The sequence below is a fragment of the Solanum dulcamara genome, chromosome 7 (genome assembly GCF_947179165.1).
Source record: "Solanum dulcamara chromosome 7, daSolDulc1.2, whole genome shotgun sequence".
Classification (NCBI taxonomy): domain Eukaryota; kingdom Viridiplantae; phylum Streptophyta; class Magnoliopsida; order Solanales; family Solanaceae; genus Solanum; species Solanum dulcamara.
In genome coordinates this window covers 19,542,236-19,607,504 of record NC_077243.1, presented here as the reverse complement: position 1 = coordinate 19,607,504, position 65,269 = coordinate 19,542,236, and the positions used below count along the sequence as shown (strand labels likewise).

The window sequence follows — 65,269 nt, the reverse complement described above, 5'->3', positions numbered from 1 at the left end:
ATGACAAAATGTTTATTAACGTAAAGTGTCTCGTTGACCTTAAAGGTAACAAATTTTTAAAAAGAAGCACCACTATTATTAATGATTTTTTTAGAACAAACACTAATGTTATTAGCACTTTTATAAAAAAAATCACTAACATCGGTTCATTACACTAGATTTTTATAGCGCTACTATAGATTAATCAGAACATCAAACATAAACACAAAGAACAAAAAGAAAAAAAAATCATATAAAATAAGTTAGACTGATTGTTACTAACGTTGAATTACTAACGAACGTTATGTGTCTTATTGAGCCTTTAACATATATATTTTTTTAAAAAAATGTCACTAGCATTAATGACTTTTTTTTAAAAAAAGCGCCAATATTATTAGCAATCTTTTAAAAAAATTACCAATATTATTCGTTATAATAGATGTCTATAGCGCGAATATAGATTAATCAGAACAAGAACATAGTCACAAAGTCAAAAAAAATAAATTGTACTCTCTTAGTTTCTTTTTAATTGTTATTGTTTTCTTTTTGAGAGTCAACGATATAAACTTTGACTAGCATTTGAAGATGTATTTTTTAATCATATTGATATGAAGAAAATTGCAACTTATATTTTCTTTTTTGTAGTTTTTGAATATCTACTTTTTATTTGAAAATATCAAAGTAATGTAATCTAATTTAGCTTTGAAAGTTAGTCAATTTGACTCTCAAAAAGCACAACATGACAACTAAGAAGAAAGGAATGAAGTATAAGATATGTTGACTGATTGTTACTAAAGTTGAATTACTAAAGAATATGGTATAAACACAAAATATTTATTAGCGTAAAGTGTTTCATTAAACCTTGAACGTAACGATTTTTTAATAAGAAGCGCCACTATTGTTAATGGTTTTTTTAAAAAACAAACACTAATGTTATAACCACTTTTATTAAAAAAACACTAACATTTGTTCATTACAATAGATTTTTGTAGCACGAATATAGATTAGTCAGAATATCACACGTAGACACAAAGCCGGAAAGAAAAATCATAAAAAATAAGTTGCCTAATTGTTACTAAAGTTGAATTTTATGGCAGAATGAGAAAATGTATTAACGTTAAGTGTGTCGTTGAGCCTTGAAAATATCAAAGTAATGTAATCTAATTTAGCTTTGGAAGTTAGTCAATTTGACTCTCAAAAAGCACAACATGACAACTAAGAAGAAAGGAATGAAGTATAAGATATGTTGACTGATTGTTACTAAAGTTGAATTACTAAAGAATATGGTATAAACACAAAACATTTATTAGCGTAAAGTGTTTCATTAAACCTTGAACGTAACGATTTTTTAATAAGAAGCGCCACTATTGTTAATGTTTTTTTTAAAAAACAAACACTAATGTTATAATCGCTTTTATTAAAAAAACACTAACATTTGTTCATTACAATAGATTTTTGTAGCGCGAATATAGATTAGTCAGAATATCACACGTAGACACAAAGCCGGAAAGAAAAATCATAAAAAATAAGTTGCCTAATTGTTACTAAAGTTGAATTTTATGGCAGAATGAGAAAATGTATTAACGTTAAGTGTGTCGTTGAGCCTTGAAAATATCAAAGTAATGTAATCTAATTTAGCTTTGAAAGTTAGTCAATTTGACTCTCAAAAAGCACAACATGACAACTAAGAAGAAAGGAATGAAGTATAAGATATGTTGACTGATTGTTACTAAAGTTGAATTACTAAAGAATATGGTATAAACACAAAACATTTATTAGCGTAAAGTGTTTCATTAAACCTTGAACGTAACGATTTTTTAATAAGAAGCGCCACTATTGTTAATGTTTTTTTTAAAAAACAAACACTAATGTTATAACCACTTTTATTAAAAAAACACTAACATTTGTTCATTACAATAGATTTTTGTAGCGCGAATATAGATTAGTCAGAATATCACACGTAGACACAAAGCCGGAAAGAAAAATCATAAAAAATAAGTTGCCTAATTGTTACTAAAGTTGAATTTTATGGCAGAATGAGAAAATGTATTAACGTTAAGTGTGTCGTTGAGCCTTGAAAATATCAAAGTAATGTAATCTAATTTAGCTTTGAAAGTTAGTCAATTTGACTCTCAAAAAGCACAACATGACAACTAAGAAGAAAGGAATGAAGTATAAGATATGTTGACTGATTGTTACTAAAGTTGAATTACTAAAGAATATGGTATAAACACAAAACATTTATTAGCGTAAAGTGTTTCATTAAACCTTGAACGTAACGATTTTTTAATAAGAAGCGCCACTATTGTTAATGTTTTTTTAAAAAACAAACACTAATGTTATAACCACTTTTATTAAAAAGACACTAACATTTGTTCATTACAATAGATTTTTGTAGCGCGAATATAGATTAGTCAGAATATCACACGTAGACACAAAGCCGGAAAGAAAAATCATAAAAAATAAGTTGCCTAATTGTTACTAAAGTTGAATTTTATGGCAGAATGAGAAAATGTATTAACGTTAAGTGTGTCGTTGAGCCTTGAAAATATCAAAGTAATGTAATCTAATTTAGCTTTGAAAGTTAGTCAATTTGACTCTCAAAAAACACAACATGACAACTAAGAAGAAAGGAATGAAGTATAAGATATGTTGACTGATTGTTACTAAAGTTGAATTACTAAAGAATATGGTATAAACACAAAACATTTATTAGCGTAAAGTGTTTCATTAAACCTTGAACGTAACGATTTTTTAATAAGAAGCGCCACTATTGTTAATGTTTTTTTTTAAAAAAACAAACACTAATGTTATAACCGCTTTTATTAAAAAAACACTAACATTTGTTCATTACAATAAATTTTTGTAGTGCGAATATAGATTAGTCAGAATATCACACGTAGACACAAAGCCGGAAAGAAAAATCATAAAAAATAAGTTGCCTAATTGTTACTAAAGTTGAATTTTATGGCAGAATGAGAAAATGTATTAACGTTAAGTGTGTCGTTGAGCCTTGAAAATATCAAAGTAATGTAATCTAATTTAGCTTTGAAAGTTAGTCAATTTGACTCTCAAAAAGCACAACATGACAACTAAGAAGAAAGGAATGAAGTATAAGATATGTTGACTGATTGTTACTAAAGTTGAATTACTAAAGAATATGGTATAAACACAAAACATTTATTAGCGTAAAGTGTTTCATTAAACCTTGAACGTAACGATTTTTTAATAAGAAGCGCCACTATTGTTAATGTTTTTTTTAAAAAACAAACACTAATGTTATAACCACTTTTATTAAAAAAACACTAACATTTGTTCATTACAATAGATTTTTGTAGCGCGAATATAGATTAGTCAGAACATCACACGTAGACACAAAGCCGGAAAGAAAAATCATAAAAAATAAGTTGCCTAATTGTTACTAAAGTTGAATTTTATGGCAGAATGAGAAAATGTATTAACGTTAAGTGTGTCGTTGAGCCTTGAACGTAATATTTTTTTTAAAATGTCACTATTGTTAACGAATTTTCAAAAAAAAACCGTTAATTTTATTAATGATCTTTTAAAAAATGCACTGATATCGTTCGTTATAATAAATGTTTATTGCGCGAACATAGATTAAGCAGAATAAGAACATATTCACAAAGTCAAAAAAGAAAAAAAATTATAAATGATACGTTGACTGATTGTTACTAAAGTTAAATTACTAAAGAATATAACAGAATAACAAAACGTTTATTAACGTAAAGTATCTCGCTGAAACTTAATCATAACGATTTTTTAAAAAGAAGCGCGACTATTATTAACGATTTTTTAAAACAAGCACCAATGTTATTAGCCCTTTTATAAAAAAAAAAAACACTAACATGGGTTCATTACGATAAATTTTTATAACGCTAATATAGGTTGATGAGAACATTGAACATAGACACTTCCAAAAAAGGGAAAAATTGTGACAATCGGCCGATGAGCTCGCCACATCACAAGTCAGAAATCCAGCTAGGAGCAGACATATCAAACAAAAAATTTTAAGGTAATTAGAGTAAACCCCCACCCCCACATATCCACTATATATATATATATTCGGTTTTCCTTTTTCCTTTGACATTTACTGTTCGAAAGTTGAGAAAAACAACTGTAAGTAGTAATAGAAAAGGCTCTTTTTATTAATTTTAATGTTGTTTCCTTTGTGAATTCTGAGTGGTTTTAATTTGATATAACATTTGTTTATTGAAGGGAATCGATCGAGAAGTGGAAACATTGACTAGCGATCGTTACTCTCTGGTATGTCAGCTCTTAATCTGCTAAGCGCCATTTTCACTTGAATTTTTATTAATTATTTGTGCATTTATTTGTTGTAAAACTTCCATTAATTTATTAATTAATTAATCAACTTCTTTCTGTGGGATCCCAAAATGAGCATATGTAGTTATGGACTATTCTGGAACTGTGTGTCTCTGTGTGTGGATTTTCAATTGGTCCACACAGAATCTGAAGCTTTTGTATTTACTTTATACATAGAAAATAATATTCTAAAAGTCTTTTTTTAACTTCTAGCCTATGAGTGAGTTTATAATAATTTTTATAAAAGGTTATGCACTTTTTTGTTGATCTGTAAAGTCAACAGAGTCTTTTTTTCTTCTGATTTTATTGGTTTCTTGCAGTTTTATTTTGTAAGGTATTGAAAAGTCCACCTTTTTTTAGTTTCTTTTTTGGATCTTATTATCATCACTTTTCTTGTAGTATATATATATATTTAGCCCCAAACCTTTCGTTTTCCTCTTTTATGGTAGTGATCCCACTGTTTTTACAATGACAGCTATAGGGGTCATAACTCAAAAACCCATATCTCTTGATTGAATGAAATACTCCTAGGGTTTCCTTTTCATTACTTAGGCCAACCCATTTCTCTCTCTCATTTGCTCAAAGAGTAGTAGAGGGGAAGGTGCAATAAGGGTTCTTGGTTGTCTTATACCAACCCCCTTTGCTTCTTCTTTAATTTTGTGGGTTTGGGTTGTTGAGTTTTATGTTCATCTCTAATCTTGGTCTAAAATACATTTTTGGGGGGTGTATAAATATGAAAAGTTTCTTGGAAGTGTTGATGGGAAAGTTGAGATCTTGAAAGTGATTGAAAAGAGAGTTCTGAGTCTTTTTCATACCAAAGTTTTGATTTTTATTTTGTTTTTTAGTAACAAGAGAGAGTGCGGGGTGGGGGGGGTGGGGGGGTTCAGTTTGGATGAATTTTGGAGGCTTCATTGGCAGTAGAAGGAGAGGAAACGGCGGTGCCGGTTGTGGTTCTGGGGTTTCAAGATTGGTGACTGATAGTTCATACGAAGCCATGCCTAGTGCCACTATTGCTCAGTCACAACTTATCACATCATCTTTACCTCGTTCAATGTTTAACTCTTCCCCATTATCACTTGCTCTTGTAGGCATCCCCTAAAAGTATTTTTTTGGTGTGTGTGTATGTTTTGGTTACTTGGAATTAATAGTGGAATTGATGTATTTGGGTTAATTTGCAGAAACCGAAGATGGAAGGTGCTGGTGACATGAATTATAATGCTGCTGCAATGGGAAGGACTTCCAGAGACGATGATTATGAGAGCAGGTCTGGCAGTGAGAACTTAGAAGGGGTTGGATCGGGCGATGAAATGGAAACTCACATTGGTAACTCATCGGGATCGAAAAGAAGATACAATAGGCACACCCCATACCAGATTCAAGAACTTGAAGCGTATGTGTTATACCACTTCATATTGTTATCTTCATAGTTTGTTTGGACTATTTCTGATTTTTTTTTTATCTGTCTTGTGTTGACAGTTCTTTTAAGGAGAATCCACACCCTGATGAGAAAGCAAGACTAGAGCTTGGTAAGAGATTGACATTGGCAAGCAAGCAGGTGAAATTCTGGTTCCAAAACAGGAGAACCCAAATGAAGGTAAATGCCACCACATTGACATTATTTTTCTTAAATTCATTCTACCTTGTGTGAGATTTGTCTCATAGATTGTATATAAGTGAAAAACCTACAATTGTTTCAGACCCAGATGGAACGCCATGAGAATTCAATGTTGAAACAAGAAAACGACAAGCTCCGCATTGAGAACATAGCAATGAGGGAAGCGATGCGAAGCCCAGCTTGCCCCCAATGTGGTAGTCAGGCAATTCTTGGTGAAATACACATCGAAGAACATCATTTGAAGATTGAGAATGCCCGGCTGAGAGATGAATACAATAGGCTCTGTGTTGTGGCGAACAAGTTTTTAGGCAGGCCTTTGGAATCTTTCCATGCTTCAATGCCAGCTGGAATGGCTAATGCAGGTTTGGACCTTGCTGTGGGAAGAAACGGCTTTGGTGTTATGAACTCTGTTGACACTGCATTGCCAATGGGACTTACTTTTGGCAATAACTTCTCAAGTGCTCTACCAGCGATTTTACCTAGGCCCACCCAGAACATGGCTGGTGTAGATGCATCCTATGATAAGAACATGTTAATGGAGCTTGCTTTTGTTTCCATGAATGAGCTGATTAAGCTGGCCGATATGGGTGGTCCTATGTGGCTTAGGAACTCTGATGGAAGTGCGGAAGAATTGAACCTTGAGGAGTATGTTAGGTCTTTCTCTCCATGTATTGGCATGAAGCCTGCCCACTTCACAGCTGAAGCAACAAAGGCAACTGGAACTGTGATGATCAACAGCCTGGCCTTGGTGGAGAGTCTAATGGACACAGTAGGTTCCTTCATCCTGAAACCTGTAGTTGACATTTTGATTCCTTTGAACCATTGCTGAATGTGAAAAATATTTCTCCAATTTGCTTCTTGACATAGGATTTTCTTTTTTTTGGTTTATGGGGTTTTGCATTAATGGCTGCATGTTCTTTAGATTAAAATAACTTGAACTTGCAAGTAGAGGAAAAAAACGTATTGTTGGCTTTTCTGCTTGCTTTCCATGTAACATGTAAGTTCTACTGATGCAGAGTCGATGGATGGAAATGTTCTCATTCATTGTTGCCAGAACCACTACAATTAATGTGATCTCCAACAGCTCGGGTGGAAGCGAGGATGGCAATTTGCATATGGTGAGTTTTTGTTATTTTTGTGGAAGTCACCCATCCTAAGTTTCTTTTCTTGCCTGTCCTGCAATAGAGGTCTGAAAATATTGATTTGCAGATCCAAGCTGAGTTCCAAGTTCCGTCTGCTTTGGTTCCTCTCCGTCAAGTAAAGTTTCTGCGCTACTGCAAGCAATATGCTGAAGGTGTCTGGGCAGTGGTGGATGTGTCTATTGATGCTATCCAAGAAGGTTCACAACTGTGTGAAGCTGGAAAGTGCAGGAGGCTCCCTTCTGGATGTATCATTCAAGACTTGCCCGATGGGTACTCAAAGGTAATTAGTCCATTTGTGTTTTTCCATTCAGTATTCCATGCAGTGCTCCATAAGTTGCTGAAATTTAACCAGCTAATTGTTCAATGTAGATTTATTTTTTTCCTTGTTGGTTTGTGTATTTATTTGTTCTTAATGAAGGTTTATCTTGTCATTTTGCTTACATATTTTTTTTTATGAACTTCATACTATTTGGTTTTGGAGTGTTGATACTCTTGACCTTTGCTTCTGAAATATATTTTATGTTCAGCATTTTTTGGAAGTGCTGTCAGTAAAATAATTTGACAGTTGTAGCCTAAGAATCTGAACCTTCTATTGTTATTTTATTCTGTAGATGCTTCTGTATGTTTATTTATGTTATCATCAAATTCAAGGCTAGATTTTTTCATATTTGCTTGAGTAGGCTTCTGCCAGACTAGAAAATTGGTTAATCGAGGATATCAACCTTACAGTTTTGCAAGATGCCTCTACTCCTTTTTTTTTTCTGTGTCTTGAACTTATAAATTTATCATCACTGTGTGAAGGCAAAGCCTCGTTAGTTTCATCTTAATTGTACAAGCAATATAGTGTGATGCTTTTGTCTCCCCCCCCCCCCCCCCCATTACACGTCACATGTGCTTGTGAATCTATGCTTGCATGGTGTTTACTTGGTACCACTTGTGTTATTTGACCTCAATATAGACTTCTATTGATCTCAACCAATCTAGAAAATTTAAAAGTGATGTTATTTGTGTAATGGTAATTTCGTTTAACCTATCCTCTTATTTTCTGTTCTTTATTCTCTTGGAAAATCACTTTTCACATTTTTGCACCAAGTTTGGAACTATGTTCCACTGTCCTTTGGGATTTCTCGATTCTTAAAAAAAACTTTCACATTTTGATCTCATTGCATCCTATCTTCCTGAGTGATTATAAACAACAACTCTAATCATTTCCTTGCATCCTATATCTTTTTATTCTGGAATTCCAACTCTTCGTGTAAACTAAAGCTACTGGATACACAGATTGACCTATGCTCTTTTGAAGCATATAATCCTTTCATTGTCTTAGAGTGGCTGGTGTAGTTATCTACAGACAGACCAATTGATGTCAAAGCTATCTTAATCTACTCAATTTCTGTGTACAAAACTGCTAGTAAGATCTTGACCTGAAAATTTCAGGTTATTTGGATTGAGCACATGGAGTATGATGAGAGTACCATCCACAATTACTACCGCCCTTACATCAGGTCTGGCCTGGGCTTTGGTGCCCAACGGTGGATTGCCACCCTACAAAGGCAATGCGAGTTCTTGGCAGTCATGTCTTCTGCTGTGCCCAGTGGTGATAATTCAGGTACCACATCATATTGTTCATTTGACACTCTCGAACTTTGAAATGATGAAGTTCCATTATTGGCAGTTGTTAGTCCCAGTAGTCGGAGAAGTATTGCAATGTTGGCTCGACGCGTGACTCGCAGCTTTTATGGTGGGGTTTGTTCAACCTATTACAGGTGGGAACCAATCCAATCAGGGACTGCAGAGGAGAGTAAGTTGATTATGAGGAAGGCCATTGGTGAATTTGGTGACCCTCATGGTGTGGTGTTGAGTGCCACCAGGACCCTCTGGCTGCCGGTATCACATCAACGTTTGTTTGACTTCCTGCGAAATGAACAAACAAGAAGTGAATGGGATGTCTTGTCTCATGGTGGTTCCATGCACCCACTAGTCCACATTGCCAAGGGTCAGGATCTTGGCAATAGCATCTCTCTGTTTCGCACCCATGTGAGTGATACTGGTGTGGCTTTTAAAAACGTGGCACAAAACTACACAACTTAGTGCACTTACTATTAACCATTGAATTCTGAATAAGGCGTTTTTGGTTTTGACTTGCAGGTGACTGGTAGTGATGGTAATCAAAATAGTATGCTGACCTTGCAAGAGACGTACACAGATGTATCCGGTTCAATTATAGCATATACATCACTTGATGCTGGAGACATGAACGTTATGATGAGTGGTGGAGATTCCTCCTGCGTGGTTTTCCTTCCATCTGGATTTGTTATCTTTCCAGATTGCTACGAGAATTCCAATGGGGTAGCAGCTAAGAATGGAGTGCTGGAAAATGAGGGCAAGAGTAATGGGTCACTATTGACCGTTGGATTCCAGATTTTAGTGAACAGCCTGCCTACAGGAAATCTGACTATGGATTCGATCAACACTGTCAACACCCTCATCACCCGTACAGTGCAAGATCTCAAAATTGCATTCCAGTGCAATTAATCTCCAAGTAGAAGTTTGTTGCATCACTAGTTTGGTTTTTCTGGGTTGTGGTGCATGTTATACAGAATTAAGACGGTTTTGAGTCAATGAACGAACCGAGGTGGTTCGTTTGGATGTATTTGCAAGAAGATTGTGGTGTGGTTCGCCCTTTACATTATTGCGTGAGCTGCTATAGCTAGTTTTATTTCTTCTTGCTAAACATGATATACCCTCTGGTGTCGTTTTGTCCGTGTCTGAATCTTACTTTTGTTTTATGGGTGTTATAATATATTTGGATTTTAGTTCATCGGTATTTGTTTGACCTTTAAATAATGATTGATTGGAGTTTGTATTTTGCGACGAATACTTACAGCAAAGTAGTATTCATATTGATTTTCTATCAATTCTTGTGCTTTTTTCTCTCTTGAAATCATAAAGATAGGGGGTCTACCCTTCTCACACTTGTTTTTCTTTTGATAATACTTCTTAGACCTTATTCTTGTTGTTCCCTCATTCAATCCCTTTTTCTCTCTTCTAATTATCCAAACCTTTTTTCTTTTATTTCTCTACTTTTTTCAGTTTTTTTTCTTCTTGAAATCATATTATTCTTCTATCTTTATTGATAATCCGACCCCTACAGGGGATAATATTTGCGTATATGTTATTGTTCCTTGATTCAACATTTATATTTGGCTTTCTTTCTTTTTGTTTTTTTTTTCCTTCCCTTTTTCTCATTTTCTTTAATTTTCTCTCTTCTAATTTCATTTAGTTTTTTTTTTTCATAATATAATTTTATTCACTTCTTGTTTTGCTCTTTTTCTTTATTGTTTTTTTCTATACCATAAGAAAAAGAGTAACTGATATAGTAAAATATTTATTCAACTTCTTTTACTATACCTGATATTAATGACTTTTCTCTTTCTTTTCCTCAGTTTTTTCTCTCTAAATCAGTTATTAATAGAATTTAGAATACCCTATACATTATTCCTCTTTATTTTCTCTCTTTTTCCCTTTTCCAATTCTACACACCTTTTGCCTTCTTTATTTTTATTTTTTTTCTGTATCAATCAATAATTTTTTTTACTAATATGGTATATTTTTTATTTTTGATATATCAATTATCAAAAACTAATTTATTCTAGCATATATCATAACCCCCTCCCCTCTCCTCCCCCACGCCCACCTTCCTACCCCAAGTAAATAAATAATGGTCCAACTTCAATTTTCGTACAACATGCAAATATGACATGACTCAAAATATAATTCTTATTTCTTACGAAAGGATAACACGTGACTTTCTCGTGTGGTCGGTTTCTGCATGGGGAAAATGAGGTTCTACTCATGGAAACAAAGGAGGGACATATCTAGTCTGTTCAAAAACTTATAAAATTTATTTTTTTTTAAAAAAAAATCTTTTGCTAGAAATGTTTTTTGAAAAAGATTTTTTAACTTATCTTTGACTATTCAATCAGGGTGGCTCAATACTATCTGTAGCCTAAAACGACACTTCAATGAAAGGCCTTAATTTTTTTAATAATTTTTTTTAAAAAAATTATTTTTCTAGCCTTTTGAGATGCAAAGTTGTGAATAATTGTTTTAGATTCAATTTCTCCTAATAATTCTTTTTCAATTGATAATATACCTAATCCATTTAATCTCTCTTGAGACATTGTTGATCTTAAGTAAGATTTTATCAATTTTAATGAATTCTTTTGAGTTTCGAATGGCCGGATTCATATTTTCTTGTTGACATATTTTAAGTTTTAACAAAATAATTAAAAAAGACCTACAATACAATAATAAAAATAACAAATACAAGATAAAAATTTAAATATAAAACTCGAAAGTTGAAATAATGAAACCTGATAAATAAAGTGAAGACTAGATTTCAAGATATGTTGTAACTGATGCTTTGAAATACTTGTCTCAAAGCTTGAGATTTGAGAAAGAACAAATGGTAAAAAATCTACATTTTCCAGAAATGAGGAAAAAATTTCAAACAATAAGGAAAAGTGCGAGTACAAAAAAAAAAGGAAAAAATTTCTACCATTTTCCAGAAATGGAAAAAATCAAAAGTAAATGTCAAATCAACTTTTCAAATAGTGAAGAAATGGTAATAACTCTTCCTATATAGATTTATTTTTATCTTTCTAGAAGATTTATGCGGAATAATTCATACCTTCTTCTCTCGGATAGATGTGTATTATTACCATCAATTGTCAAACAGTTCCTTACAAAATCACTCGTGGAAATTTTGTAAATTATCTACAACAATCAAATTTTAGTCTATGGGAAAAAGTGGTGGAGATGAGGGTAAGGAGAGACGTGTCTATTTTAGAGAACCAATTCAGATTTATGCCTGGATGCTCAACTACAGAAGCCATCCATCTCATGAGGAGACTGGTTGAGCAGTACAGGGAGAGGAAGAGGGACTTGCATATGGTATTCATTGACCTAGAAAAGGCCTACGATAAAGTGTCACGAGAGATACTATGGAGATGTTTGAAAGCTAAAGATGTACCTGCGGTATACATTAGGGTGATCAAGGACATGTATGAGGGTGCCAAAACCAGGGTAAGGACAGTCGGAGACGACTCAGAGCACTTTCCAGTTGTGATGGAGTTGCATCAAGGATCAGCTCTTAGTCCGTTTTTATTTGCCTTGGTGATGGATGGATTGACGCGACAAATTCAGGGTGAGGTGTCATGGTGTATGCTTTTCGCGGACGATATAGTCTTGATCGATGAGACTCGTAGCGGAGTTAACTTTACGCTGGAGGATTGGAGACAGATCTTGGAGTCTAAAGGGTTTAAGCTGAGTAGAACCAAGACTGAGTACTTAGAGTGCAAGTTGTACCAAGCTGAGTCGAAAGTTTCACATAAATATATAATTGTACCAAATAACTAGATAGGTTTTCACTTTTATAAAAAATAAATCGAAAAAGATCAAACCGTACTGAATATATTTATTGTGTAAAACATATTTCAATGATCCCTACTTCCATATCTGTCTTGTGGGCAATGCCACAGAACCTGGACTCCAAGTACTATTTAGGTAACTGCGCGTTGTCTAATTTCCGTTATCAGTGATACTATTTCTTTATTTTCTTACTTTCTTAGACTTCAGTTTTACTCATACATGTTCTTTCCTTTGATTTTCATATTGGTTATTGTTGCTACAGGTATTCTTGACTATATATTTTTTTCTACTTGTTTGATATGTTTTACTTGAGTCAATGGTCTATGATAAACAATTCCTCTATCTTTATAAGGTAGGGATAAGGCTGCATTTGCACACTCAACCTTTCTAAACCCCACTTGTGAGATTTTACTTGGTATGTCGTTGTTGTGGTTGAATTAAGTTTAAATAATGAAACATAAAAGTTTGCCTCGAGTCTGGGGTGATGGAAATAGCTACAAGTCAACACATATTTCAATCGATCTCCACTTCCATATCTGTCTCGTGGATAAGTTAAAGAACTTGGACTCCAAGTACTATGTAGGTAGTTGTGCGTTGTCTAATTTTCGTTATCAGTGGTACTATTTTTTTATTTTCTTACTTTCTTAGACTTCAGTTTTTATATTGATTATTATTGTTACTGGTATTGTTGAATATATATATTTTTTCTACTTGTTTGATATGTTTTATTTGAGTCGATGGTCTATAATAAACAACCTCTCTACCTTTATAAGGTAGGAGTAAGGCTGCATGCGCATACTCAGCCTTTTCAAACTTCACTTGTGAGATTTTACTTAATATGTCGTTGTTATGGTAGTTGAATTAAGTTTAACTAATGAAACATAAATATTTGCCTCGAGTCTGGGGTAATGGAAACAGCTACAAGTCATCACATAATTATTACCCAAATCCTCAACTCTGAAATCTATTGTATTACTTATATTGAAAATAAATTAATTCTAACATCTTGAATAGGTATTTACAACTACAAGGATTTCAACGATCTTGAATAGCTAGCTACAAAGTATTAAATAACTTTTCTCTCGTATGATTTAAATTTTTCTTATTGAATACTCAATCTTAGTAGACACACTTCTTGAGTGCCATTTTGATTAATTTATTTTCATTAGTGTGATCTAAATAATTTTATCTCTACTTAACTTTATTTTACACTACTGTAAAATAAAATTTTTCCAAAGCCCTACGAGTGTATTCATGATATTTTTTCTAGATTCTACTTGTGAAACTCATATGACATTGAAAAAATCACCAAAGATTAATCGAACCTGCATACTGATACCAATGAGGAACCAAGATGATTGGAATTTTAATTATTGAGGTGACTTTCAAACAAGTCTGCAATTAATGATGAAGTTATAAAAGCTTCAATTAAAGCTGAAGTTCGGGCTAGTAAAATTGAAATTATTTTGGAAGACTCTAGTCCCAAAAGCTGTTCAGGAGAAGGCGTGAGAATGACCTCCATGGTGAACAAGATGAGGAAAGTAAGATTAAAATGGTTCGGACATATAAAAGGAATTTGCTCTAACTAAAAGGTAAGATAATTGACTATAGTGGGTATTAGTAGAGATAGAAATAGCTAGGTCGAAGAAATCTTGGGTGAGGTGATTAGACAGTATACATGAGACACCTACAACTTATTGAGGACATGACCCTAGATGAGCAGATATGGAGGTAGAAGATTAGAAAAGAATATTAGTATGAAGTCAAATATTGTCTAATTCCCTATCAATATTGTTACTATTACAATCCCATGATCTTATTCTTCGATTTTAGTGCTGTTGTTTTATTTGCTTCAGTTTTCGTACATTTGTTGTTGCTACTTGTTCTTTTCGTAATTGTTTCCAACATGGCTTATTCGCTACTATATTCGTTTTACTTTTTTTTGTGTGTGTTAATATGCTTAACTTGAGCTGAGATCACCACTCTCCGCACAAACCCTACTTATAAAATTATGCTGAATATGTTATTATTATTATTATTGTAATCACAAAATCTTGGAAATATCTCGAGGAACTTGTATCTCAAGTTTGAGACGATTTGCAGTATATTTGGTAAGATTTTGGATCAAGCCCAGATTAAACTTGAAGGTTGATTTAAAAATTAAAATAGTCCCATGCATGCACTTGTATATCATATATCCGCCACATGTATATCATAGGTATGTCATTTATATATCATATGTATATTACATGTATGCCATTTATATATTATATGTATATGTCATACACATTTATATATCATGTAAGTCATGCGCATTTATCTTTGACTTTTATATGAAAACCAATACGAATGAGTTCTAAATTCACTCAAACTTCAGACTCAACTCCTCCAAGTTATTTTCAACAAGATCGAGCATCACCAATTGTTTTTCAAACATAAAATTTTGATTGGAATTAATGATATAAAAAAATACTTGATAAAACTGTAAACAAATTGGAAAAATTTAGATCGTAACCGCAAAAGTATTGTACAATCTTTTTAAAAAAGATCGGGCTCATTCATGTGAAAATTAAGCTATAAATGATGTGTGATTTATATCAGTCCATTTTAATACAGTGTTCACATGCGACCAGAATTATTGCGGCCTTCGATTTATTTTTGCTTGGCTTAAATAGTTACAAAATGAAAAATATTGTCAAATTTGATAGTTATACCAATGTCTCTATAAAAGATTTAATATATATACTAGCATTATAATTTTTTTTTGTAAGTGGTCAAATCTCTTATATTTAAGGAAAAATTATTTAAATACACAACTTATTTTATCATATTCTCTAAAATTTTCTACCATTTGAAAAAATTACAAAAATCTCTATTCTCTCCTATTCTCGGATACATCATCGATACATCACTTTAATGATCGATACATCACTTTAGTCGGATACATTACTTTACACGAGTATATCGGTCAGATACATCACTTTACGTGATGTATCGGGACGTCGGATACATCACTTTATGCGATGTATCGGTCGGATACATTACTTTACTTGATGTATCAGAAAGTTTTGGGATGTTTCCAGATTCCACCAAATTTAAGGAATTTTTATAATTTGAAAAAAAGTACGAATAGAATGTAATTAACTCTTAACACTATGAGATTTGTGTAATCCTTCCTGTTTAAAGGATAGCCCAAGAAAGTGGAGGTCTAATTAAGGGCTCTTCTAGCCCAGTGATAATTCACTGGCTATGATGAAATTTTGCAATTTTTCCTAATGTTTCTTTAAGGGATTCTTTTGTTTACGTCCTTTCGCCAAACTAAATTATCGGCACTAGTAAAAATATACAAAATTTATGTACTGATTATGTACAGTATGCGTATATTAATTTTTAAATATACAAAATCTATATATTTATTGGCTATTTAATAAATTAGATCACCCAAAGATATTAGGAGATAATCATCCCTTTCTTATTTCCGAATCCTCAAACCTTGTTTCCTTAATGTCCTGCACAGACGAGTTGCTAAGTCATTTCATTGATCAAGAAAAAAAAAAGCATTTCAAATCTATGGCCAAATGCCTACTTATATTATCTACAATGTGACAAATATTGAAGTGTTTATAACCGTCTATCAAATCTGTCTAATTTTGTCCCGCTAAAAGTGATCTCATTTTGTTTTGTATTTTCTTTGATAATCTCTCCTCCTTTTTTTTTTACGTTCGACCTTTTCCTTTGCGTAGGATAAGTAATGATAAATAAATAATAAAAATCTGTTGTACGATTTAAATAACGAAAAATCAAAAATTAGAAAATAGTATCAATTATTGTTGATACTATGCCGTTTGGAGATCTATTTACCTATTTCAATTATTGAATTTCGATATTTATAAAATAAAATAAAATTAACAGCTCAGTTGATTAATTAGGCTAGTTGATTTTTCAAGTTATTGAGGATATCGTTTCTTATATTGCAAATCTCCACTCCCAATTTCTCCTTTTCCTTACTCTAATAAAATATTAAAATAATAATTTGAAAAGTATTTCAAGTGAAACAATAATTCATAATCTTCAACTACCACAAATTCTTTTTTTACTAGTGAAATTTATGTCAAAGACAAACTTCAACTTTCAAATACTATAAAAAAATGTTTAAATAAGGGTATTTTTGAATCACCTTATAAGTGTGAACCGTAAGAAATAAAAAATATTTTTGAACTAAAAGGTTGACGCTAATGATATTTGGAAGCCAAAAAATAGATGAAGGATAATTTTATACCAATTCAAATAGTTGAAGAACATTTTAAGTCCTTCTCCATATTATAAAAATACTACGACGGACGTCCTCTAATCAATCTCCTAAAATATTTAAATTAGGACGTTACTTCAAAGCAGGTCATGCTAATTGCTACTCCAACTTTCTACTATAATCAAAATAATAATTAATTAAAAAAATCTTCCCCATGGAATAAGTCCGATCTGGTACGTCACTTCCTTTGATTACATTTTCTTAAATTTTCTTTAACAGCTGTATTAAGCAGCTGAAAAAGACTTAAATGGATGCATGCATATTTAATTAATTGTTCCCTTAAATTATTCTATTGATGTTATCGGCTTTGCAAATTGAAACCTACCCCTCAATTAAGACAAAATGATATTTTATGCCCACCTATAAATTGAATAGAAGAAAAAATCATTAGATGTCTTATGTGTAAAGGACATTAAATTAATAACAACTTTGTAAAAAGCTACGAAATCAATTTTTCTCTTATATAATGCAGATATGGTATGAGTACTATTTAATTAACTGCAACATTCCGTGTTATTCTAGCCTAAACGGAGTGTGAGAACCATGACGAAAGTTGAAAAAAATTAACTGATCAGTGGACCACGAGTGTCCTCTACAACCCGTAGACAGTTCTACGAGTCGTAGGGACGACTCGTAGACCCTTCTAGCACTTAGTGAAATCTTGAATTCTGAGAAGCCACCCTACGGCTGACCTTACGAATCGTAAGGGTTTCTATGAGTCGTAGAGATGACTCGTAGAACCCCTTAACACTTAGTCAAATTTCAGAATTTGAAGTCACTCCTACGAATGGAGTTGATGAGTCGTCTATGACTCGTCGAGTTGACTGCCACCTATCGACCCCGATCTCTTTTTATTTATTTTGGATATTATCAACGACTCGTAGAACTGAGTCGTAGACTCTTATCTTTTTCCATCCTTGTCCTATGATTGGATTCCTACAATTCGTCGGAGAACCTACGACTCATAGGGACGACTAGTTTCAGTTTTAATGGAGGATAAATTGGTCTTTTCCCATCCTTTTCAAACTAAAACCCTGATGTTTTGTTACTAATTTGAGTCTCTTATCAGTACCCTGAACACATAATACTATCATTAAACACTTAGTCTACTGGAGAGTAAGGATTGGAGAAGAGAAAGAAGTTAGAGTTCAAGCGTACACTTCCACCCTTTAGAGTTCGATTGTTTTGTGAATTCCGGATATGTAAGGCTGAACTAAAACATGGACCTTCTTCCTCCATGTGCCCATGATTGTGATAGATCGATTGTGAATGGATTGAGTCCCCATGATTGTGTTACTTGAGAATTTCTTTCTTAAATTTAACATGTTTAACTGATTATTGAGAAATTGATGCTTTTCTACGAACTATTTTCTTGAACAAATGATTTGAACTACTTGTTTCATAAACCCCAATAGCATATTGATGAATATTGAATGTACATGTTTAGGGATTTGAGTCTATAGCCTTGAAATTGTGAATGCATCATGATGATAGTGTTGATGAACTTGATAGTCCTGTATATTTTCATAATTGAACCGGTCTAAACTGAATGTTGTTATAAATGTTTGTCCAAACTTCTCTTAATTGGGAATGATTGAGAAATTGATTAGTTGAAAGACTTGATTTGATAGAACTGATGAACTGATAAGAGTCCAATTGAGACCTATTGATTTGGTTTAATTGTCTTATGAACTTTGAGTCTTGGGAGGAGTATCGAGCACCGAATTGGGTAAGAGTAAGTAATAAATCAAACCCAATAACTACGTCGCCAAATGTAGGAGAGGATTGAACCGTTAAGCCAGATGTTTCCTACTTCATTGTCCTGACATAATAGGACTTGATTGGTTTTGGATCCATGATTGGTGGATTCGTTCTTACCCTGGCAAGTTATTTGACGAACGTCGCAACAACGTCGGCTTGTTGTACTATCACTAGCTCATAAGTGATGGTTGTCGGATAAGAGAAACTCCCATATAGGTCTTGATAGTACACTGATTAGATTAGATTGTATATTATTGGTCTCTGTCTAAATCTTACTTTTGCTTTAGACTTTTGACATCCCAATTGAGTTCCTTACCCTTGATGGAGTTGAGTTCATTCTACCTTATGCATGTTTCATTCTGTCACATTACATACTCGTACATTCCATGTACTGACGTCCATTTGGACCTCAGGTACTAGAGATTATCAATAAGCGCATCGTTGATGATCTATTCGTATACAGTTGATTGGTGAGTCCTCCTTGATTTTCGAAGGATACCACATTTATCTTTCTATCTTTTGAGTTTAGTTTTCTTCATTTGATTTGAGGTAGCCATGAACCTATCATTGACACCACTTAGATTGTTGATAGAGGCTTCATAGATTATATTGTTGATGTTGTCGATTGGTTTTTCCATTTTGGCTAGTTTCATTCATACTAGTCTCGTTGATTTGATTGTTTTGAAGGATTGTTGGCCTTTGGCCTTATCTTATGACTAGTTTTCTTAATGAATTAAGTCTTCCACTGATAGAATATTGATGAATGAATGTGTGATTGAATCAAGTGGTTTGCGTGGGGACCAGCAATAATTTTCGAATGCTGGTCACGCCTAGGGTACCCTTTCGGAGTGTGACATTAACACTACTAGAAAACAAGAAATTAACAACGGATAAAATTTTGTAGCTAAATAATTAAATTTCATATAGCTATGGATTATAATAGTTTAATACGATTGGTTTTTATTCACTTTTATAAGTGTAATGTCATTTTTCAGTGTTATTTTTCTTAATTTTATATGCCATGAAGACCAATTTTCATGTGTTTGGGTCAAATGACTTAATGATAGCACGAACTGAATACAATAGGTTTGGTGAGTGTTACGTTTAATTTGCTGGTACGTATATAGATATTATAATAATAGAACATGCATGTGTAATTTCTACAAAATGATTAAGAACGAAGATTAAAGTAGTATTTGGTAGATATTTTTGTTCAGTGAATGAAATGATTAATTAATTAGCAAAGGCACCAAATACTTTTCTTCTATTATATATGAGCCAATGGAATCATAGGAAGTAGGTCCCATGCTAATGATGTTTAATGATGGTTGTTAAAACATTAACTACTGGTTATCTACAAAAGAATTTTGGTAAGAAATTCCTTCATCAGATGGTAGTGTCATATATATTGGCCTTATAGACATGACCAAATGTTTTTTTTTTGATAATGAGGATATTTTCATATATATAAAGCTTAAAAGAGTAGTTTGTCTATCACATACGATAGATGATGTTAAATTATGGATCGTGGTATGGCCACTTAAATAGTTATTATAAACGGCTACATTTCTAGGATATATAGTACCAATAATGTCTGCTCACAACAATTTTGATGCATACATAGGTGGAACTGATAGAAATGTGGGGCTTCCAAAATCTTGACTCTTTGCTCCTTCCTTGCTCAAAATGTCAATGTGTGTCGCTTGCACATTCCCATCATCTGCAACAATAACCTGCACTCAAACACAACATTAGAGTACAATAGATTATCGTGCTTTAGCATATGGATAACTTCCTTCGAATCTAGGTTGATTTCTAAAGGAGTCAGATTGTAGTCGTAGGCCATTTGGAGGCCTATTCTGAGATCCTAAAGCTCAACTAGGGTAGAATTTGTTTGGACGATTTTACATGTGAATCCTATGACCAAATATTATTAACACGGAGTTCTTGGTGATATAATTAACCAAACGCTATTCAATCATATGGCATTGTAATAAATTAGTATAGTGGATAATTGTAAACAAAGATGTGAGGTCTTTTTGAAAATATCATGCAAATTTAGGCTGAAGTGGATAATTAATATCGGAAGATGTTAACCGTGTCGTTGAATTGTTTTAGTTCAACACTAGTATCGGATCCAATTGTGAGAAAACAAAGAATTAGCGACGAACAAGATTTCATACCTAAACAACAATAATTAATTTCATGGTAATCTTATTTAGCTATGAATTAGCAATTGATTATAAGAAAATTAAATTATCACCTAAGAGCTATTTAGTGATGGATTAATTGGGGATTACCAACAAATTCCATAGTTAATTAATTTCATTATTTCTAATAGTGAAATGATAGAGTGATAGTGTGGGATCCGACTAACTTCCTTTGCACCTTTAATTGGCTGGTCGATTTACTATCTTTACCTATAGTTTTGAAGACATACACACAAAAATAGGAGGTTGGGGGCTTGGTGGTCATAAATATTCGGAAGTTAATCTCAAAATTAGTCTATGAATGATGATGATCGTGTGAAACTTATTTGAAAGGCGAGAGTATTGGCTATGTAAATAAAAGTCCCATATGAAAAGTGAGGAAAAAAACTACTTATAAGGTATTTGATAATCTTAATGGTGTGAGATCTTTTTAAAAAAATCATGTAAGCTTGATCCAAAATTTTTAAAAAAATTATAACAAGAGTACGGTGAAAATTGAATATACGTTCATTGATTTATATCATCGGACGATAGCTATCTTGGTGATATAATTAACCTAACGCTATTCAATCATATGGCATTGTAATAAATTAGTATAGTAGTACCATGTTGTAGGGCCTAGCTCATTGTTTGGTTAAAATACCTCTATATATGCCACAGTTTATATATTTGTATGCCAAGATTTCGAGACAATTGATACCAACTTTTTATTTTGTCTTTGCTTAGAATGTACATATGTGTCGAAATCCCTTTTTCTCGTTGAAGGGAGGAATGTTAAAGAATGATCAATAAGAAGTAAGGTTGGTCAAAGTCGAATCGAAAAAAGTTATTGATTTATCGGTAATGAATTATTGATTTAGTGATTTCAGTAATGATTTTAATATTTTTTTATTATTGGGTTATCGATTCTCAATGGTTTAAGGATTTTTCTTAATGGGTTAACCGATAACCCGATAGTAACTTAATAATTTATATTTATTATTATTCGGTATATAAAGTCCTTCACTTAGGGCTTAATTTTTATACTTTTATTTCTTGTTGTCTTAAACTCTTGGTTATTATACAATGTTTTACATTTGCCACAATTTATCAACTGATGTTCATGCATGATTCATTTGGTTTGTTACTTTGTTTCTAAGTGATTTTCAAATTTTTTTTATCAAATCTTAACGGTTAAACCGATGACCGAATCGATAATGATCAATAGCGATACCCGATAAATTTCAAAATCGAACTGAACCGACCGATATGTAGCCCTAATAAGAAGTCTATTTCAAATGATAGAAACAAAATCTCCATATTCCTATCCGCCATATTCAACTTTTTTGAATTAGAAGAAACTCGGTCTAAGGCCAAGGGCGAAATTACATGTAACAAAGAGGTTCAATTAAATCTTCTTTATTGAAAAAATGCACACTATAAATGAAATAATAATATAATATTTTTTTACCTTAAATATTATTCATATTTGAGAAAATCAAAATGCTAATACCATGAAGCAACTTGTGAGGTTGATCGTCATCCTCATCTACCGTATTAATAATTAAATTAGTATTACTAAGGACTAAAAATCCTTTTTTTTTTTTTGGTTGTAGGTAATGTTGCCTAAGATTTCACGAGAGTCACTTTCAGTTTCATACAAAATAGGCAGGTGGAACAAACACATTATGGCACTAAAGCTTCTTTTTTTTCCTTTTTAAAAAAAAATATGTATACTATTTACAATAAAATATTGTCTATGGCTAATGGCTGACTCTACTTTTGCTATTTAATTTGGAGGCCGATATGCCTTTTGAGTATGATTAATTCAATTTTACATTGAAAAATCTCATAAAATATTTTTTTATTTAAGGCAGTTCCATATTCATGATCATAATTTGAATTCGAGAATAGTAAAAAATATTTATCACTTCATCATTATCTTTCATAGTCATGGACGGGTCTACCTTAAGTGTAGAGTGGTTTAGTGGACATCCTTTGTTTGAAAACTATATGGTGTACTAAATGTAGTAGTTATTATAAATATATATTTAATTATGTACATTCTTAATGCAATTGATTAAAATATCTGCACATTCTTTACTAAATTTCTTACTCTTCCACTATTAAAAAATAGAGAACAATAGAGAAATATTTCTTCTGTGTATTTCATTCAATTTGTACATGTGTATTTATCCAATACAAAAGGAATAAAATTTGTTACTGTACTACCAGGTGTCCTTCTCTTATTTGTTCCTCTCTAACTGACTACTGTAAAATACAAAAAATATATATAAATACAATTTCTACATGTATAATGGAATATGCCTGGAATGTTCTTTGGACAACTATAATGATTCCCAAACGAACGATCAAGATAAATTTGATCAAGAAAAAATCTGATGATGATCAACGGTTGAGATGATTTTGAGAAATAGAAAAGATAATAAAAGTGTCCTAAAGATGAGAGATAATCAGACTTTGTCCCTCACCTTTTGTCCATTCTCTTTGAGCTCTGAATCGAGTTCACTTCCATGGTGAAACTCAATGTTATGATCACCAACACAAATATTTCTCTATTGCTTTCTATTTTTCAATGTGGTATCAGAGCAATAAGTGTCACGATCCAAATTCTGGTGTGATGACACTCGCCTAACCCACCAAGACGATTCAATCTAAAAGTCTGAACAATTTAAAATAAACGAAAAATGAAAGCAGAAATATAAAGTTTAAAACGATATAGATAAGGATAAGCGGAAAATAGATTCTAAACTATCCAAGACTTGGTGTCACATGTACAAGTCACTATTTCAACAGAAATAAAAAATATATAAGTATATATGTCTCAGTTCCCGAGTAGAACAAAACATAAAGTAAATGGACAACGAAAGTCTGCCGAAGATGACAAGCTGCTACTTCTCAAGCGTCCAGAAGCTCGGCCTGATCAAGGGGTACTAAGAACAAAAGGTGTTGGGCTCAAATCCAATATAAATGTAGAAGCAAGTGGTGAGCACCAATAACATGGTACTTAGTAAAATGAAAACTAAACCCTAAGTAAAGCAATGCGGAACATAAGTACTCCTCAGATCCCAACCACAATCCTCCACAACTACACACATGCACTCAGACAGCCCAATCTATACAGTTTATATCACAATTGCATTAGAATACTAGACAATCCACAAATAGAAAGTACAAGTATGTTCTCACCAATATACGCAGGAAAATACAGGAAATCTCAAATCATAATCAATCACGGGATGAAATAGATGCAAATGCAATATCAAATATCGTAATGCATATCTTTCCTACAATACACATCCGCTGATCACCTCAGAGCGGAACCCATGGGGGCTTCACATAGACCATATATTCATCGGAAATGACTTCGGCCAACATCTGTCGGAAGAGACCTCGGCTGTCGAAAGAAATCTCGGTAAATTACCTCGACCGGTAGAAACCTCGGTCCTAATATCTAGTACCTCACTCATATTATTTCTCAGCCATCACAAATATAATATATGCACAAATAATGAGTGAAACAGGATAAATATTTACATAAGATACCATATAATCACAATCACACAATAGACCAATGTCTCATAGTTCACAACACTTAGACAATTAACCCTATCCGCATTTCCACTATCACCCTTCAACTCATATAATTCAATCCAATCTAATGACCCAACACACTCTAATTCCCTCACATAGAAAAATACATGGTTCAACATATTTAACAAATGTTAGAATTTCACTTGTCTTAGTCAAAAAATCATGAATAATTTGAAATTACCATTTTTTTCTGTCCAACGATACTCCAAATCACCACAATCTAATCAAATATAGACTCACATTCACATTTTGATTCTATTGACACTAAAATCAAGAAATTCAGGTGAAAAGGATAACTGATAAAAGGGTCAAAAATTTCATTCGAAAATTGAACTCGAAATTTGATTATTTTTAGATGAAGATGTTCATCAAGTAATTAGAAATCTAATGGTGAAATCCGTTTGAAAATGGGGTTAAAATGAGTTGAAAATCTTTAGAAAACCAAATTTACATTGTTTTTGAAAAACCCCAATTCCTTTAACTCAAAATCATCAATTTCATGTCTAAAAATTCAAATAAGTAATGGATAATAAAGAAATTAGGTTAGAATAGCTTACCCAATGTTTTCCCCCCAAGAAACCCCTTCCAAATCGCCTCTCCAAAGCTTGAAAACTAAAAAATGATAGAAAATGTCTTAAACCGAGACTAAACACTATTCAAGCCACATTTGCTCTCCGCAAACATGGAGACAACTGAGATATCTCTCCGCGAACAAAGATCATCCTTCACGAATGGGGAGAAGGGATTTAGTACACTCTGCAAACGCGACCTGTCCTCTGCGAACACAGAAAAGGGACTCAGTAAGCTCCGCGAACGTGACATCTTCTCCGCAAATGCAAAGAAGGAAATATCAGGTACCAGATAACAAATCTTTGGCAAGTCTCAAAATCATAGAATGGACATTCGGAATTCGTTCGAAATCCCATGCACACAAACCATATATGCAACCATACTAAATTCGACGTTCCAGACTCAATGGAATCATCGAAATATAAATTTGAGGCCTCCTTGACCCAAAATACGATAAGCCGCAACTAAACTAGTTTTGACACTTGAAATACTCAAAATACCCTCGGGACCTCTAAAAATTATAACGAAGCCATTTATAGCATTAGAATCACCTCCCGAAATCATTGGAACCATCATAAATCCAATCTGAGCACTCGAACCTCAAATGTTGATCAAAGTCAAATATGGACCAAACTTTAACTCAATTTCCAACTTTAGACCTAAAATCCCCATTTTAACTCTAAATCTGATTTCGACAACTCTCCTAGATCAATTTCCGCATTTTGGAGATGATGGAATCGACGAAATTCCATTACAAAACTCGAAACTCCAAAACTCAAATTTTAACAACTTAAGCCTTTAGAATCTATTTCTCAAGAAAAACCTCAACCTTTCACAAGATTTTCAAAAACAAACTTTCAAACCCAAACAAAAGTGACTCGAAAAACTAACGGAAGGGGTAAAATGATAGTTTTATCGAAAGTGCAAAAAATAACCTTCAGGGTCATAACAATAAGATCTTCATCATATTTTTCGTTTGTTTTTCAAATTTCATTTTAGATTTGCTTAACCGCATCCTCACATGGATGGTGATATTGAAATGAGTCAAGTTGGAGGAACTGGAGGCTTAACTCTTGTAGATTCCTCTATTCAGATCAACAAAAGCAGTGATGCATCTCACCCTTTTTATCTTTACCCATTTGATTCACCTGGAATGGTTCTTGTCAACTCAATCTTTGATGGAAAAAGCTGTAGTAGTTGGCGCAGGGTAGTCTTCATATCCCTTTCTACCAAAAACAAACTCAGCTTCATTCATGGTAGTCTCGGTGAACCTGTTTTTTTTTTTTTCGACCTACAAGGTATGGAATCAATGCAATGATATGGTAATTTCTTGGTTACTTAACTCGCTTTCTAAGGATATAGCAGAAAGTGTCTTATATTCAAAAACTGCTAAGGACATTTGGATAGAACTTGAAAATAGGCTTGGGTAGTACAATGGTGCTAAATTATTTCAGCTCCAAAAGGAGTTGAGTGATTTGGTACAAGGAAACTCAATTATGGCTGGTTATTATACTAAGGTGAAAAAGATTTGGGATCAGTTGGACAGTCTTGACACTTATGCTCATTGCACTTGTGAAAGAAAGAGCAAGACTCTTAAATCTTATCAGGATATGATGCTCATTCAATTCCTTATGAGACTAAATGATACCTATGCTAGTATTAGAAGCAAGATCTTGATGATCTTACCAAGTATCAATTAGGCTTACTCTTAGTCGATCCAAGATGAGAAGCAGAGAGAAATTCACACCTTTCAGCATCCCATTAAGTCAGTTTTCATGGCTGCAAGACAAAATATAGGTGTTAATCCCATATTTTCATATGTCGAGTCATTCGGAAGGAAATCGACTCAAATTAAAAATGAGATCATTTTCGGATACGAAGTAGAAATCTTTAATTTCCAATCCTAATTAGAAAATATTTTGGAGATTTGGAGTTCATTTAATTGGGATTAGATGACTCAAATAAGAGTTAGTGATTGACTAAATTAATTAGCCTAAGTACTTGTGTGGTCCCCACCCGATTTTGTTAATTAATAAGTTGGATAGATTCTAGTGAATTAATAAAATAGTTAGAAGACCTGTAGAGTGTTCCATGTGGAAGTCTAGGGGCTACCTATAGAAAACATTTAAAGACTAAGTCTTAAAGGACAATGCTGAAAATTATTTCATTCTTCTTCTTGACCAAATTAACTTAGAGACAAAAGTGAGGGTTGTAGAGAAAGAGTGTATCGGCCAAGGCTTAGATTTGAGGGAGAAATTAAAGGGTGAAGTGTGGTTATTTCTCATGTGGATGGAAGCAAGGTTGGAGTATTTAGGGCTGCAAAAATTTTGATGAAGCAAGACCTCAAGTCTAAGTAAAATTATGCCTTTTTAGCCTAAGGTAAGATTTCATCTCTTTTTCCCTCATTTTCCTCATCTTGAAGGTGATTTAAACTTGTGTGAGTTGATAAATGAGTGATAAATGTATGAAATCATAGGTGTTGATGTTGAGGCATAGTGGGAGACGTTGGAGGCTGTTTGGGGTGAAAATAATGAATTGATTTTATTTAGTATTTGGTTGTTGTTATCATGGTTTATGTGAGGAGGATGAAGGAATTAACTAGTTAAGGTTGAAGTTGGATTTGTTGTAGAACTTGTAGTGATATTAACATGACTTTTTTTCATATGAATGAATGATGTTGTGGTTGTATGTGAATGTTGTTATAGGTCACTAAAATTTGATGAAAATTAGTATGAAATAAGGTGTAAAAATTGTAGGTGGTTTGCTTGGCTTGTTGTAGGTGTTCATAAGTTTTTGAGCATCTTTATGTCGTTAGTTAGGGGCTATTTTGATAGGTTGTTTTTGTTTTTCTTGTTGATCTTGGATGATTAATAATAATTAAGGTTATGTGTTGCATTATATGTTGGTTGGGCTGTTTTAGGAATGTTTCGATAAAACGTTAAGACTATGGATCATTAAGGATAATTAAAGGATGTAGTAGTTGTATGTGGATTGGAATTGTTGTTGAATGTTATGATTGTGGGATGCCTTAACTTATCAATAATGTTATAATGAAGGTATTCACTTGTATTAAATGGAATTTGAAGCAATAAAACCCCATGATTAATATTGGTGTTAAAATAGACAGAATTGGAGGTTCTTGAATTAGATTGGCTTAATTGTTGTTGTTGCTATCAAAGTTATGTATTAAGTGTACTTATGATTATGCATTGTATGGCTGATTGTTAGGCTATTATAAATCATTTCAATAAGGTATGATGGCTGCAACCTATTAGAAGTAATTTGATAGCATTGTAGTCGTCATGTTGATAATCAACGGAAGTTAAATGTTATGTGGGTTGTTTGGAGTATTTTTGAATATCGTCTTGGCTTGTCTTGACATGGCATTTGAATGTGTGATTGTTGATGTTTCTTGATGATTGTATGGTTGATTTGGAAGTGGGAAAAGTGAGCGGAATAGGGGAGGTGTTGTCCAAATTTTTAGAAATAACCTACTAACGCTAAAGTACGTTTTATGCCTTTCCATAGCTTAATCATAGTGCTTAATGTTTTAATATAGGTTGCGACAATATTGAGCAGCATATGCGTAGTGAGTGAAAGTAAAAACTAAAGGTATGTAAAGCTAACCTTCTTTCTTTTGGCATAATTCATATGAAACAAACAGACGACGAATGTATAAATTCCAAAGAAACTCTTATTCTTAGGTATACTAGGATGGCTAATGTTCTTAATTTTCAGGATGTAGATCGTTATGCCTTGACTTATATGTATGGTTCTATCCATCCTAGTTGGTAAAATTCATATTTTAATACAATCCATGCTTTGGTATAATTCATATTTGGCATGATTTATAATAGCAATCAAAGGTTACCTGAAACGACTATTGTCTTGATTTTCAAATGATGGTTCAGTTTAATTATTCCATTGAGTCTCAAATGATGATTGAAATGCATATGGTTACTCACTACTCTACTCATGCATGCCTTAATATATCTTTTACCATGTTCCGGGCCGGGTATGTATTCGTACACAATTTCATTGCATTGCTCACCGAGTCCCTCTTTAAAGGACCGGATATGGTATATAAATATATCATAATATGATATAAGGATATGGTGATGGTGTCGAGCCCATGATGGGCTGAATATGATATATATGTATATAACAGATTCACCGAGTTTATAAAGGGCCAGATATTATATATGATATAAGCATGCATGACTTTATTTCATAAGGCACAGGTACAGTGGCTTCTTGAGTATCATACTTGTCTCCTGAAACCTCTACTTTAGCTATGATTTTTCTTACTATAATTGTATGCTTATATACTCAGTACATATGTTGTACTGATTCCCTTTCATCAGGGGGGAGGGGTTCGTTTCATGCCCGTAGTTACAAATACTCATTTTGGGGATCCGCCAACTTAGAATTCCACTCAGCGGTTTTGAAGTGCTCCATTGTCTTGGAGCTTGGTCTATTGGTACCAATCTTTATAATGTATATATTTGTGTATTTAGGGGTACGACGGGGCCCTGTCCCATCATATGTTATTATTAATTCTCTTAGAGGTATGTAGACATATATGTGGGTTGTATATACATGTTGTTCGGCTGCACTAGTATGGCTTATGTTTTGGGACATTTCCATTTGGAGTGGCAGCCTCATCGGCTTGCGCATGTAAATATTTATTTTTGAATATGTTGTGTTATGGAAGCCTCATCGGCTCGCGTTTATGTATATATATAGTGGGACGTTCTTACGTGTAGTGACATCCTTGTCGGCTTATATATTATGCTATCCTATCTTTGAAAATTGTGACTCCCTAAGAGGCAGGTGATTTCGGTATATATATATATAAGTAACAGTTTTGAGACGAAGTGTTGCCTATATAAATCTCATATCATGTTTAGTTGCCGCTTGATTATAGCTAATAGGTGGGTATACGAGTGCCCAATTCGGATAATAGTCAGGCCCACGGGGTTGGGTCATGACAATAGGCGTCAAAAATGCAACACCTCAGAGAAGAAAGGAAGTTTTGAGGGATCAAAGAATAACTTATTCTGCACTTACTGCAAGAGGCCAAGGAACACAACAGTGAAATGCTATTGGTTTATTGGCGTCCCTGCAGATTTCAAATTCACCAAAGGTAAGAAGATCTAGGCATAAAATAATGCAATACTCCCAGGTACTAATACGGTAAATCCTCTAGTTGCTTTCCCAGAGAAAAATTCACTCAGAAACAATATCAGAACATGTGTCATCAACATTTTCAAAAACTCAAGTTAGGCACTCAAGGTGAATGAAGCTCTCAGGTTCATATCTTTCTAAATTGTGCTGGTATAACTCAAACTCTTTCTACCTCTTTACATACTTCTAAATCTATCATATGTATCTGGGATTCAGGGGCATTTAAACATATGTTCTATGATTCCAACCTTTTATTCAATATTCACACTCTTCTCATCCTGTTTATGTTAATCTTCCTAATTTACAAAGGATCAAATTCACTCAAGCAGTAAGTGTCAACATTTTACCAAATTTTACGATTGTAAATGTGCTCTTTGTTCCTAGTTACAGGTGCGATCTTCTTTCAGTTCACAAAAGATGTACTAGAGTTGATTCATCTCTCCTTTTTACTTCCTTTAGAGCTGTTTTACTGTTTTACAGGCCCCTTCAACGAAGTGGACAATGTTACTTGGGGAGACTAAGCAGGACATCTATCTTCTTCACACTATCATGCCTACTTCCAATTCCAGTCCACTAGGCATCTTTAGTTTTTCTAATTCAGTTTTTACTCTTTGTAATGAATGCAAAAACCTATCTAGTTTAGTTTCTCTTTTTGCTACTGTTTCCAATGATGTAAGCCTATGGCACAATCATTTGGGGGCATTTGCCTTTGAGTAATATGAAGAATATTTCGTCTTTTTCTTATTCTTTTAGTCATTCTATTGATGTTTGTGATATTTGTGCGAAGACAAAATAAGTTAAAATATTTTTTCATGAGCCTTGTATCTACCTCTAATATGTTTGATCTAATTCACATAGAAACTTGGGTCCATATAAAACACCTATTCTTGAAAGATTTAAATATTTCCTTACTATTGTTGATGATTTTAGTAGGGCTACTTGGACTTTTCTCCTTTTCACTAAATCAAATGCATTCACAGTTCTTAAACATTTTCTAGCTATGACTGAAAGACAATTTTTGGGAAACAAGCTAAAGCCATCAGATCCAACAATGCCATGGAACTTGAGGGAAGTCTTGAAAACTCAGAATTCTTTTCTTCTAAAGGTATCATTCATCAAACAACTTGTGTATATACCCCTCAACAAAATAGAATTAATGAGAGGAATTACAAGCATTTACTTAAGACTTCTAGCCCTTTTATATCGATCAAAGTTGCCTATTCATTTTTGAGGTGATTGTATCCTCACTGTCATATTTCTAATCAATAAATTCCCATCTAGAATCCTTAAATTCAAAACTCCTTATGAAATCCTATTTGGTAAACCTCCTTCTTATCATTTACTTAGGAGCTTTGATTGTTTAGCCTATGCTTGCACTATCCTCAATTGAGAGACACATTTGATCTTATGTCTATACCAAGTGTTTTCTTAGGTTACCCTTTTGGAAAGAATGGTTATTGGCTTTTGAATCTTCATACTATGAAGGTCTTTTATTTCTAGACATGTTAGATTCTATGAATCTATTTTCCTTTTCTCCTTAACTTCAACTTATAAACATTCTTTTCTTATTCCAGATGCTCATTCTCTTTCTTATCCTGATCATGATCCTTTTGACATTCCACTCCCTCTATCTATTTCCACTTCAGATTCAGTTCCTCATCAGTCTTATACTTCATCGATTCCATCACATCATCCTTCTCCATAACATGCTGATATTTTTTCTCCTTCCACATCTCTTTCACCTTCTCTCCCTATCACTAGGAAGTCTAGCAGAATCAAACAACCTCCATCTTATCTTCTTTATTATTTATGTAATTATGTTTTTCTCACACCTCACTGATTCTTGTTTTTTCTGTTTCTCTTAACTCTACTATTTTACCTTTCTCTTCTTTATCTTCTATAAATTAGTCCCTTCTTAATTCAACTTCATACATTTCTGAGCCTACTTTTTATTCTCAAGTTATTCTCCATCCTAGTTGGCAGGATGCTATGGACAAGGAGTTTGAGGCACTTGAGGCAAACAAAACTTGGGAAGTTGTTCTTTTGCCTCCTAGAAAGAAGGTTCTTGCTTTCAAATGAGTTTATAGGGTGAAGTATAAATCAGATGGTTCTTTGGAAGGATTCAAAGCTCGTTTGGTTATTCGGGGTGACACTCAAAGAGTGGGCATTGATTTTACTGAGACTTTCTCTCCAATAGTTAAGATGGCCTACCACCAGATGCTTACTTGCCATTACAGTAAAAAAAAAATTAGAATATTTGCTAGTTAGATATTAATAACGCCTTCTTGCATGGTGATTTATAGGAAGAGATGGTTATAAAATTTCCTGCTGGTTTGTCATCTCCTACTCTTAATCATGTGTGTCTATTAAAGAAATCTATTTATGATTTACGACAAGCCTCTAGGCAGTGGTATGTCAGGCTCACAAAAGCTCTCAATTTTAAGGGTTACACTTGTTCTCTAAATGATTATTCCCTGTTTTTCAGACAACAATTTGGCAAAATTACTATTTTGGTTGTTTATATTGATGATATTTTAATTACTGGGGATGATATTACTAAACAATCATCTTTGAAAGACTTTCTTCACTCAGAATTTCAGATTAAGGACCTTGGTCATGCTAATTTTTTCTTAGGCATGGAATTACTAAGAGAATCGCATGGTTCATTTATAACTCAGAGGAAGTTTACCTTCGACTTGTTGATTGAATTTAACTATCTTCATCTCAAGCCTGTCTCCTTACCTCTAAATTCTGCTCACAAACTGTTTTTTGATGATGGTGACCCTTTATCTGACTCTACATTTTATTGCCGGCTATTGGGTAAGCTTAATTTTTTAACCCATACACGATCAGATTTTTCCTTTGTTGTTCTGACTCTTAGTCAATACATGCAGTGTCCTCGTCAACCTCATTTAACCACCTTTCATCACTGTCTCTGGTATCTCCGAACCTTCTTTTTGCCTTCTTGCTTTCCGCAATTCTGATTGGGGAAATTGCCCAGTCACTTATCGTTCTATCAATAGTTTTTACCTAGTCTGGGGAGGGGTTCTCTGATCTCCTAAATGTGTCTCTTTTTTCTGCTGAAATAGAATATCGATATGTGAGAAGAGTGGTTGCAGATGTTACCTGGTTGATTTATTTCCTTGAAGACTTGTCCGTTCCTCTCTCTTTGCTGGTGACCCTTCACTTTGATAGCCAATCGGCTATATACATAGCTCATAATCAGTGTTCCACGAGCGTACGAAGCATGTGGAGTTAGATTGTCACTTTGTATGCCAACAATTCTTGGCTGGCATCATTTCACTCTTCTACGGCCCCTCCAGATCTCAAATCGCCGGCATTTTCACAAAGTCCTTGTCAGGTCCTACTCATCAGCACATCATCGGCAAGTTGGGTTCGGTTTCCACCCTCTCCAACTTGAGGGGGGATGTTGGTGATCATAACATTGAGTTTCACCATGGAAGTGCACTCGATTTAGAGCTCAAAGAGAATGGACAAAAGGTGAGGGACAAAGTCTGATTATCTCTCATCTTTAGGACACTTTTATTCTCTTTTCTATTTCTCAAAATCATCTCAACCGTTGAGCATCATTAGATCTTGATCAAATTAATCTTGATCGTTCGTTTGATAATCATCATGGCTCAAAGAATACTCCAGGCATATTTCATTATACATGTAGAAATTATATTTTTATTTATTTTTCTATATTTTACAATAGTGAATTAGAGAAGAACAAATAAGAGAAGGACAGTTGATAGTACAGAAACAGATTTTTTTCCTTTTGTTTTATATAAATACACATGTTGATAGAAATAAAAAATGATGAAGAAACAAATTGAAGTGAATTTTTTGTGTCTCCTTTTTCATCTGCACAGTATATGTTTATATAGCAATGAAAAGAAATAATTGAGAGCAACTAACTATACACCTGTGCCTATACTATTGGTTTTTTCCATAACAAACTATATTTACACTTAATAAATAAAATGGGAATTGAATACTACTAATATTTACATCACCATTGTTCTAGAGAATTCTTTTAAAAAAAAAAACGTGCACAGCATGTGATCATTTTGCTTTATTTGTGGCCACGTGTCTTTGGAGGAAGAAATCATTGCATTTCTTTTTCTCTGCAAAAACTCTTTTAATGGTGGCTTTTTTTTTTCGTCTTCTCCGATAAATCGAAGATGTAATTAATTCCAACACATGTACAGATTGAATGAAATTCACAGAACAAATATTTCTCTATTGTTTTCTATTTTTCAATAGCCATTGTGACCATGGTCAATGGGTGAGTCATGATTGAATCTTTTAATTTCTGTAAATTAAGGAAGTAATAATTGGGAACAAGCCTAGTCTTTGTCGCTTCCTTTTCGCGGATTTCCTGTTACCTTTTCTGGTGGAGTAGCATATATGTTTGTTTTAAATATTTATGGAAATAATTGACCTATTAATATATTTAATTAAATACTCCTTTATTTCTGTATTGTAATCAGAACATATATATTTTTTCGTTTTACCTAAATCTGTAAACATTTTTTGAGCTATAAATATATCTTCCTCTTTTTCAAGCAGTGGAACTTTGCAAGTGGAATTACCGTAGCTAGTTAATAGTAGTACTCTTCTATATATAAATAAAATAAATCTAGAAATCAATAACTGCTCCTTGAAATAGTCTTTCAATTACTCCATGTTGATATTAATTAGTAGTCCGCGGCCCATATAATAATATATGATGTTTTTAACTTGGTACATTTCTTTAGAAATTTATTTATCGTTAAAAAAATTAGAGGTGTTTTCACTAAATTATGTTTAATTAAATAGTATTTATTTAATATGATTTCTTGATAATGTAAAAATTCACTTATCCAAATAAGGATAAAACAAAACATCAATACGTACCTTTTTATTATGGATAAAACTATTTATGTTGGATTATCGATAAAAGATAAAATTATCATATCATATGGACAAGATGGAATACCTTTTAAGTTTCGCAAATTATTTATAACAATTTGATTTTCAAATGTAAGAACAAAAAAATTCAAATTTCAAACACCAAACTATAAGCATACGTATACAAACATCTAACGCGCATCTAGGCAATTCTATATATCATGACTTAAAAGTGTTCCACAAAATAAATTAATAAATTTATGAAATAATTTCCCCCCCTAAAATATAGACAAATAAATTAAAACCAAAGTACATTTCAGTTTCTCATCTCATGAACCCAATAACCAAAGGACGTATCTGTCATTTCTTTCTTGTTTGAAAACAAACATGAAAAGTAGAATAGAATACTGGTGGGTAACACTAGGCGGTGGGCTAGTATTTTTCCTTATCACTCCACCTTCATTCCATTTTTATTTGTCAGCTATATTATTTGAACATGTCTAATAATAACTGTTCAGTTTATAAAATTAATTAGTAATTTATCATGATGTGTTTATTTTTATTCTTTCTATTAAATACTATTTATTTTTTTAATATTTAAATAACTTGTAATAAAGGTGATTTGATAAAATTATCCTATCATTTACTGTTTTTTAATCCTTGTATCAAATCAATAGTTGATAACTATTGATGGACAGATAAAGTAATGATAATTAACTTATAAAAATTGTTATATTTCTTAAACGTGTTTGAAACTTAGATCTTATTTCACCAACCTCTCCATTGACTAAACCGTAGCCATTAGTTAAAAGATTTGTGGTTCAAATTTTCTTAGATATGGATACATTAAAGTACAACAAGAAAGCTTAAAATTAAGTAGCTTATATCTTAAAGCTATATCATTAGAAATTTTCCACACAATAAATTTGAAATGAAAAATCACACCATATATGTATTTAAGAGTCAATATTATAAGTTTTAAATGTACTTTTAAGTATTTACCACTTATAACATTTTATTTACAAGTCTTAACATATATGTATTCATTTAAAATTAGTTTAAATTAATCATTTTTAGTATATTTATTTAGAACATAATTAATAGGAGATAATTATGTGGAGGAAAATTGTTACAGTCTGATTTTTACCTTTAATAAGAGATAATTATGTGGGAGAGAGATTGTTACATTCTGATTTTTACCTTTACCATGTAGTTTTCAGTTCCTCTTTCTCTTTCTCCTTTACCTTCTCTATTCAATTTCATTCAAGATAGTTTCCACTCCATTTCAAAACATCTGTGTTCAACAGGATTTCAACGATTTCAACGGTTCTTCTGAGAATCCAACTCCTCCGAAGATTACACCCAAGAAGAAGAAAACTCAAGTGAAGAACAAAGAAATATAGAGAAGGGGGAAAAAGAAAGGGGAAGATGTTGAAGTCTCACTCATCTGATTCTCATTCATCTAATTTTTTCAGATTCTGATTTTGATTTTGATTTCGTAATTGTGAATAATCAAAAAAGGCAAAGACTGTGGAAAAGGGTGAGCCTTCAAAACCCTCTAGGAAAATACCCAGTAGTTCAACATTAAAGGATTCAAAAATTCTCAAATCAAAAAAGGCCAAACATGTTGTGAAGGTATATATATTTATGAATAAATTCTTTTAATTTTCTTTTATGCATACCCTATTATGAAAATTGTATGAAATTACTACAAAATTGGTATAATTTTTATCTTGGTTTTTTTTGTGAAAATGGAATGATTTTGGTATACATATGTATATTTTTAGATTGTTTATTGTTATTACAGACTACATTTTTTATTGTGTGTTTTACAGTTGTATTTTAAATATATAGTATTTTTTGACATGAAATGTGCTCCAGTTATGAAATAACATGAAAGTGAAATAAAATTGGCATATATCTTTGAATTGAAATCTGTACTATGTCAACCTAAATGGCAGCAAAGTGACTTGGCATGCAAGTGGCATGGAATTTGTATAGACTTGTCATAGTGGTATGCAATAGGTGTATACTGTATATATAAACGATATGTAATTAGTATGAAAGTCATGTGATTTAGCTATATTATTTATATATTTGTCGTTATGCTTTATATTAACTTTCAATTGTGTTGACATTAACTTCCAATGAAATTGGTATGATTTTGTCTTTCATTACTGCATTTGAACTTGTATAATTATGATATTTTTTGTAGTTCTATTATGTGTATTTTTATTGAATTGTAAATGGTATGAAATTGGCATAATATGGTAAGTATATAGTAGTTTTTTTTGTATGAAAATTGTATATAAAAGGCATGTAACTGGTATGATTATAGTTTATGTATCATAGTCCTAATTTTATGTTTGTTTTATAATTACCCAAAATTGGGTTAAATTGGACTAAACTTGATTTTTTTTTTTTGCATTTGTCATGAAATTGAACAGGTTCCGAACACCACCAAGTATCCCACGCAAAAACCAAGGAAACTTGCTCCCAAATAGAGGATGAACTCATGTGTTTGCTTTTGTATTCTAGTATTAGTGCATTTTTTTCTAATAAAACAACAACTCATACTATATTTTTTGATTTTATTTCATGTTTTTTCTAAACACTGTTTATTTGACTATGGGAATAATTTATGAAAGTGTATGTCATGACCCGAATACATGTATGATGACACGCATCTCAACCCATCGAAATAAGTCATCCTAATATCCAACGAAAGTAAATGCGAAAGAAATGAAATGATCGAACTTTAACTTAATCAAAAACAAGTAAAATAAACTCAAAATCCCCTAAGATTGGTTGTCACGTGTACAAGCTACTAATACAAAATAAGAAAGTACGAAAGGAAATACAGTCACAATGTCTTTGTCTTTAGAATAAGACTAAAATATAATAAAAGAGTAAGAGGTGTCCGCTAGATGGATGTAACAGCTACCTCAACACTCAAAATGAAGCCTCGAATGTGATAAGAAACGCTAGAAGATCAAGAAGGTCCTGGATCACAACCTACACAAGTGTAGAAGCAAGGGGTGAGTATCAAACAATACGATACTCAGCAAGTGGACAACTAAAGCTAAGCAAAGCTCAATAGATTACAATTACTCCTGTCATTCCAACCGAACCTCCTTAACTACAACCTGCATAAAACCAACTCAACTCTACACTTTGTATAATAATACAGTGCATAAATACTCATCAATAGTCTCATCAAGTGAATCATATCAAATCAAGTTTAGCATATACAGAGCAATAAGGGGTAAACACGAATTCAGAAATATCAAAAAGGTGCGATGCAATGCAATGGAATGATGCATGTCTGTCCTATTGGTACACATCCATTGAATCACAATCTGAAATCCATGGGGGACATTTCTGTCCATGTAACCTACCACGGAGCGTGTGGCACATCCCCTTAATATACATATCCTGCCACGAAGCGTGTAGTCCGACCCCTTTATTTCATAATATTTGCCACGTAGCGTGTGGCCCAACCCCTTTTTATTTCATATAATTTTCAGTCTGAGTACAATATATCAAAACTAATGCAATCAATTCATGTTCATATAATTCACGATAATAGTGTGATATCCACAATAATTTTCACATCTCTTATCAATATAGTCATTTTACATGTCCAAGATAAGTCAATAATCTCATCACATCGATCACACTAATACATATCATTAGGTTGTCATTTTATTCCCATCATCTTCATTTTAAAGGTTAAATGAACAGTCAATAACCTGGACCAATACCCATTACTCTCCAACGCACATAACAAGGAAATACTAGCATTTACAAGCTTAAACAAAGGTTTAGAAGTTCATTTGCCTCAAATAATCAAGAAATCACTCTGGAACTTGAGTCTTCCCTTTTCGTTGGGCCTCCAAATCAATGTAATCTAGTCAAATAAATAATCACATTAAGATTTTAAAATTAACAACACTCATGTTACTATATGTCTAACCTAGACCCAAAAACTCACCAAAATCTATAATCAAATTCTAAATATCAAGCCTAGGGTTAAGTCAATATCTCTCTAAATTACATAAATTTAATGGTGTTCACATAGTATAATACAATACACCTAACATATAATTATATATATACTAATATTATTAACACTGGAATTTTTATATAAGGTAGCCAATAGAAGAAGAAATAAATCAAATCTATGGTCGAGTTATCGGACCAGTAACTTAAACTCTTGAACACAATCGGTAACCATCCTTCCTATCTTTCTAATCATTACTTGATAATTGCAAATCCTTACCTATTCACTGGCTGCCATTAATTATCATTCATAGTTGGTCTAAAAGACAAAAACTAATCACACCTGCAATTGACCAAATCCCTTTCCTCATAGTATTATAATACTAATATGTATTCTCTTGTTCTTTTTCCTTTACCACTCAACAATATGATAATAATAATATTGCCCAACATATATTCACGAACACTAATCACGATCCGACCTAGGTCCTAATCATAACACGGCGATCGAAACTCCGAAGGGCTCCAACCAAGCCTCTTGTTCATATCATAAGCATACACAAGGTAAAGTAAAAGAAGAAACATCATAAGAGAGTCTAAACCATGAATAAAAGACGAAGAATGTCACATGACAACATAGACTCGAAACATTTGTCCAACTAAATGCCTCTACTCATGAACATGGGCGGGGGCTAAGACATGTCCCTAGCTCACCCTCAAAATAAAACTTAACAAAAAGTATTTGAAAACAATAACCAACTCGATGACTAGTACCCGATAAATGAGAACTCACCATATACACCGCCGGTTATGAAAGCTTAACTAGCCACGTGGATGAATATGTTATTCAACCTCAACCCCTATATTATGAGATAATGTAGGCAAAAAATATGCATTAATACGTAGGAATGTACTAAGTATGAGGGAATGACATGCAACATGAATCATAAGATACAATGATCAAGATTTATGTGATAAAAAGGTTAAGTAAAGCCATGAGGAATACCGTGATGATCAAAGCATTCAAATGACATAGTTAAAGATCACAAAGTATCATAATAGTCAATAAACATATGTAGGATTGGAACCATAACCGACATTAAGACCATGCGAGCTATAACATGAAATCTCTTGTCTCTCCATACAACGAAGAAAATGGGAATCTACTTGCCAGGGTAGACTCTACCCTGCTAAGCGGGTCATACATACGTTATATGTGGATTCACTAGCTAGGACAAAAGCACAATCCTACGGTGGCACGTAGTTATAGGATAAGAGACTTTATATAAGGACCCCATATATCGAGCCCCCACCTCAAGTCCATATTTGGTGCTAAGTCAAAACCCACGGAATACATACGTAGCATAGAAATAGTAATAAAAATATATCATAGTCATGATCATAGGTTTGAAATAATAGAATAACTCATTTTCATAACATAAGTGCAATACGGGTATTGTTCTTCCACATTACAAATCATCATACATAATTCCTATCATTAGGCCTTAAGTCACCTTTTCCATAGTTTGCATGAAGAAAGCATAATTTGAAACATACTTGAAAATCATACTTGAATGGTGATGCTTGAAACTAAGTTCATGTAATGGAGGAGTAATTCATGCTTGATTGAGAGATTACATCATAAATGAAATATAATTCATGCATTCGGAAAAGTAGTTGATGAGAGATAAGGATCAACAAAATAAAATAAAAGAATTTTATCACATACATCGCATTTGGTGAATGCATTTTATAGAAAACTGGGTGATGGCGCTATAGTGGCACGCCGCTCCAGCATTTTTCCAGCAAATTCCCAGATTTTTCATCATTTTTCATGAGTCTTCATCCCCTATAATAAGATCCTAAACCCTAATTAACAATATAATGAATATATATTAAGAATCTACCAATACCAAGCAATTACCAATCAATTTATACCAAAATTAGATTTGAATTCACAAAATACATCATAGCTCATGTAATTGAAGTTAAAATTAAAAAGATTCAAAGTTTTAATTAAAACTCATGGAAGATTTAAGAAATTCTTTAGGCTCCATGGGTGAAAGGTACCCATGGATGAATCCCACATACCTTGAATACAAATTATGAAGAAATCTTGAAGAAGAACTTGAAGATCAATGGAGAATTTAAAAAGATTCTTGCTAGGTCTTCAATTGAGATTTAGAGAGCCCTTTTGTAGAGAGAAGATTTTTAGGATGGATGATTAGTGAATGAATGAGAAAAATTAAGAACTTTTGAAATTAAATAGATTGGGAACCTAGCCCAAAAACCGTCTAGATTTATCCCCCCTATAAAAATAGGGAAAAGACTACTTTGCCCTTAATGAAAATCTCCCTTAACCTACCAATGGATTCACCAAGGCTAATTTTTCATCTTATTATGTTATACTCTATCTTTCTCACACCCGGGATATAACAAAACATAAGCGTGATTAAGGCTTTTACCTGATGAAATTCTTTTATCAATTTTTTTTGTTTTGCTGACGCCATTTCACTCCTCTTGCATCACAGTTTTCGCCGCAGGTGATGTATGTGTGGTAGAGATATTACCCACTAACTTGTGCTAATACATGGGTTAAGTGGTACATGATCTTAATTAAATTAATCATTTAGCCCACCAATTAAATTAATTATTTAAAAACACCCCTCAACTAATTAACCATAGTTACCGAAAGGTCCAAAATTTCCAATTTAAATTTACGAAAAGGTTCTTTTATGAAAGAAGGAGGACTCGTCCTCGAAATGACCTAACGGGTCATTACATTATCCACCACAAAAAGTCACGTTCGTCCTCGAACATAAAATAAAAGAAAATACCTAAAGCTTCAAAAAGCTGGGGATATCTGCCATGCATGTAGCTATTTCGGCCTATTAAGATTTTTATAGTAGCTATTTGTGAAAATTTCACAAATAATTATATCTACCTAAAGCAGTATAATTTTTCAACAAACGGGTGTCGATTGACACCCGTACAATATATGTGACTCCACCACTAAGAACTACAAAAAAAGTTGTTTGAATATAAAATGCCCTCCACCTCCAACTTTAAAGTTGCAGGTTCAAATTATAAAAAAAATAAAATTTTAAAAAAGGTGCTCTAGCAAAATATTCGAAGTTCAAAGCACATAATTGATCAAAGACCAAATATTAGACATGACTCAAATTTTCAAAGATAAAAGAAACTTTATTCATCACAATAAAAAATACATTAACAAAATAAAATATTACTCCACTTGCAAGGATGAAGAGTCAAGACAAGCACAAAAAATTATATTAAAGAGAAGGTGGTAAAAGTTGCCTTGACATTGGCTACAAGTAACCAACAAAACTTTTACTACTTTTTTTTTGTTTTTGTTTTGGTTATTGGTCCTTATTTTATCCTATATTTTCCTTTAATTGATGAAGTTCTATCTTTCTTTTCCAAATTCCTAACTTATAATATACTCCAGAAAAAGAAATTCCACTAACGTTCTCTTCCCAACTATCCATGCCAAAAAATAATATAAATTTATCTTCTTTTCAAATAATCCACCGTCATCCTTTTATCCAAATATTTCTTAGAAATCAAAAATAAATGTTACTAGAAAAATAATACAGTTATTTCAAAGCACAAATCAATTACTAGGTAGAATGTTGAAATCACTATTGCAATTTGCAATTATCACCATGTATTATCATTTTTAATATAGATATGTTTTACCTTATTTTCATCTAATGAAATTAAATAATCAATAGTAAAAAGAAAAAAAGAATCCAATTTATATCCACAATAATATTGTTATATCCAAATATAATATTTTAATTTTTTTTTATTAACTTTATTATGTGGATTCAAATTAGCTAATATACTAATCCACTTTCCATTACATATCATTTTCTTTTTCAAATTTTGTTTAACGACAATTGACCTAATTTTTCCCACAACCCCCAAAACTTTTTTGTATTTTAATTAATCCTTGTAGAAAACATATGCTCTCTGTGAGTCAAATTTGCTTCTTCACATACTGCCATTTTGTACAAATCTTGACTTGACTTGACATGTATATATATTGAGAGAGACAGAGGTTGGATTTTTCCTGAAGAGTTAAAAAAAAAAGGAAGAGAGAAAATGGGTAATTCTTTTGGGTGTTCGGCGTCCGGTGAACGGTTGGTATCGGCGGCGAGAGACGGTGATTATGTAGAAGCGAAGATGTTGCTTGATTGCAATCCATGCCTTTCGAAGTACTCTACTTTTGGTGGACTCAATTCCCCTCTTCACTTTGCTGCTGCTAAGGGACACAACGAGGTATTTTCTTACTCCCCTTTTTTGTTTTTCTTCTTAATCGTCCATTATATGTTCTTGATTTGTCTTGAACAATTTTTCAGATTGTTGCATTGTTGCTTGAGAACGGTGCTGATGTTAATTCTAGAAACTACTGTGGTCAGGTAAGTGATTTTTTTTGTTTTAAAAAAAAAAAAAACTTTTTCTTGATTATTCATGTTTAATTTCTTTTCCAGATTCTTCTAATGAGCTGATACTCAGATAAGGGTAGTTAGTTAATGAGAGATCAGCTCCATGAGCTTGATTATTTTTGTTAATTTTATTATCGGAGTACATCTTGGGGCATTTTGAAATTTGGGTATATCTATGTTGAATCTGATGGTTGATATTTTTTTTTCTTTTGAAAGACGGCACTGATGCAGGCATGTAGATATGGCCACTGGGAAGTTGTTCAAACCCTTCTTCTCTTTAGATGCAATGTGAGTTTCCCTTTGATTTTTTCGCCTCACGGGTTTTTTATTTCGTTAATTTAGCTACTAGAGCTTGCACAGCCTTGTGCCTTGTCCTTCTTCTTATAGCATTTGCCCCTTTTGCATCTTGAAACATTTTTTCAGGTTACCAGAGCAGATTATCTTAGTGGAAGGACAGCTCTCCATTTTGCAGCAGTGAATGGACATGTTAGATGCATAAGACTTGTGATGGCTGATTTCGTTCCTAGTGCCCCTTTTGAGTCTATAAATGCTCAAACAAATGCTGAAAGGGGTGACAGTTCAAATTCAAAAGGCAAGCATGAGCAAAGGTTGGTGATCTCTTCATCTTCATTCTTATCATATGGATTCATGGTGAATTGTACAAATATATAGACAAATTATTTATGAAGATTTATAGGTGCCAAATGAAATCACTGATTGACCTGTGATGTCTTTGATTGAGGGCTAAATGCATACTGTATAAGACAACAAAGAAGACTGAGGTGGTAGTGTAAAGCATATGCTCTAGTAAAAGAAGGGCCCCCGGGGGTTCTTCATTTGTTAGCTCCGTGTTTTCTACAAGAGATGTCTAGGTTCTGCTAAGAGAAGTAGTTGAGAAAAATGAGCTGATTTATAACTATGCTCGTGAGTTTTCACATGAAGTTCTTTGACTTTAAGGTTTTGAATTCTTCTTGGAAAAATTGGATTGTTGTATCTGGTTTACTTGGCTAACACTGTATTTGCTTCATTTCGTTGCAGTGCGCTGTCAAAATTTGTAAATAAAGCTGCTGATGGTGGTATTACTGCTCTTCATATGGCTGCATTGAATGGGTATTTTGATTGTGTCCAGCTCCTGCTTGATCTTAATGCAAATGTATCAGCTGTGACATTTCACTATGGGTCATCGATGGATCTGATAGGTATATGCTCGGCCGAGGCATTATTAGATATTTTTGAAAATTACCTGTTTGTTGATTGATATTTTTTTCCAAATAAATCATTCTCTAGGAGCTGGAAGCACTCCTTTGCACTATGCTGCTTGTGGCGGAAATCTAAAATGTTGTCAGGTGATTGGTTAACTCGTCTTCCTGCTGCTATCTAATAATTTTGATTACCAGAAGTTAAAGATGTTTACTTCCGATGCCTCCTGGTATTTATGTGGTTATTTTCTGATGCAATTTTTTTTTATCCTTGCTAGTTTCTAAATAAGTATTTACTTTGTGTTGCTGCAGATACTTATTGCAAGAGGTGCCAGTCGATTGACATTGAACTGCAATGGGTAATCTGTTTAGGACTTGCTTCTCAGTTTAACTCTTACATCTGTAAATTTTCAGAAGTCACTCAACAGATACATGGATTCTTTCAGGTGGGTTCCTCTCGATGTTGCCAGGATGTGGGGGCGTCATTGGCTTGAACCATTACTTGCACCAAATTCTGATTCAATAATTCCACCCTTTCCATCTTCAAGTTATTTATCATTGCCTCTCTTAAGCGTGCTTAACATCGCAAGGTAAATGGAAATTATCTTCTTCTTTTTTGTCAAATGTAATCTAGTTTTTGGACTGATAAGGGAGGGATAGTCTGTAGTGGTAAGGACCCTCCACTTCCAAACATAAGGTTTTGTTTTGAGTTACCAAGTAAGCAAACGTGGGAAATGCCAACTATTCAGCTTGTAGATACAGGGATTTAGGGGAGTGGAGTTTAACGTATTAAAAAAAAGCTTATATTTGAACTAATGGTCTTTGTCATCTGAAAAATTTTGGAGTGCCCTTTTTTTTGGGTTGAAATCTGTTTTGGTGCATCAAATGTGATTAAGATCAAAGTGCAATATCTACCCTAAACCTGGTCCCATATTGTCTGAGATATAGTAACTTTTTGATTATTAAGTTTCCAATTAATAGAGAGATTTTGTCATGTGATATTTCATTTTAGATCGTCTAGTGTTTCTTATGGTGGCCAAGTTGGGTAGTTACTTTGTGAAAATCAAAATAAATGATGCCATTGATGATACCTAAACCATTAGATGCAGATATCAATAGAGATGGGTTGCTGTAAATGCTACAAATCTGTTTGACAAATGTAACATATGGTAGGGAAACAAAACAAAGTGAGATCTTTTACTAATTGACGATGTGGAAGTTGTTGCTAAGGATATTGTGCGTTCATAACTGCAAATGGGTACTCCATGTATCGGTATAGATTTGTAACAAGCAGTTCACAGTCAGTCTACTCATTGCTGGGTTCAATTTTTTTGAAATCAATGTATATTGTTGTGTGAATTCTATCTGTATGATGCACATCATAAAGGTCTAATGGAGCTTTTTAGCTTGTGAAGGCATAAGCCGGAAAAATTATGATTGATCCAACTCACATTTGTTCAAGCTTTATTTTGTTTATTTCACTATACTTTGTCAGTTTTTCTCACTCTTTTGGTTTTTGCTAGGGGTGGCAATTGGACGGGTTGGGTTAAATTTGGGCGGATCATAATAGGTGAAGACAACAAACGGGTCAAGACCCAATCCAATCTAATTTCCACTAAGTTTTAATTGTTTTATTTGTTTTTAACAATGTTTTTAGTACCTCATAAAGTTATTTTTTTCTATATTATGACTATATATAATATAACAAATTTAAAAAATAGTTTTTTAAAAGTACTTTGATAAGATTTCTCTCGAGTCAATTTAGGTTACATACCAACCCAATATTTAATGGGTTGAGCTAATAAATGATCGGGCCAATAACCCGCCGAAACTTAAACGGGTTGGGCGGGTTGGGTTTGATTTTGCCACCCCTAGTTTTCACATAGTTGAAGTCATCTTTAGGCAGTCTAATGATCAATTTTAGTCAGTTACTGCCCACCATTCCGTTTAGAGTTAATAAAAGAAAATAACCAGTGAGGCTGCTATATGAGATGGAAGAACCTTATTGTTATCTCAGGCTTAACACCGCATCCTACCCTTTCCTGTGTTCTAGCTTGATCTATAAGACACTGCTTCTTTTGGAAGCTTAAGAAAACACCTTAACCATTTGTCCTGCGGACATTGGATTGAAAGTTTCTTCGATTGAGCCTTCTGATCTACTAATGATTCATGTTGAAGCACTAGTGTGATGGACTGCTAATTTATTCTTGCCTTCCACTAGTGCAATGTGTCAACTTTGAAGCCGGTCATGGCTGATTTATATTTGAGTTTTGACTGCTTGTAGTAGCTGTTAAATGAGTGATAGAATGAGCGCTTGTTTTATAGTTATCTTTGTGATTTCTCTTAGTCTCTCGTTCGCTGGGAGACATTTTAGGTGTGGCATTCTTTTCTGCCACCGGGTTTTGGAGGAGGGGGAGCTGTTATTCTATTTTTTAAAATAATGTTAATCTTATAAGGTACTGTAAAATTAAGTGTTAACCATACATAAGTTCTGATCATTGTGAATACTTTTTGCAGAGAGTGTGGGTTGCAGTCTTCAGGAATATCCTCTGATGATTCTGATACTTGTGCTGTTTGCCTGGAGAGGGCATGTTCAGTGGCTGCTGAAGGTTTGTACCATTATTCCCTTTCAGTTTGATTTTGTTCAATATATGAATCAGAGAGATTCTTTAAAATGGTTATGACAACAACCAGTTATGCAACTATGTTATATAGGAGCAAATTTTGGGACTTTTAAGGTCCAATCTATCCACAAGATGAATGTTGTATAAATGTGCGCATTAAGATGAATCTGCACGCATACAAGATGGACAAGATTAGAAATGATTACATCTGATAAAAATTGCTAGTAACATATATGAAGGATAAAATTAGTTGCCTTGTATGTTTTACCTTGATCTACATCGATCTCTTTATGTATAGATCAATTGGTGTGCCAGTAATGATGATTGAAGGTGATAAAAGGAAGAGGTAGACCTAAAAATCATGTGAAAGAAATTGTCTCAAAGTCCTAAAAATTCTTGAGAATCAATGATAAACTTAGAACAACACACAATGAGAGATAAGGATCTGTATATCTAATATCAGTTAATTGGGAATAGGACTTATTTTATTGTTTACACTTAACATTAGATCTGGTTTTTGTGAGGAGCGCTTTTATTCTAGTTGGAGAAATTTTCTTGTCATGTAGAAGTGTGAGATCAAGGGAATAAGATTAAATACTTAGTATTGGAATGAGATATGCCTGAATCAAGCAGATGAATAAATATAGAGAATTCATACAACCAAATCTCAACTATTTTATAATCTGAGGCATAGTGCAATAGTTCATTGGTTGATATGAATCTGGCAAATGGTGTAAAAATCCCCTCTAATTGAGAGTTTTCGGTTTCGTACATGATCTTGCACTAAGCAACCTCATCATCTATCTATTCTACATGAGTATGAAATCCTTTCTTGATTTATTATGTGAGGAACACTTACAAAAATTAAGCCTTTGCACACTCTAGACGTATCAAATCTAGATATTGTAGTTAAATCTTAGGGTATGATCTAGCATTTGATGAAGTTGGAGGGAAAATCTTAAAGATCGGGATTTAAATCTCAATAGAGGCAAAAAATGCTAGGAGATTTCTTCCCATCCACCTAAATTGTTGTGTACTAAGTTATCCAATACACGTGTTGGTGGAAGGATGAAGATACTCTTTGGAATAATTGAGGCGTGTACAAGTTGGTCTAGACACCGCCTTTATAATCTTTCTTTTTTTTAAAGACTTCTAGATGTTGTAGTTAGGAAATCTAGATACTGCAGTTGTTTTTAGTTGGTCTTTTTTTTGTTATACATGATGCTTTTCAACTCATCCAATATGGAATATCTGATGCCGATCCAGTCTTGTGCTTAAGGTATAAAGCAACTTGATTGGTTCTCTTCGAAATCTGTTTTACATACTCTTTCCGTCCCATTATATATAAAGGAGTTCGGGATTCGAGGTAAAAGCACCTAAATTTAGTTGTGAATTCGGGCATAGATTTTTCATGTTTTTTGAAAAAAAATTGACATACAATTTGAAGATTACGTGTAAAGTACTAATATATATACTAGTATAGTTAGTGATTCAAAATACTAAAAGAAGTTATAAGTCGTTGTCAATGACAAAACTGTTTTGACTTTCCAAATAGTAAGTATCACATAAAATCTGACAGGAATAGTAATAAAAAATAGATACCAATGTGATCTCTTCTCCCCAAACCCCAACAAATTTACCCCGACAGCAATGTCATATTCTTAAAAACTACAGTTGTGTTCTTCTCAATTAGGAAATATGAGATCTTCGAAAATTTATTTATTTGGTGATATTGGATCTCTCGGACTGTTAGTTTTCTTGGACACATTGTCAAACCATGAGAAGATGATAACAGTTAAAATGACAGTATAGTTCCTGTAAAATTAGATGAGAATTTAGTTATATTAATATATTCTTTTATTTTGTATCAAATACTTCCAGGTTGTGGGCATCAATTGTGTGTAAGATGTGCACTCTATCTTTGCTCGGCAAGCAACATCCCATCTGAATTATTGGGTCCTCCTGGATCCATTCCATGTCCACTTTGCAGACATGGCATTGTCTCATTTGTAAAACTCCCTGGATCTCCTGCAAAGGAAATTAAGTTACATCTATCCCTTAGCTTATGCACACCATGCATGCTTCATCCTCGTGAGCAAGAACGATCAACACCACCTAGCGCACATGAAATTAGAAAGAATCGTGTTGCTTCAGTGTCTTCAGATCTTTTCTGTCCTGTGACTTGTAGCCCATTTCCCTCTGTTGCAATCCCTTTGTGTACCTGTGATGAAGGACCTTCCCCAACCTTGGAATCAATAGAAAATGATACTCAAGAAGAAACTCCTAATCAGTCACAGTCCACATCAACAGACCAAGACAAAATGAATGTGAGATTGGAAAAAACTACCTGCTCGAACATGTTTTGGGGCAGAAGAAGCTGCAGCAGGGAGCATCAGTGTAATGCTGAGATTAATGCTTAATAAACTTGCCTTGGTGCCCGAGTTGAAGAAATTTTGATCCAAGCAGAGCAGCGCATGGATTCAAGGCTTGACATTACTACTTTCTTGTGCTTTTGAATCTTTCTTGCAGCTTCTACTTCTCTCGCTGGCTATGAGCCTATGGATACAGCACTCCGGGCATCTTGAATACCTTAAAAGTGTTGCCTTGATTATCTGGACTGGGGGCTTGTAAAGAATTCACAAGTAGGAAATTGGAGTATTGCCATGGAGTATCATTGGAGAGCTGTCTAATCTTGAGATTGTTCTTAGGTTATTCTTCACTGTTGTATGTAGTGCCGCTATTACTAGTCTGGTTGAAGCAGATAAGTTTTTAACCTGTTTGTTCCAGTACAACCCAATCAAGTTACAAAAAATAGTTTGAGTACTGGTGGGGTTTGTGAAGGTAAACGTTAGGTGTCTGTAAACTGACAAAGATAGAGTTGAATAGGGAAATTTGTATTACATATTTGCTCTGTTTGTACACCTTTTAATGTTCTGTCGTAGAAAGTAATGTGTTTGGGTTTTGTCAATTTAAGTTGCAAGGTTGGCTTATCTTGTAATTAGGTGTGATGCCGCACAAAGCAGCAGCAACAACAACCACCAGACTTTACCCCTAGCTTCAGCTAGGGAGGATTTTTTCATTGATCTTTGGCTCAAGGAAAGATGAAAAAAGTAGTAACAACATGCAGTAATAACAATAGATAATATGATAAAAATAAGGAGCCCGTTTGGATTGGCTTTAAGTCGGTCAAAACCAACTTAAAGCCCCTTTTTAGCTTTTGGACGTGTTTGCCTAATACTGACTTTAAGCCATAAAGTTCTTAAAGTCAGTCAAAAATGAAAAGTTAGGATTCCTAACTTTTTTTTTTCAAAGTGCTTAAAGTCATTTTCTTTGACCATGGAAATTACTTTTATATCCCTTATATTTTAACTAAATTCTCAAACTACCTTTTTTTATTCTTTTAACCCTAAAATTCACATCATAAGCACTTTTATCCAAACACTCAACTGCTTATTTATAAAAATAACTTTCAGCACTTCAAAGTTCTAAAAACACTTCATACATAAAAGTTACTTTTTTAAGCCAATCCAAACGGGCTCAAGAAAATACAAGAATAACACTTATACAAGTATGGAAAAGAAATATGTTTGCTTACCTACTAACCTTCTATCTTAGTTTTTGACATCCACACCCTTCTATTAAAGGATATGTATTTCAAAAAAAGCTGAAATTGCATAACCCAGAAGGTAGTTTCAATGTGGCCAATTTCTCCTATTTTGCAATCATTTTCGCTACAACACCAGCTGCTCATGTTCTGCATCAGGTCCATTATGGTCAACCTTTTACACCTCCTCACTAAGTATTTATGCGTGTCCTTCTTCTTATGTTCAAATTATTTCTACCTCACTTTCCATATCTTGTTCATCATGAAAGTTATTCTCATCTTGTCCTAGATAACTTCGTTCCCACACAACCTAATTTGTTGCGGCATGAAAGCAATTGTTGTTAGGTTTTTGGCATTCGAGTAGTTTGACGTTTGGAAATCAAGTAGATGGAGAATGAGCGATGTGGTGGGTGTCTGAATTCTGATTGTTGTCATCTTTAATTAAGCGTGACATTAGCAACAGTAACAGAGTTGGCCAACAGAGAATTCTTGTTGACAAAATTGGAATGTCCAGTGGACCAAGTTTCCTCGTCCCTCGTTTATCTGACACGTATCCTTATACTATTTCTGTCCTTTCTATATACTGTATCTTTGAACAAGTCTTATCCAAATTACTGCAGAGGCCTAATCATAAGTCATCTCCCTACGAGTATGGTGTCAGTGTCAAAGGAAGAGAAATGATTATGTAAACTGCGGTCTTACTTTTATCCAAACAGTGATTAAAAGTTATTTTAGCTTAGAACATGTTCTTAGTTGTTTCATTTTGTCCTGTAGTGCCAATCCTAAAGTTCCAACTAATAAAATTGGATCCTAAAGTTCCAACTAATAAAATTGGATCCTAAAGTTCCAATTTTGTCATGTTTCTAACTCGAGGAGCATTCCGTGAGTTCCTTAGATCCCATGTTGTGCTAGATCTCAAATTTTAAATGTTCTTCTGTTGACTAGAGGTATGATTATGAAAATGATATTTTTCATATTAAAATGTGACTCAAGTTTTACTAGTTTTGAAATGCTGGCTAAAGCTTGATTAGCAGATCAAAAAGTGACTAGTTGCCTATATGATTGTGTAAACTGCAGTCTTAGTAAAAAATTTGCAAGTGCAAGGGCACATTATATAAAACAAAAAGAGATATTCCCTCCATTTCAATTTGATCAATGTCTCTTTCTACCTGATATGTTTCAACCATTATTTATAAAAATAAGCAGATGAGTAGGACAAACACCATATATGTATATATAATAATTGGAAATGAGGTTATAATATGCTTGACAATGACACTTGAATCTCTTAAACCAATCAGGGGGGATAGCAATACTTTTGTCTGTACTGTGGTTTCACTCTGCAAAGTGCATTTAGCTTATTTTGTGTTAAAAATTCATCTTCTTCTGGCTGCAGTTTCTCTCTGAGCATTGAAATAAACAGCAGCAACAGGAGATCCCAATCCATTTTCTGCCGAAAACCTCCTAGTGTTGAATTGGTCCCTTGTTGATGGTGCTTTCACGGTTTGCCTTCCTCTTTGTTTGTACAACAAAAATACATAACGGTGTATCCCAATTACCGGTTTTGGTGTCTCGTAGCACACTATCTCCCGTCCTGCACAATGAGAAATTTAAAGTTAAATTATCCTAGATGATTCACCATGCCTCAAAACCAGAGGATTGATTTCTCAACTAAGTAATAGTTATAAAGTGTAGTGGCTCAGCTGAGAAGTCAACTCCAAAATCAGACTTACCAAAAGAGATGTCAGTGGTACCAGGAATGTCTGTCACAATCCTGAAAGTTTGATATTATAAGCCCATAAATTAGTGAATATCATACACATAATGCAGAGAGGATATAACACTTGTACTAATATTTGTATACTAGTGTCAATTATATGCTTCTTTTGCTCTTAATTTGAGATCTTCATCACATCAGAATAGGAATTACCAGTGGAGATGTTCCCTCAAGTATGGATCACTAGGACTTGGAGCATCCGGGTCCGTCATGATCTTTCCCAAAGAAAAAGACTCAACAATGAGAAACAGAAAACAGAGAGATGAATAATAAATACAATGTAAAGACGTAAACTCTGTTTCGTTTTATATGTTACTCTTTCCTTGTTATAAAATAAAAAGAATGACGTATGTGAAGACCACAAGTTTTAAGAATAGTACTATTTAAACTTGGTGGACAGTCAAACACATATAGGATGACTTACGAGTGTATAAGCAGATCTCATGTCTTCACCACCAATTTCGACACGAGGTTGAGCTGCAACGACAGCAGGCATGATCTCATGGCCATTGGACACTTGCTTGCTCCCATTGTATATCACTTTCATTTTCACACTTGGACTGAAACTGTCTACTACCTCACCTATTACTCTCCCTATGGCAAGTGGCTCACTAGCCCCTCTTGAAGACATCCTTCTTTTGAATATATTGTATGTTGTGTAATGAAGAAATTAAATATATTTGTTGGATGATTTCATAATGTTGCAAAGGAGGAGGCTTTATATATAGGTCCTTTTTCAGATATTATTAGTACTACAGAGAAATAGGAGGGAAGGTGCTTGATTTATAAGTTTAAAGATTCGGAAACCAATCAACGTGCCAGAAAAAAAGATGTCTAGATACACATTAAAGATTAAACATGCTTGCTTAATAATTGTTTGAACAACAGTTTCTGAAATTTCCTCTTTTTTACTGATACAACAATTCGTACTGAATCAATGATACAATAATTTTCTTTGTATTTGTTATTTGTTTCATTCAAAGCTAATTATTGTATAACTGATATAAAACGAATTTTAAAAACTGTTGTATAAATGAATCAGAACGAATTTCATAAACGATTACTACGTTGTGGAAATTATTCAAACTATCTCTACGTTTGATAATTAAAACTCAAATTGTCGTTGTTTTCTGAAAATTTTCCATCTTTAATTTACTCGTCTCAAGCACAATCGGTTAATTAGGCCCATCTTAGTATTAAATTTGCCAATATATTGTATTTAGAAGCTTATCCTGATTTTGAATTTAATGGATTCAATATTTAGGTTCTTACCAGTAAATTCATTATAGTTTCGAAATTATAGCTTCAACTTTCAACCTTTAATATATTCTGAAAATGTAGTGATTTTTCACATATATGGACAGGAAAACAGGGGATAGACAAGATTGAAGACAATGTAATTTCACAAATGTTACAATTGGAAGTTAAATGTACACATGACCAAATATAGTTTTGGATTCCCTTGCTACGCTGGAAGCTTTACTTATGTTAATGAGATTCAACAATCAATATATATATAATTATTTTTTTTAATTATATATGTGCTAAGAATAACAATAATAATAACGACAACATATCCAATGTGATCGTAAAGTATATGTAGATCTATCCTGAGTTTAAGAATTTCTTTCAAAAACAGATAGTTACAGTGAAAATACTGTAGAAAAATAATAACAACAACAAAATAATAAAGATACAAGTTGAAGAATACAATAGTAATAAAATGATAATACTGATAATAATAAGTAGAAGAGGGAACAAACAAGGTGCTCTAACCTAGAACAATATGCTCTCCCACAGAATTATAAAAATCACTTGACTACCCAATAAATCTCGCCTCTAATCCTCGATCTTTATGCTATTATATCAAAAATCACGCTTTCGATGAGCTAAAGATATACCAGGTTAGATATACATGCACTAGTATTTTGTTTGTATATACGTCCGGACATAAACTACAAGTGGCTTTCGTTTGTTGGCTTGATAAGAATGAGGAATACTACTTTCTAGTCTGTTGATAATAATATCCTGGACAAATGGGAATTCAGCTTTTGAGGTGCTTCTGTTGAATACACTGGAGAAATGAATTTAAAACATATCTTATCAAAGGTAAACAAAAGTAGCTAGTACTTTGTCTTACCTTACTAGGAGATTCTTTGCTATAAATAGTAGTGGTAAGGCATCTACTACAAATTCTGACCCCAATTACTATTATTAGAAGTATAAAAAAACACTATAAAAAAATAAGAAATTAGTTACAGATAAATATTTTTAGCTAAATAATAAAATTTTCATGTTGATCTCACTTAACAAAGGATTAACGACAGATTATAAGAAAATTCAATTAGTTAAGAGCTATTTAGCTATGAATTAATTGAAAATTATTGACAAATTTTATTGCTAATTTCATAGTTTCTAGCAGTGAAATGTCCTTATACTTTGCCAGAATTGTCTATTAATTAAACTATCATATAAAGATTTAGAAAATATAAAACAGTTTTATACTATTTTTGCCCTTCTTAGTGCATGTACCAATCGACTACATAGAGAAAGAATATAATGTCTCCTAATTTCTAACTTGAATATAATTAATTTTAATTGGTAAACATAAAATTATAAACTCTTTTATTTTACCTTTGAAATATCCTTTTATTTTTCTAACACTATCTTCAGCCACATTTCACTCAAAGAAAAAAAAACACATGCACCTCTATTTAGCAGAATTTTATTTGGTTTTCCTTTTTTGGAAATTGAAAGAAGAAAGAATAATATAAAAGGAGAATCAACGGCAGCCAAAAGCAATAAAACATTTTGATGTCCTCTTTGAGTGACACGTAGCTAACTTAGTTTTATATGGAATTCTTCACATCCCACTCGATTGAATATTTATCATTTGAAAACTTCTTACCTTTATATTATATTCTGATTCCTCAATTATCTACTTTGTTTAATTCTACATTTGACACATTGCGTTACTTTAAACGGGACTGCACCAATTGATGTGCTGGCATATCTTTTTTAATTCCTCGTGTGTCTGTTTTATTTTTACTTGACTTTCAATATTAAAAATATATTTTTTATTTTATTTCTTATTTGATCAAATCAAAAAAGTTTTATTATTTTTATCATATTATCATTAGTATTAGATAATTATATAAAATAGTAGTTAATTTTAAAATTGCAAAGCATTATTAATAAAATTAATTAGTATTAGATCAATAATCAATAAGAGTCTTAGCAATATGAAACAAGAGTATAAAATTGGCATCCTTTTCCCCCTTATGATTAGTTACGTTAATCAATGAAATGGTTGTCTTAAAAGATCCCACTTATCATAAGAGGTCAAAAAGGATTCTTTCTTACGACAAGTGGAAAAAGAGTACAAGAACATATGCATTAAACAATCTAATGAATTGCTGGGGGTGTGTTTGGTACGAGGAAAAATAATTTTTCTATCAAACATTTCCTTGACAAATATTATTTGTAGTGTGTTTATGTTTAATCTAGCAAAATATTATGGAGTGGGATAGAGAGGTAAGTGGGGATTCGGGAACGGCGGGTAGTCATGAGATGGTCACGGGTGAGGGCTGGAGGGTGTTAGGTGGATGGAGAGAAGATAATAAATTTAGGATGTCACTTATATATGGAACTTGTTTTTGTTATTTTTATGACAGAAGATATTTGTTTGCAATAAATTTTAATGTGGTAGAAAAAAAATTACATTCATAAATAAAATACGAAAAAACAAATAAAATCTCAATTTCAATTGAACACGTCTTATAGAGTTCCATAAAATTTTGATATCTACAATATTTTCTAAAGTTTTATTGAATTTGGTTTCTAAAGAAACATTCCAACATGGGAATATTTCCCTCCCTCCCAAACACATCCGTAATCTTCCTAATTTAGACAACAAATGGTTGGAGCCATACTGCTGCTATTGGTGAAGTACGTATTTTTAACGAGTGATGTTTTCTAAATGTTTTAGTAGTTACTGGTTAGTTTACATCTTCTTCTTTTTTTGAATGTTGAATCAGCCAGTGGCATGAAAAAGTCAAAGGTTTCAGTGTTCTACGGGGTATATACATTAATTGCAGGAGGGATATAATATTTTGATTATTAGAATAATTAGATATATAGGAAGAGTCTATTACTAATTAATTCAAGTAGCTATTTATTGAGTACATATTTTGGAGTGTATTTTAATTTATTTTACCTTTTGAAATCATCAAAGGAAACTCATAGCGCTCATTTACAATACCTCATAAATCACGGATGAGATATAAACTCTATTAGATAAGTCCAGTGCTATTCATGAAATATATGCGTTCACCATACGAGTTAGGGGACCAGGTCCCTTGACATAATTATTTAACAGAATGCTCAAGTTAGGTGTAAAAGGTAAAATGGCATACAATGTTTACGTGGAAAGGCTCCTTGCTCAAGGGAGGAAAAACCACGACCTATCCAATATGATTTCACAATCAATTTTACTAAGATGCAAGAGCAAAGTAATCTATTACAACCTATTGTAACTAGATACTAACCCTCTCCACCCCTTGGATTGCAATACCTCTATTACAAGACTTTGAGCCTAAGCAATACAACTAGCCATGACTCAAAAACGAAGCAATAAATCTGTTGCCCACTATACCAACTACCTCTAGTTTACATAGACTTTAAAAACACCTTTCAAAACTAACTCTAGTTATGAACTCGATGCAAAACTGATACAAGGAAAGATGATCAATATTCCTTTATAGATTAGGAACTGATCTTACAATATTTAGCACACTAGACTCAACATTACAACAAAGCAACGACCTAAAAACTATTCTTCAAAAGTAGCTCGATCAGGTCTCTTGGTGCCTTGAGGAAGTTATTCTTTCTTGAGAGTATAATGGTTTTTACTTGTATATTCTTGATGTGTAAAAACTTATGTTTTTTGTCACAATGTTCTCTTCATAAGAGAGACAAAAAATCACGGGAGCGACGCCATTGGTCGAGGCAGCTGACCTGTCTGCGCCTCTGCTGCAGTGCCCATACCCACTGCAGTTTTACAGCTGTAGTTCACTTTTTGTTTTGGACATGCGTTACTCATGAGACCAGGTCCCATAATGTGTTCAATCATCAAACACGAATATGCACCTCTGATGTTGTGCCCACTTACCTCTGCAGTTTTTGCAGCTTTATAGCTGACTTTCATTTTCCTGTCTTGGGTCGACGTTATTCATAGGATCAAGTCCCTCTACCAGGTCCCATAGTTTGTTAAATCATCAAAACACAAATATAACATTTTCCCCCTTTTTGATGATGACAAACTATATCAAGTTTGTTCTCACTTTTCGATTATTATCACTGCTTGCATATTCCCCCTATCAGTATTCACCTCTTGTCTCTCATGTCCCTCTTTGCATCTTCATTGTATAATAGTTTGTTAAGTCATCAAAACTCAAGATATAATATTTCCCCCCTTTTTGATGATGACAAACTATTCCCCATATCAACATTATCTTTCCCCTATCATATGGATCGGATCCCTTGATCCGAATTGGCTACCTTCATTAATACGTCTTCCCCCTTTTGGTATCATAAAAAGGTTAGAATAGTAAATCAAGTAAAATAATATGCACTCTCGGTAAATTCATGGCCACTGGACAACACTAACAAGAAAGAACTAGCCAAGAGCAAGAAAAGAAGGATAGTAGACAAAGAGGCAAATTTTCATTCATAGTTCATCATAATAGTATCAAAAACATTGCATTAACAAAAAAGCATAAGGAAACTGATCAATTATAGCCACGGAGACAACAAAGAAATGCATTTAGGATAGAAAACAAAAATAGAAGGATTGAAAAGAAAGAGGATGAGGAAGAAGAAAATGGAGAACCATCATCATGCGCTCATTTTCAACCGCATAAGCATATAACAATTGTTTGGTCAAGTCCTTTACTTCACAGTGAGCCTCTTATTTTTAGCATTTAAGATATGAACTTGTGCCTTCAAATCAACATTTTTGTGATAAAAGGTCTCATCACAACCTTGGCCCTGAGTCAGGCCTTGCTGCTAGGTGACTTTCAAATTAGCAATTTTAGACTCACGCCTTACCACAGCAGCAGTCATCTCCTCCAGATTCTACCTTCTGTTTCTCTTGTTGTCCCAAAAAAATTTGACACTTGATACTTTGTTTTATTGCCCATTCTTCCCTCAACACACTCATATTCAATGAGAGTGGTTAATAAGAAGGATTATTTCACTGTCCCTACAAACCGTTTGCTAGATTCATCTTGTAGTGGAAAAATACCTTGTTCAAGAATTAACTGTAAGTCAATCCATGTTTTCCATCCCTTGAAGTCATAACCTTGTGCATAGGAATGTAGAGCTTTTTGCTCATTAAAATGTCTTAAGATTATTACTCATTTGGATCAAATTCTGAATTACCCTCTCATTTTTAGCTGCTAGGATACTTGATCTATTTCCCTTTGTTTTCTGATAGGTCTCCCTCAAACATACGTTCAGTTGCACCTGTAGGAACGGGACCAGGTTGAGATTGGAGATCTGTCTCTAAGAAAGAGTCAAAAAGAGCTAAATCAAGAACTAATGGGACCTAGAATGAATGAATATTGTCTTGGGAGAAGTGAAGGGAAAAAGACAACATGACTAGAAAAAAAATTAAGGTTTTGAAAAGATATGGGTTCTTTTTTTCAAGGAATGAATTAAAAGAATAAGATGGTTGAGACATTGTAAGATATGTAACAACGAATTAGAGAGGTGAGAAAGGATACATGACATTTTTGAACAGTTCTCAAAGGCATTTTAAACAACAATAAATTTGATACTAACCTTTGAGAAAGGACCTGATCCCTCTCTTAAACTCTTTTGAAGGATACTTGCCTTGAGTCTGTCCCATCAGTTTTTCTTCCTTAGCTAGTCCACTATGTGTGTATACCTACAAAAGGTATAAGACTGTATTTAGATCAAAAGATACACATTACTAACAAGGATATTTGTTCCTTAATCATAGCCAATAAGAGGGTTGACAGCATCAACTCAGGTGAGTCAATTCAAGTTGATCAATCCCAACTTCAGCCTATTTTTCTTGCATTGATCCCTATGTAGAGCATTTGTGAAGAGGTCTACTACTTGGTCTTCAGTTTTGCTAAATGCAAATATTTCCCTTCTCTACATTGTCCCTCACAAGTGATGTCTCACATCAATGTGCTTAGTTCTCTTATGATGCACTAGATTCTTGGTCATGTTCAATGTACTAGTGTTGTCACATAAGAGAATATCTTGAAATTCTCGAGTTGTTGTTTGATTTATATGAGCTAAGCACAACATTATGCGGCTGCTACACATTCTGCCTCAACTGTGAAATGAGCTATTGAATTTTGCTTCTTTGTGCCCCGGAATATCATGAAGGAAACCTAAAAAAATGAGTCATTCTTGAGATGCTTTTTATAGATCAGGTCCCTTGCAAAATTTGCATCAGTATAGTTAAAAAATAATCACCAGATGGATAGAATAGGACCAGGTCCCCTACAAGTATCTCAGAATTCTTGTAGCAGCTATCAAGTGAGACGACCAGGTCCCCAATGTCCAGTTTTAGTACATAATTTGGTTGATCAATATTTTTCAAAACTCGGGGGCTGATTGACATACGATTCCTCCTTCAACTACCCATTGAGAAAGGCATGTTTCACATTCATTTGAAATAATTTGAATTCCATTGAGAATTGCTATTGTTTCCATCCTTGCAATCGGTGCAAAGGTCTCATCACAGTCAATTCCTTCTTCTTGATTGTATCTTTGCACAACAAGCCTTGCCTAGTTTTGGGTTATTATACCATATTCATCAAGCTTATTTTTGTACAACCACCTCATTCCAATAAAGGTTATGTCAGCGGATTTGGGGACTAGGTGTCGTATTTTACTTCTCTCAAACTGATGTTTTCTTCCTGATTTGCATGCCTGAGTCTAATGGAGAAGTGAGATTATCAAGTAGATGAGATGAACCATGTTTCTGGATTGATATTCTTGTGAACGACTGTGGCTAACTGGAACATGTCATTTCATCCACTAAACAAAAGAATCAAAGAGTTGAAAATCAATTATTCCATCCGGATCTTGCTGAGGATCAGGTACCTCTACTTCTTCATATCTCCCAATTCATCAAAGATGACATGAACACTTTATTCAAAATATAGTGTTCTCTTGTTGTAGACCTTACAAGCTTTGGTGGTTGATTAATATCCCACAAACACTCCTTCATCACTCTTAGGATTAAACTTTCTAAGATCAAACTTCCTAAGATCATTCTTACCAATATTCAAAACAAAACATTTACAACCAAAAGCCCTAAAGTAGCTTAACTTAGGCTCTCAATTGTTCAATAATTCATAAGGAGTCTTATTTTATAATTGACATAATTAAGCACATGTTGGAGACATTTCATGCAGCGTTGAAATCTTAAGCTCTTATATTCTTTGGAATAGTGGAATCAATTTGCATGGTTCTAGCAATGTCGATCGAAGTTCTGTTCTTACCTTCAATCACGTCATTTTGTTGAGAAGTTCTGAAAGCTTCAAAGTCGCGACTTATCCCATGATCTTCATAGAAATTTTCATCTTTGCATTTTCAAACTTTGTTTCATGGTCCCTCCTCTTCTTTGAAACTTTACAAGTCCATATAAGTCCATGTGAAGTAACTCGAGAGGCCCGATATTGCTGACTTGTTTATTCTATTTAAGGGACAACCTAGTCAATTGGTAGGTTTCTTCTCTTTATTAATCCCTAGGAGACTACTTCAATTCGTATAATGCCTTGTCAAGCTCGAACACATGCATGAAATGATTGTGATCTTCAAAATCTGACAATTACTTTGCATCCTTCTAGTAACCATTTAGAAATACACCTTTTACCTATAATTGAAACAATCAGCTTGGCTTTGTTTATAGATGTGTTGTTCAATTCATCCAGTTAGATCCTGAACACCAATCCAACCTAGTCCTTATGATGGTTCTATCAATGGACTTGTGGATCATGTGCCATACTTTGTTCGTCTCGAGAACTAATAAACTTATTTCTTCTATAGGTGCATTTTCACTTACTTCGATTCGGAGATCAGCTTCAGGAGGAACCATATCTCTACCAGATCCCTCGCCTCTTTTCAACTAAAAATCTTTATTTGCCCACATAGATCTATATGAAAAGGATCAAGTGGCCTGGATGTATCAACTACTTCCTTAGATTGAAAAGAGAATAAACTTGCTTTCTTTGGGCACATACACCATACACTTTGTGATTTAAAAGTTTTATCATGGCAAACCCTATATGAAATCCTTCATCAGCACCATCAACTTGTTAAGAAGAGATAGACTTACATGTCCAAGTCTTCTATGACACATTTCAACATCATCATCTTATTGATCAACTTTTTGAGGAACAAAAAGTAGTATTAGATCCTTTGAAATTATAAATTTCATATTTGACAAACCACGAACCAGGTCCACATGCACATTCTTGAACTTCTTTCCTACCAAGATGACATGACCAAAAGAAGTACTTCCCTTTTGGAAAGCTTTGAGTGAGAGGAATTTTCCATCTTTTCTGTCATTAGTTTAAAGCAACCACTATCAATATTTATTTTTTACCCTTTTGACTTCCTTCTCTTACTCCATCCTACATGCAAAATCACTTGTTAAATTTAGGACCCAAACAAGTTTGGATTTTCAAAAATGAGATAATGGATGTATAAGACTTCTTTCCCAGAAATGTAGCCTGGTCCTTTTAAAGTTGGGACCAGGTCCCTTTGAGTTATCTGTTGTCTCAGCATGATTCCAAATCTTTTCATCAACAGAGATTTTAGCAGAACGAGCATTCTATAATAACCATTTCTGCCACAATGAGTGTTATATTTTATATTTTTGCACATTGGACTATTCATGAGCTAACGGACATAAATTCAAGGTCTTTTAATTTTGAATTTTAAAATGGTATGATTCGTTGTAAATGACAAGTTATATGAATAATATATGTGAAGTTAAAGACATCTCAAGGATTCAAGCCTTGGAAACAGCCTCTAAGGTAAGGCTGCGTATAATAGACCCTTGTAGTCAGGCCCTTCCTCGGACCCCACGCATAGCGCGAGCTTTAGTGCACTTGGCTGCCCTTTTTTGTAAAGACATCTCAAGAAGGACCTTTGAGCCAAATCAAAGTAGAAGCCATCAAATATATTTTCTTAAAGTCACGTTTTTGGGTGGGCTAACTTTGGGAGGTCATAACCCCTTTAAAATTTGGGAAAACTCTTAAAATTAAAGTTGTAGAAAATTGAAATATCTTTCCAACCATAGGTCATGGGTCTAGAAGAGACATCTGGATAAGGAGATATGGACATTTTAAGGCAAAAGGGTCGAGCTGAACAGTGAATTCGGCCCAATCCGATTCCAACTCGAGTTAGGCCCAATACCCACATCATTTAAGGGATATTTTCAGCTTTCTTCCTTATTCTCAACCCAAGAAATATCCAAAAATTTCTAGAGAGAGAGAGGGGAATATCTTAGAGAGAAACATCAAATTCGACCAAGATCTGAGTCTCGAAATTCGAAGCTTGTAAAGAGAAAAGTGTTGTATGTCGCGTTGCCTTCAATTTGAGCTAAAAATCAGCCAAGAAGGAGAGATTTAATGTGGTTGTTGCATACTTATGGTAATATAAAAGTCCCTTTCTCATTGTTAACAAGTTTATTTAGAGTTTTAACGGATTAGAATGGACAAAAAAATGTTATAAACTCGTTTATCGTTTTGTTGAAATTTATGGATTAAGGGGCTATTTTGGATGAATTAAATGGATGGAATTAGTTGAGTTATGATGTGTAGTAATTGTTGATGCTGTTGATGAGTTGTTGTTCTTGAAATTGGAAGAATAAAGTGTATGGAGATATAGTATATATTTTAGAACTGTTTGGTATGATAATTGTGGCTATTTTACAATAATATTTTAGGGACTGTTTCTTGGTGGTTACTAACTATTTTGTGGTCTGGAGTATCGGGGGATTGGTTGTAGTTGTTGTTGTTGTTATACTATGGATATACGGAAATGAAAAAGTGAATACAAGCATCGACATCCGAATGTATATTGGGTTGTGTTGGAAGTAACTTAAGGATGGACTTAAATTCTATATTGATATGGAATTGTTGGTATTGTTGTCGTTGACATTTTAATTGGTGTTTGGCTAAATTGAAATTTAGAGAATTATTACGTTTGCAGGGGAAATGCTGCCCGAATTTTGTTAAGCTTCATTTGTACTTGGATTAGTTAGTAAGTGATGTGGATATCTAATTGTGGACTATGTTATCTTAATTTTAGACCCGCGAGATCGAGAAATAGACGTTGGACATTTAGATAGAGTTCAAGGTATGTGAAGCTATCCCTTCTTTATTTTGGCATGTCCTAGATTAAGGAATGAATGATATGAGCTTGGGGTAATTCTATTCATAAATTGCAAATGTAATTCACGATCCTTATTTAATTCTTGATGATTAGAGCTCCTAATGTGAGAGTTATTGCCCTTAAATTCTCTATATATTAGATAGTTGCGGGTGTATAAAAATCTCTATTTTTACAGACTTTATCATAATTAGCGTCCTTAACTTACAATAGTTGTTTGCGTTATCTTGTTGAATTACCCACACCCAGGTCCGCGACGTGGACTTATCGCGAACCACACTATCTAGCAAATTATATTCAAGCATCAATTTTGATCGATATCCAGAGTTGCGACAACTATAGAGGTATCAAGCTTCTAAGCCATACTATGAAAGTGTGGGAAAGAGTGGTGGAGATGAGGGTGAGGAGAGGCGTGTCTATTTCAGAGAACCAGTTCGGATTTATGCCGGGACGCTCAACGACGGAAGCCATCCATCTTATGAGGAGACTAATGGAGCAATATAGGGAGAGAAAGAGAGACTTGCATATGGTATTCATCGACTTAGAAAAGGCTTATGATAAAGTCTCTCGAGAGGTACTATGGAGATGTTTAGAGGCTAAAGGTGTACCGGTAGCGTACATAAGATTGATCAAGGACATGTACGAGGGTGCCAAAACTAGGGTAAGGACAGTAGGAGGGGACTCAGAACACTTCCCGGTGGTGATGGGGTTGCATCAAGGATCAGCCTTGAGTCCGTTTCTATTTGCCTTGGTGATGGATGTATTGACGCGACAAATTCAAGTTGAGGTGCCATGGTGTATGCTTTTTGCGGACGACATAGTCCTCATCGATGAGACTCGTAGTGGAGTTAACGCTAAGTTGGAAGATTGGAGAAGCACCTTGGAGTCTAAAGGTTTTAAGCTGAGTAGGACCAAGATAGAGTACCTAGAGTGCCAGTTCAGTGAGACACCTCAAGAGGCTGGCGCGGAAGTTAGGCTCGGGGACCAAGCCATCCAAAGGAAAAGTAGTTTTAAGTACCTTGGTTCTATAATGCAAGGCAACGGGGAGATCGACGAGGATGTCACACATCGTATTGGGGCAGGATGGAGGAAATGGAGGCTCGCCT

At 33.5% G+C, this 65,269-nt stretch overlaps 3 protein-coding genes across 5 annotated transcripts; 2 read left to right on the top strand and 1 right to left on the bottom strand.

The window, feature by feature from the left end:
• The first annotated feature begins 4,612 nt into the window (after positions 1-4,612).
• LOC129896076 (homeobox-leucine zipper protein ROC5-like) lies at positions 4,613-9,960 on the top strand. 3 transcript variants are annotated; one of them, XM_055971894.1, is made up of 9 exons: positions 4,613-4,657; positions 5,502-5,713; positions 5,800-5,917; positions 6,021-6,707; positions 6,955-7,056; positions 7,148-7,360; positions 8,518-8,689; positions 8,756-9,117; positions 9,229-9,960. In XM_055971894.1, exons 2-9 carry the CDS (start codon positions 5,511-5,513, stop codon positions 9,613-9,615), a joined length of 2,244 nt encoding a protein of 747 aa, XP_055827869.1. In that variant the 5' UTR covers positions 4,613-4,657; positions 5,502-5,510; the 3' UTR covers positions 9,616-9,960. The 3 variants fall into 3 exon arrangements, with proteins under 3 accessions (XP_055827869.1, XP_055827867.1, XP_055827868.1); XM_055971892.1 differs by lacking the exon at positions 4,613-4,657 and adding an exon at positions 4,771-5,407; XM_055971893.1 differs by lacking the exon at positions 4,613-4,657 and adding an exon at positions 5,342-5,424.
• A 33,044-nt stretch (positions 9,961-43,004) lies between these two features.
• Positions 43,005-50,305, top strand: LOC129895174 (E3 ubiquitin-protein ligase XBAT33). Its single transcript, XM_055970852.1, has 10 exons — positions 43,005-43,347; positions 43,428-43,487; positions 43,731-43,802; positions 43,938-44,122; positions 44,553-44,713; positions 44,802-44,860; positions 45,026-45,072; positions 45,160-45,303; positions 47,231-47,322; positions 49,219-50,305. The coding sequence occupies exons 1-10, from the start codon at positions 43,171-43,173 to the stop codon at positions 49,755-49,757; spliced, it is 1,536 nt and encodes a 511-aa protein (XP_055826827.1). The 5' UTR covers positions 43,005-43,170; the 3' UTR covers positions 49,758-50,305.
• A 1,778-nt stretch (positions 50,306-52,083) lies between these two features.
• On the bottom strand, positions 52,084-53,560 carry LOC129895645 (CEN-like protein 1). The gene is made up of 4 exons (XM_055971376.1): positions 53,143-53,560; positions 52,872-52,933; positions 52,675-52,715; positions 52,084-52,535 (listed from the first exon to the last, which is right to left on the bottom strand). Exons 1-4 carry the CDS (start codon positions 53,347-53,349, stop codon positions 52,318-52,320), a joined length of 528 nt encoding a protein of 175 aa, XP_055827351.1. The 5' UTR covers positions 53,350-53,560; the 3' UTR covers positions 52,084-52,317.
• Between the last annotated feature and the right edge of the window lie 11,709 nt (positions 53,561-65,269).

Bases quoted from the DNA above. Each gene is read 5' to 3' on its own strand.
- LOC129896076 (XM_055971892.1), top strand. From the start codon at position 5,216: ATGAATTTTGGAGGCTTCATTGGCAGTAGAAGGAGAGGAAACGGCGGT. The intron at 6,708-6,954 runs GTAGGTTCCTTC...CTACTGATGCAG, and splicing joins TGGAGAGTCTAATGGACACA to AGTCGATGGATGGAAATGTT. The intron at 7,361-8,517 runs GTAATTAGTCCA...TGAAAATTTCAG, and splicing joins TGCCCGATGGGTACTCAAAG to GTTATTTGGATTGAGCACAT.
- LOC129895645 (XM_055971376.1), bottom strand. From the start codon at position 53,349: ATGTCTTCAAGAGGGGCTAGTGAGCCACTTGCCATAGGGAGAGTAATA. The intron at 52,716-52,871 runs GTAATTCCTATT...TCAAACTTTCAG, and splicing joins TTGAGGGAACATCTCCACTG to GATTGTGACAGACATTCCTG. The intron at 52,536-52,674 runs GTAAGTCTGATT...CTCATTGTGCAG, and splicing joins TACCACTGACATCTCTTTTG to GACGGGAGATAGTGTGCTAC.
- LOC129895174 (XM_055970852.1), top strand. From the start codon at position 43,171: ATGGGTAATTCTTTTGGGTGTTCGGCGTCCGGTGAACGGTTGGTATCG. The intron at 43,803-43,937 runs GTGAGTTTCCCT...ACATTTTTTCAG, and splicing joins TTCTTCTCTTTAGATGCAAT to GTTACCAGAGCAGATTATCT. The intron at 47,323-49,218 runs GTTTGTACCATT...AAATACTTCCAG, and splicing joins ATGTTCAGTGGCTGCTGAAG to GTTGTGGGCATCAATTGTGT.